Below are 72,089 nucleotides of genomic sequence, written 5' to 3'. Positions count from 1 at the left end.
TACCTCCTGGCAAGAGATGGGCCTCGCCTGGGGCTCTTCGAGCGAGCTGACTGGGCTCCAGACATGCGTTCAGAACATGCTAACCAAGAGGATCAAACTTGTCAACATGATCCAGGTTATGCTCATTCGCCGGATCCTTCCATGCCAACGTCGGACTTGCTTTTTGTGGGAGTTCAATCCAGCCAAGCATCAGACGCTACGAGAGCTCTTTAGCACAACGCATGAAGATATCTGGAAAGTGCTCTTCAAGGCCAGCGAGACACCACCGCCCACGATCGAAAATCGCGGGCTTAGCTTAAAGCGCCAGGCCAATTCGGTAAGTTCTTTCATGTATTCAAGGTATAGCCTTTACTGGCATATTTTGGGAAGGAGTCTAAGCCTTCCTATCAATTTTCAAGCCTGGATCGACATAGCGGAGCGGATTAATTGTCCCGCTCCACTGCCCGAAGATGAGGAAACCCCACTCCTAACGAAGATGCTATTCCCGGTGCCTTATGATGTGCCGGAGAAGAAGGCCAAGAAGACGGCCAAAGGGAGCAGGAGCGGCCTTCGCCGCAAGGGTGCTTCGGACATGTCGTCCGAAGACGAGACTGACTCTTCGGTTGCTGAAGACGATGGGAAGGAGGAAGAAGAAAGCGGCTTCCCCCGGAGGGGGGAAAGAAGAAAAGAGAGGCCTCCATGAATCTGGAGGCGAAAGCGCCCAAGAGGTGGAAGGGCTCCCTTGCGGATAACTCCGCATGGGATGCCGAAAGCAGTCCGGAGCGAATGCCCCGGACCAAGCCTCGGGCTGCCTCGTAAGTACCAAAACCCTATGCACCTCCCAATACCTGGCCTTTCCAGTTTATAATATTAATGTGTTTAAACTATTCCATTACAGTCCGGCCTATGACGGCTCCCCACGATCCTTGACATAGGATTCGCTAGACTCAAAGGAGATGGCTAGCATGTCTCTGCCACCCGCTCATTATGCCTCACCCAAGGGTGATGACGGGGTGGCATCCCAAAGGATATTTCCAGACCAGGGGGAGATTCCAGAAATCATTAAGGCGCCGCAGGATGACTCCTCGGCTGCTGGACACATGGGGAAAAAAGCCCCCATGGGGACTGGTAGTGGGGGCCAAGTTCCCTTCGGCCCTCAGCCGGATACCATTCCAGAGACCTATACATCTCCGGAGTCCAGTGAATGGCCTTCCCCGAAAGGAGGAGGCATGTCTGTTCCACCAATGACCTCTGTCCAACCAGAGGCATCGGACAATCTGCTGGAGGCGCTGCGAGGTGCCGCCATTGTGGATGAGCACTGTGTCCTTATGGGTATGGTGATCGAAAAGGTTCAGTCCGCCAAAAGCGGACAGACTGAGGCCTGCACTAGCCTTTTAACAAGCTCTGAGGTAACAATTATAGAAAAATATCATGATGTGGACAGTAGCCCCTGATGCTCCGTTCGGTGTCCGGAAAGGAAAAGCCGAACAGGGGATCAAAATAATTTTCATAGGAGTCTAACATAATATGTCTATGTGAATAAGCAGGCGTCGCTGCTGGCTGCTGCCGCTCACACTGCGGAGGTCTCCGGACTGAAGCATGACTTGGAGCGTACCGAGAAAGAGCTCAGCCTCGTGAAGAAGCAGCTGGAGGACAGCAAAGGTATGCAGTAACCTGCGTGTATGTTTAGGAAGGATGAATGGTTTGTGCTGACTCGGGTGCCATGAAATTTATTAGGGGCCACGACCGAGGTGGCGGCCCTCAAGAAGGCATTAAAGAAAGCCAAGGACAAAGCGGCCAAGGAACGCACCACGCGCGAGAATCACGAGGCCCGGGTTGGCGAGGTTCAGCAAGAGCTCCAGGACGCCGTCAAGAAGTGTGAGTCCTTGGAGCGTGATTCCAAGACGCAAGCGTCCGAACTTGCAAAGGCCCTCCAGAGCGCGCAGGAGGCTCGAGCCGAAGCCCAGAGCACCCTTCAGGAAATCCAGGCGGCCCAGAAGATCGCGGCGGGTAAGGCTTTTGTTATGCAAAGCAAGTCTGTTAAGGAAATGTTCCTATTACTTACCCGAATTTGGAGTTCTCCAGAGGCATTTACGGATTTGCCGCGTAGCATATCAGATGATGCCGTGTTCTATCGGGCCGAAGAAGGGAGTTCTACGGAGAAGCTATTCTGGTCTCAATATCTTGGACCAGAACATCTGTTGTCCATCAGCGACCAGCTGAAATAGCTGGTCGAGCTGCACAAGGCGGCCGAGCTGGCCATGAAGGAGCTTATAGTCCGACTGTGGCCTGCCGCGCCGATGCCCAGCAGCTACTTCGGACTTGTGAAGCGTCTTGTTGATGCCTGCCCATGTCTTGAGGTGATAAAGTGGTCGGACTGTATCGAAGGTGCATGGATGGCCTTTGCCCGCGTCAAGACGCATTGGGCAAAGATGGATGCCAAGAAGTTAATGACCGAGGGGCCACCTGAGGGCAAAGAGCACCACCGACCTGAGTTATAATTTGATGGTGTCCTGGAGGGATCCCGCATTGTTGCGGATCACTGTGCGAAAGACACTATCTTTGAATGAATGTATGCGAGTTCCCTCTGCCTTGTATGATAAAACAAAGTGTTTATGCAATATAATGCTTTGTTATGTTTTTAATTTTTTTACTTCCTGTGCGGCCGTGTTGTATGAAATCTGAGGGTCAACCAGTCATCGGCTTCTGCCCCCATGTAGGTACTACGGGGGTGTTCGGGATGGAATCTAAACAATCTTGATCCAATTAGATGGTCCTTGAAGGAGTTGTTTAGCGCAACGAACCAGACAACAAACCATGCGGCTGTAACGCCCTCACTTAGCCATAGGAGTGCGACAATAAAAACATGGGCGCAGCCCCTAGTATCTGAACTAGAGTGCTATAAGAGTTTGATCGGGAAGTACCAATCCTTCGCGTGATGCGGAAGAAATCTCCAATGATTTGCAACCTCCGAACAGCTGATCGGCTCTCGCCGCATCATCACAGTCAGTTTTTGGCTTTCTCTACTGAGGTGCTCCTTTGGATAAACCAAGGCACAAGCGCAGTAGTTCTCCCTTTACTACCCTTAGCCGATGTAGCAGAACGTAAGGTAGCAAGCACAGGAGCCGGGCAACCCAACTATTGACCAAAGACATGATTCAGAGCCAATGCATATAATGCTAAATTCAAGGTGCCGAACTATACTTATAAAAAGTGTTCAGACTTTTGCTGCCGTAATGTGGGGTGCTATGAAGCCCCTGGCAAGCATCGAGCGTACCAAAGTGTACGGGTGCTACCTGATAGGATTACCCACAGGGGAGCTGAAAAGAGAAAAAAAGAAAGAAAACATAAAAGGTACAAAAAAGTTGGAGTCCTACAGCTCTAGCCACAAACTGTTCTCATTGTAATTTAATTAGTACGTCAAGGTGCATTGACACATGTAGTGCGATAAGCAACAGGCTATTTGACATGCCGAAACCAAGGGAGAGCTGCATGTGGGTCCTGGAAAATAGGTAAAGTTATCATTAATGGAATCACCTAAAAAGTCCCCCATATGTCTGTTTTTCTCGCCGTCCTGGTGGGTTTATCTTTCAAGAGGACTGATGACTAGGCCATCTGATGGTGCCTGTGAGATTGAGACCTGAAAAGGAAACAAGTAAAAATGAAACTATATGTCTATTCGACGTCGGTTAAGCCATACTACGGACTACAAGCTAGCTATGCCTCCCTCAATGCCCATGGGATTTTGAGCGTGTAGTTATGTACGCGCGGCGCAAATGCCACCACTTGATCGAAACTGCGACGGAGGCCGAATTGCTAGTCGAGCTCCTGACGAGCCGAGCTCTCCTGCTGCAGAGTAGTTCAGACCCTCTTAACGGTGTCTGTGGGCTCGGCAGCCGAGTTAAGGTTCTGCTTGAGAAGGCCGCTCTGTACTTCTGCTGCTAAGGCAGCTGTGTGCTCTTCTGTACAGAGGGAGCATTCCGTATTTCCGTTGACTGTTATGGCGCCGCGTGGACCGGGCATCTTGAGCTTGAGATAAGCATAGTGTGGTACTGCGTTGAATCGAGTGAACGTAGTTCGTCCGAGCAGTGCGTGATAGCCGCTGCGAAATGGGATGATATCGAAGATTAACTCCTCGCTTCAGAAGTTGTCCGGAGATCCGAAGACAACCTCGAGTGTGATTGAGCCCGTATAGCGGGCCTCTATGCCTGGTATGACTCCTTTAAAGGTAGTCCGTGTAGGCTTGATCCTTGATGGGTTAGTGCCCATTTTTTGCGTTGTATCCTGATAGAGTAGATTAAGGCTGCTACCTCCGTCCATAAGGACGCGAGTCAGGTGGAACCCATCAATTATTGGGTCTAAGACTAGTGCGGCTGAGCCACCGTGCCGGATACTAGTCGGATGATCCCTGCGATCAAAAGTGATCGGGCATGAAGACCATGGATTAAATTTTGGGGCGACTAGCTCTATCGCGTAGATGTCCCTGAGTGTGCGCTTGCGCTCCCTCTTGGGGATGTGTGTAGCATATATCATGTTCACCGCTTTGACCTAAGGGGGAAACTTCTTCTGTCGCCCTATGTTCGGTTGCTGGGGCTCTTCGTCATCGTCCTCGCTTTGCGATCCCTTTTCCCTATTCTCGATATTTAATTTGCCAGCTGTTTAAAAACCCAGCAATCTCTATTTTTATGATTGGGTGGCTTGTCCGGGGTGCCATGAATCTGGCATAGGCGATCGAGTATGCGGTCTAAGCTGGATGGGCCTGAATTGTTCTTTTGGAACGACTTCTTCCACTGACCGGACTTAGGGCCCCCGAATCCGGCATTGACTGTCATGTCCTCGGTGTTATGACTGTTGTTTCGACACTTGTATCTGTTGCGTCGAGACTTGTCTTTGCTAGTTTTAGCTTCTTGGGTGCCGGCATCGCTTGCATTGTTTTTGCTACTGGCCAACCAACTGTCCTCGCCCGCACAAAAGCGGGTCATGAGTGCTGTGAGGGCTGCCATGGATTTTGGCTTTTCTTGGCCGAGGTGGCGAGCGAGCCATTCGTCGCGGATACTGTGTTTGAAGGCTGCTAGGGCTTCGGCATCTGGACAATCGACGATTTGGTTCTTTTTAGTTAAGAACCTAGTCCAGAATTTCCTGGCGGACTCTCCGGGCTGTTGAACTATATGCCTTAAGTCATCAGCGTCCGGAGGTCGAACGTATGTACCTTGGAAATTATCGAGGAAGGCCTCTTCCAAGTCCTCCCAACTGCCAATAGAATTTGCAGGCAGACTGTTGAGCCAGTGCAGAGCTGCCCTTTGTGTTTTAAAGGGAGGTATTTGATGGCGTGGAGGTCATCACCGTGGGCCATAGGAATGTGGAGAATGAAGTCTTCGATCCACACCGTAGGGTCCGTGGTTCCATCGTATGATTCTATATTCACAGGTTTGAACCCTTTTGGGAATTCATGATCCAGGACCTCATTAGTGAAGCAATGAGGATGTGCGGCGCCTCTATATCGGTCCGTATCGCGACGTGGCTCGGATGGAGTCTGTCTACGGTTTTCGGCCCACGCGTGACTAAGTTTGTCACATCCGAATAGGTGGCCGTCGTCGCGTGTCCAGGCACACCCTCTCGATCCGTAGATTGATCTAGTGTGTCCTGGTTTATTGTTCAAGGTTTGCCGGAGGTCATATGTATGTGCATGGGCTAATTTACCTCTGCCTGTGCGCTGAGGCGGGGCTGGCTGGTGTTCGGCGTGAGTTGCCGCATTGTACGATGGAGGTATGTAGTTCGGCGCCTCCTCATCAAACTGAGGTAGCAGTTGGCGCTTTGGGTAGCTTTTGGTTGGGCGCTTGAGGCCATACTCTTCGGCTGCTAGGACATCGGTCCATTTATCATTTAGCAGATCTTGGTCAGCTTGAAGCTGCTACTGCTTCTTTTTCACGCTCCGTGCAGTGGCAATGAGCTGGCGCTTAAAGCGCTCTTGCTCAAGAGGTTCCTCGGGCATGATGAAATCCTCAGTGCCGAGGCTCACCTCGTCCTCGAAGAGCGGAAGGTAATTATCGTTCTCCAAATCTTCGTGCGTGGCCTGTTTACCGGGGCTAACCTGCCCGCCTTCCTGTTCGTCTTGTTCATTAGCTGTATCGACGGGGTCTTCGTTGTCTTCGGCACCTTCTGGAGTGTTTTCTTCTCTTGTCCCCGTACTGCTGTCTTCGCTGCGGCATGACTTAGAGCGGCGCCGCTGACGCCGGCGCTTGGACTATATTTCAGAAGGTTTATCCTCAGCTGGATCTTCCTTGTCCTCGCCGTTGTTCTCCTTTGGTGCATCCACCATGTATACATCATACGAGGAAGTGGCCGTCCAGCGTCTGGTGAACGACGGGTTCTGGACCTCTTCTTCTCTGGCATCATCGTCCATACCGTTGATGTCCTCGAAGTCGTAGTCAAGTTCGTCTGTCAAATTCTCGACCGTGGCTATTGTTGAGGCATATATCTCTCGAGGTAGTTTTGGTGATTGATGACAACATGTTTGCGGACTAATCATGTGCTTTGAGTAGTTCACAGATTCATCCGTGGCACGAGATGTTTTCTTCCCTTTGGAGTGTCATTCAAGACAGTGTAGCTCTTTCGTTTCTCTTTTGGTGGACTAGTTGCATAGAGGCACCGTACTATCAAGAGGGGGTCTGCTGGGGTATTGCATGGGTGGAATCAACACGTACACGATAGCTTCTCACCCTCCAAGCTCTTCCACTTCTTTGGAGAGATCTTTTCTCTTTTCTATGTCCTGTCTGGGTTCCAGCGGTAGTACCGCACGACCCAGCGGTAGTACCATTGAGGAGTCACAAGCGGCAGTACCGCTCCAAAGCGGTAGCACCACGCGTGACTCCACAACAGTACTACCGCTGGCCTGCCTGGCACCACCGCCTCGTCCTCAGCCTCGATGGAGAGATCTTCTCTCTCTCTTCTGTGTCCCAGCGGTAGTACCGCACTACCAGCGGTAGTACCGCCGAAGGGTCACAAGCGGCAGTACCGCTCCGCAGCGGTAGTACCGCCCGTGACCCCGCTGCTGTAATACTGCTGGGCTGTCTGGCTCCTACCGCCTCGACTCGAGGGCTCTTTTTCTTGTGTCGGGTTTTGCGGCACTAGTTGCAGTAGTAGAGGCGGTAGTACCGTTTCATAGCGGTAGTACCGCCCTTACCACCGCGGTAGTACCGCGCTGGGTCCAGATCCCTGCTGCTCTTCTCTGCGCAGCAGTACCGCTCGCTGGAGCGGCAGTACCGCCGGCTCAGCGGTAGTACCGCCCCCTTTTGCGGTACTACCGCCCTGTGCGAGGCTGGTTGGTGGGGCAACGGTTGGATTGTTGCCCCCACTATAAAAGGGGGTCCCCATCTTCTCCTTTGACGTACCTCTTCCCCCTTAAGCTCCATTAAATGCTCCAAGCTACATTTTTGCCCGATCTATCTCTCTAGCCAATCAGACTTGTTGATTTGCTCGGGAGTGGTTGAGAAGGCCCCGATCTACACTTCCACCAAGGGATTTTCGATTCCCCCACTCATCCCTAGCGGATCTTGTTACTCTTGGGTGTTTGAGAACCCTAGACGGTTGAGGTCACCATAGAGCCATAGTCCATTGTGGTGAAGCTTCATGGTTTTGTTGGGAGCCTCCGATTAAGTTGTGGAGATTGCCCCAACCTTGTTTGTAAAGGTTCGGTTGCCGCCTTCAAGGGCACCAATAGTGGAATCACGGCATCTCGCATTGTGTGAGGGCGTGAGGAGAATACGGTGGCCCTAGTGGCTTCTTGGGGAGCATTGTGCCTCCACACCGCTCTAACAGTGACGTACTTCCCCTCAAAAGGAAAGAACTTTGGTAACACATCCTCGTCTTCACCGGATCCACTCTTGGTTATCTCTTACCTTTACTTGTGCAAGCTCTTTAGTGTTACTTCTCTTGCTTGCTTGTATGCTTGTTGTTATTGCATCATATAGGTTGCTCACCTAGTTGCACATCTAGAAAACCTACTTTGATGCAAAGTTTAATTTGGTAAAGAAAAGTTAAAAATTGGTAGTTGCCTATTCACCCCCCCCCCTCTAGTCAACCATATCGATCCTTTCAATTGGTATCTGAGCCTCGTCTCTTTATTAAGGACTTTACCGTCCAAAGAGTATGGTTGATACGGTAGGTGGTGTGGAGGAACACTCCAGTGTGAATCCGACCTCGTCTACGAGCGATGGGGGAACCTCGGTCTCTCGTGAGGAGTTCAATGTGGCCTTGGAGATATTGAAAACGTCCATGACGACCGAGGTTGAAAGCATGTTTACTAAATTTCTTGAGGGGCTTAAACTATCCACCGCACCGTTGAAAGTGGGTGACTCCACCGACAAGGTGACGGATGCTATCCCCGACAAGGGGGAAGCTAGTAGTGAAAAGGCTCCTTCTTCTAGTGGTAAAAATGGCACCGACATCTTTGCTCATGTGGAACCACCACTTGTTTATGGTGGACCGGTTCCTTCTACTCATTTGAATCATGCCGGTCCTCCCCCTAAGATTGTGAAAACTGAGGACTTTGATTCTTGGGTTTACCGCTTTAAACGTCATTTAAATCATGTGAACACTAACCTTTGGAGAATCATTGAAGAAGGTTTCTATCTGCATGATTCAAGCAACTTCACTCCTCGAGAAGCCGCGGATAATCAATTCAATGAGAATGCTCTCTTCATCATTCAAGATGCAATCCCACCCGAAGACCTGCCTCATCTTCGGCCCTTCGCTTTGGCCAAAGACGCATGGATTTGTGTTGTCTCCCTCTACCGGGGAAGCGCAAGAATTCAACGCTCCTATTATGATGTGGTGCAAGATGAGGCCGATGAGTTTGCAATGAAAGAAGATGAAGAACCTCGTGAGCTTTATCAGAGGGTAACTAAACTCGCGGTCTCACTCCGAGATCATGGGAGCAAGGACACGGATGACAATTTGGATCAAGCGCAAATTCCTCAAGGCAATGATGCCCTACCACGAGGCCATGTCCTCCGTCATTCGTCAAAGACCAGACTTCCACACTTTGACCTCAAGCGAAGTGTTGGATGAGTTTGTGGCCATGAACATTTTGGACAAGACCGCCGACAATGCGGTGCTTCATTCTCAAAGGGCAAAGAAGCCCAACCTTGCATTGAAGGCCAAGCTCTCCGTTGAAGAAGAAGAAGAGGAAGAAGAGGAGAGCAACCCCGAGGATACGTAGTATGCTTATCATGAACACATGGCACTCGCTTCAAGGCAATTTTGGAGCAAGAAAAACTCGAGGCCAAACTTTAACAAGAACAACTCAAGTGGCACGAAGAGCAAGCAACGTGTAAGGACTTGCTACAATTGTGCCAACGTGAGTCATTTTGTTGCGGAGTGCCTGTATGAGAAGAGGGAAGACAATGGTGGCAAGCTCATCCGAAAGGACAAGGCCAAGTCGTTCCCCAACAAGAGCAACTTCACCAAGAAGACTCCTCCCAAGGCATTGGTGGTACAAGAAGAGTACAATGAGGATGACGACGATGATGAAGGTGATGAGTCGGTGGCCATGGCCTCCATTGCCATTGCGACGACTCCACGGGTGTCCCTCTTTGACTCACCCAATGAGAGCATCACCGCCAAATGCCTCATGGCTAAAGCCACCAACAAGGTAACCCCCAACATCAAAACTACCATCATTAATCATCCTTCTCCGACAGATAGCATTAATGAACTTGAGGGAGCGAATGTGGAGACTAATGAGTTTGAGACCTTTATGGGCAAACTTAAGGGAAAATCCAAGAAGCACTTTGTTGCTCTCTTGGAACAAGTTGGTGAAGCCAATGACATGATCGATGATCACGAAGACACCATCACTAAGATGGAAGAGCATAGTCGTGACTATGCCGATGAGATTTTGGATCTTTCCAATGCTCTTGAGGAAGAGCGTGGTCTTCGTTTGGCTCTTGAGGAGTCACACAACGTTGATCATGCTAAGTTAAAGAAAGATTATGATCATGTCCTCATTGTTTCTCATGTGCTAAACTCCGAGAAGGCCAAACTTGAGGTTGATCTTGCTAGACTCAAAGAGGAGTTTGATCTACTTGACAAGGCTCACAAGGTCTTGAAGGGTGCTCATGCTAGCCTCAAAGAGTCTCATGATCAACTTCAAGTAAAGCTAACCAAGGAGAAAGCCACTTTTCCTCGTATGATGTTAATTGATAATGCAAATGCTACTAACCCGTGTTGTGAGCATGTGCATCTTGTTGAGGAGAACGCTAAACTAAAGGGGCAACTTGAGAGAGGTCTTGCGACTTGCATACAAGGCAAGAAGAACCTCAACGACCTCTTGATCAACCAAAAGGGAGTTGTGGCCAAGGAAGGGGTTGGGTACGTGCCCGACTCCAAGAACAAGAAGAAGAATGACAAGACTAAACGACCTCCTCCTCTCATGCAAACCTTTGTGAAGGAGGGAGAGAGTGCCTCCGAGGAGAATAAGAAGAACAATGAGAAGGGTGGCATTGTCAAAAAGGGCAATGCCACTCCTCGCATCAAAGCCGGCGACATTAATCCTTCATATGTGTTATGACGTGCTAGTGATGGGCATGTCTATGCCAAATTCATTGGCTCTCCTCATGAATACATTGAATGGTCTATTTGGGTTCCAAAGACCCTTGTTACTAACATCAAAGGACCCATTACAAAATGGGTACCTAAAACCAAGCATTAATCTCTTGTAGGTGTTTGCTTCCGGTGGGGTATCATGGTTGCTCGATAGCGGAGCTACAAATCATATGACCGGAAGCAAGGACTTGGTGGTGGATGTGCACAAGATTTCATCTATGCCCACCAATGTCGAGCGGGGTGACGCCTCATCCTCTAAGGTATTGGGACTTGGCAAGGTGGTCATCTCTCATGATCTCACGATCGAGAAGGTCATGCTTGTTGAGTCCCTTGCATACAATTTACTTTCCGTTCGTCAACTTGCTATCATGGGCTTTGCCACTTTCTTTGATGTCGATACCGTGGCCCTCTTGTGGATCAATACTCTTAAAGTAGCCTTTGTTGGGCATGTCGAAAACGGTCTATATGTGATTAACTTTTCGGAGCGACCCACTAAGACCGCGACATGCCTAATGGCTAAAGTTGATGTGGGATGGCTTTGGCATCGCCATCTAGGCCATGTCAATATGAGATCTTTGCAAAGTCTTCTCAAGGGGGACCATGTCCGTGGACTAACGAATGTTAGTTTTGCTAAAGATCATGCTTGCATCGAAGGAAAGCTACATGAGAAGGCTCACCCTCCCACGACTATCATTTATTCAAAGAGGCCTTTGGAGCTCCTTCACATGGATCTCTTTGGGCCTCCATCCTTTGATAGTCTTGGAGGTAGGAAGTATTGCTTGGTGATTGTGGATGACTACTCAAGATACACGTGGGTGTATTTCTTTGAGAGGAAGAGCGAGACCCAACAAACCGTCATTGACTTTGCAAATGAAGCACAACGTCAACACAATGCAAAGATATTGACAATAAGAAGTGACAACGGCACCGAGTTCAAGAACTACACCTTGGATGAGTTTCTTAGTGATGAGGGGATCAAGCATCAATATTCCGCACCTTACACCCCTTAACAAAACGGTGTTGTGGAGAGGAAGAACCGGACGTTGATGGATGCGGCAAGGACCATGATGGCGGAGTTCAAGTCTCCGTACAACTTTTGGGTCGAAGCCATCAACACCGCGTGTCATGCATCCAATCGGCTCTACCTCCGCAAGGGCTTGAACAAGACTCCATATGAGATACTCACCGGTAACAAGCCCAACCTCAAGTACTTCCGGGTATTCGGGTGTAAGTGTTTCATTCTCAAGAAAGGTGTTCGGTTGTCTAAATTTGAGGCTAGAGTTTATGAGGGCATATTTGTTGGTTATGCTACAAACTCTCATGCTTACCGTGTCCTCAATAAATCCACGGGACTTATTGAGGAGACGTGTAACGTGGAGTTTGATGAGAATAACGGCTCCCAAGTGGAGAAAAGTGGCACTTGTGATGTAGGTGATGAAATTACTCCCCAAGCCATAAGAAGAATGGGTGTTGGCTTTATCCTACCCATTGAGGAACCCCTTGTGTCCGAAGGAGAAGGACAAAGCTCCACTCAAGTGGAGCCATCACCAACCCAAGGCCCACACGCTTCCAAAGAACAACATGAAGGCCCTCATCCTCAAGAACATGACCAAGGGCAAGATCACGCTCAAGACGGTGTTGACACATCAAGTGATGCCCAAGGTCAAGTTCTCTCCTCCGAGCAAGTTCAAGAACAAGACAAAGCCCAAGACGACGCTCAAGATGATCAAGTGACCACTCCTCGTCTCACCCCCGAGGAGGAATTAGAGCGTCGTGCCACCAAGGTTGCTTCCAAGCTCTCCACCAAGGATCCTCTCATGATGAATGTGCTTGGAAGCTTAAGAAAGGGGGTAAGCACTTGTATACAATTATCAAATTATTGTGAACATCACGTGTTTGTCTTTTGTGTGGAACCCCACAAGGTCTATGGGGCGCTAGAAGATCCGGATTGGCTCAATGCCATGCATGAAGAACTCAACAAATTCGAGCGCAACAAAGTGTGGAGATTGGTGCCAAGACCAGCGGGGAATCACAATGTCATTGGAACCAAGTGGATATTTAAGAAGAAGCAAGATGCCCATGGGATTATCATTCGCAACAAGGCTCGTTTGGTATCACAAGGCTACTCCCAAGTCGAGGGTATCGACTACGGTGAAACCTTTGCTCCCGTTGCTCGTCTTGACTCTATTCGCATGTTGATTGCTTATGCTTCTCATCATAACTTTAAGTTACAACAAATGGATGTGAAGAGTGATTTTCTTAATGGTACAATTAATGAATTGGTTTATGTCAAGCAACCCCCCGGGTTCGAGGATCCCTACTTTCCCGATCATGTGTATCAACTCGATAAGGCACTCTATGGCCTTAAACAAGCCCCACGTGCATGGTATGACCACCTTACCGAGTTGTTACAAGACCGTGGTTTTGAAGTTGGGCTAATCGACCCCACTCTTTTTACTAAGAAGGTCAAAGGGGAGTTGTTTGTGTGCCAATTATATGTTGATGATATCATCTTTGGTTCCCCTAACAAAGCTTTCAATGAGGAATTTGCCACTCTCATGACCTCAAAGTTCGAGATGTCTTCCATGGGAGAGTTGAAGTTCTTTCTAGGGTTCAAAGTGAAGCAAAGAAGAGAAGGAACCTTCATCAATCAAGCCAAATACACTCAAGACATGCTCAAAAGATTCAAGCTAAGTGATGTCAAGTCGGCTTCCACTCCAATGCCCACCAAGTGCCAACTTGACATAGATCCCAATGGTAAAGCGGTGGATCAAAAGGTATATCGCTCCATGATTGGATCCTTGCTTTACCTTTGTGCATCTAGACCGGATATCATGTTGAGTGTGGGAATTTGTGCACGGTTTCAAGCCGCACCTAAGGAAAGTCACTATGTGGTGGTCAAACGAATCTTTCGATTTTTGGCTCATACCCAAAACTTTGGCTTATGGTACCCAAGAGGATCAAACTTCAAGCTTGTAGGGTACTCGGATTCCGATTGGGCGGGAGACAAAGTGGATAGGAAGTCCACTTCCGGAGGGTGCCAATTCCTTGGTTGCTCTTTGGTAAGTTGGTCTTCCAAAAAGAAAAGTTGTGTGTCTCTCTCATCCACCGAGGCGGAGTATGTAGCAGCCGGTAGTTTGTTGTGCACAACTCCTATGGATGAGGTAAACTTTAAAGGATTACGGTGTCACTTGTGACAAAGTGCCTCTTTGGTATGACAATGAAAGTGCCATCAAGATCTCTCTCAACCCGGTGCAACACTTCAAGACGAAGCATATTGAGATTCGGTATCACTTCATCCGGGATGACATTAGGCGAGGAGAGATCGAGCTCAACTATGTCAACACTCATGACAACCTTGCAGATATTTTCACGAAGCCCTTGGATGAAGCAAGATTTCGCGAGTTAAGGCATGAGCTAAATATCATTGATTCGAGCAATGTGGCTTGAACCCTTGCACACCCCACCACGCTCAATTTTTTGTCTAGTTTAGGTGTAGGTATGGACATAGGGGGAGTGTTGTTCTCTAAATGAACTTTTCCTCCGCCCATTATGCATAAATTGATCAAGTCTTTCACTTTAGCCATTGTTGATGGTACTTGTGTTTCAAAGACGAGTTTTGGTCATGGGCCCAAGGTTAAAATCTTCACGGCGTCATACCTCTTGACTCAAACATAGGTGGCCTCGGCCACCACCCTCTCTTGAAGAGGTGTGTCTTGGCCGTTTGCTGGTGTGCTCTCTCTCCTTGCCTTTTTGTTTTCTTTTTTTAGCTAGGCCTTGTTGTTTGGTTGCCGTGGTGTGCTGGGCGGTACTACCGCTGCTCGCACGTGGTACTACCGCTTATAAGCGGTACTACCGCCCCCCAGCGCGGTACTACCGCTGAGGGACGGGACCAGGGGGTTATATCGGGGCAGGGGGAGGTTTCTTCTCCCCCATACCAATTCACTTTGCCCCCTCGTTCCTCTTCAACTCTCTCCAGCCTCGCCACGCCGCAGGAGGGCTCCGGCGGATCTTTGTCTCCGGAGCATCCCTCTCTGCTTCCTTCGGTGGAGTCGATCCCCACCTCGTTCTCTTGCCATGGATGCCGGTATTGCCCCCGTTCCTTCTCTCCCTTTGTCTTGTTTTCAGATCTTGCTTCTTAGGGGGAATGGTGGTTGCATCTCTAGATTTTTGGTTAAATCTTGGCTTGAGTAGGTTGGGGAAGGCAACTAGACTTTCTGAATTAGAGTTTGGTAGGAATATTTTTGAATTTGGCAGGCCGGTAGTGCCAGATCTGACCACGGTAGTAGGAATCCGCTGTTTATCCACCTCGAGCAGTACAACAGATCTCGTTGGAGCGGTACTACCGCTTGACCTGGAGCGGTACTACCGCTTGGGCGGTACTACTGTGGGCATGTCACGGTACTACCGCTGCCTGCCAAATTCCATCATATTCCTGCCTTACCTTGATCCTTTTTGCTGTGTTTGTTGGCTTATGCTCGTTCTTTCTGGTTGTTTTGCGTGTTATTGTGTTTGCCTCCAGGTGATGAACATCATGAGCATCAAGCTCGCCGTATCAACCCCGGGCATGCAACATCAACATGCTGCCGCACCTCTAAGCCAGCCGGTGGTTCCTCCAGCACCCAACCGCCACCAGCAGGTGCATCCGCAAGTGTTCCTCCACCTCCTCAGCAGTCGAAGAGATCCGCCACCAAGCCAAAAGGGGAGACTGTGACTGAGATGACTGCCAAGGAGTTTTGGGAAAGGCGTCGCCGCAATCCCTATGAGGTGGACCAAGAACCCACCTTGGTCAACCGCCCATTCTGGAACCGATTTCAGTTTGCCATCTATTTTGATGTGATCAAGGCCAAGAAGAATCTCTTTGTTGATGTTCGCTCCATTGACACTGATGCTATGGAGAAGGACCCTGAGTACTTTGGCGAAGCCCTTAAGATGTGCATTTGGCTGAACATTCTCAGGATCATGCAGTTCAACAAGGATTTCGATGCAGATTTGGTGGCTCAATTCTTTGCTACCGTTCATCTTGGAACGGATGCCGACAGGACTCTGACTTGGATGACCAATGGTAAGTTGATTTCCGTCAAGTGGAAGGCCTTCATGGAGTTACTTGATGTGGAGGATCGTGGGCTTGAGACTTCAGTCGGTTTCCGCCCTCACCGCAATGCTACGTCTACTCACAAGAAAGCCCTTTGGCCCTACTACACTGTGTAAGTTCACCCAGTGACTAAGAAGAAAACCTATGAGCTGTCTCCGTATATGGACATTCTTCATCGTATCTTCCATGAGACTCTCTTCCCTTGCATCGGGAATCTGGATATGGTCCACTCTTATCTCGTGGACATGCTTCTTTTCTGGAGAGAGCCTGGATATTTCTCATGTCATGTGGTCTGAACTTCTCTCTGCCGTGTCTGAGCGCAAGTGCCCGATATATGGTCCATTCATCATGAGGCTCATTGAGAGGGCCTGGGCACAGATCTATCCCAGAGTGTTGCTGGAAACTAGAGACTTGGTTTCCCATGAGATCAAGCGTTTGAGGAAGATGGACAATTGGGTCACCCCAGTGCCTCAAACCGGGGGTTCGTCAGCTGCTGCTGCTGCCATGGAGACCGATGGTGGGGCTGCCACTGATGATCACGAGGAGGACTTTGGGCCCTCTAGTGCAGAACCTTCGTGGGCATAGAAGCTTAAACGCAAGATGAAGAAGCTTTTCTGCATGGAGTCTCATGGTCAGTACATGACTCATGTGGCGGAGAGGCATGCTAGGGTGCGCCACAAGGAGCTCATGCGTCAGTTGGGAGCGACAGTTGCCAGTGGTTCTAAGGGTCAGATCACTGAAGAGGAGGAATGGATTCATCAGCATTGCCCTTGGACCGACTCCGACGCCGAGAAGTTTTTGACCAACGACGAAGATGCAGACGATCACGCTGAGATGTGATGTTCGAGATCCTCAGCTTGCGATCACCTGGAGTCGTAACGTCACTCTTTGCCCTTTTTGGTGTCTCGCTGCCAAAGGGGGAGAGAGTGTAGGGATTTGTGTTGTTGTCGTGCTTTGAGTGTGTCGTCTTGTGTTTTCTTGTGTGTTCTCTCGGTGTCTTTGTTTGGTTTGGTTTGGTGCCTGTGAGACCTAAGTTCTAGACATATGGTGTGAGACATATGCTCCCTATCGCTACCTTATTACTTATGTCTTTTCAGAACTGTAGTATATTATGAGTTGCGTGCTTGTCCTGTTTTATACTCTTCTCTCATATATCTTGTGCTTAGAATTGTTGGACTATAAAATATAGGGGAGTGTTGATCTGAATGTGTGTGTCTTGCTTTCCTTTTTCTCCTCTAACAGGTGCACACATTCAGGGGGAGCCCATCTATATTTTTTAGTTCTTAGTTTTCCTACCGTTATATCTTTTCCTTGTGCAAATCCCTAGTTGTCATCAATCCACCAAAAAGGGGGAGATTGTTGAGGCATATCTCTCTCGAGGTAGTTTTGGTGATTGATGACAACATGTTTGCGGACTAATCATGTGCTTTGAGTAGTTCACAGATTCATCCTTGGCACGAGACGTTTTCCTCCCTTTGGAGTGTCATTCAAGATAGTGTAGCTATTTCGTTTCTCTTTTGGTGGACTAGTTGCGTAGATGGCACCGTACTATCAAGAGGGGGTCCGCTGGGGTATTGCATGGCTGGAATCAACACGTACACGACAACTTCTCACCCTCCGAGCTCTAACAGTTCTTTGGAGAGATCTCTTCTCTTTTCTGTGTCCTGTCTGGGTTCCAGCGGTAGTACCGCGCAACCCAGCGGAAGTACCATTGAGGAGTCACAAGCGGCAGTACCGCTCCAAAGCGGTAGTACCGCCCGTGACTCCACAGAAGTACTACCGCTGGCCTGCCTGGCACCACCGCCTCGTCCTCAGCCTCGATGGAGAGATCTTCTCTCTCTCTTCTGTGTCCCAGCGGTAGTACCGCACTACCAGCGGTAGTACCGCCGAAGGGTCACAAGCGGCAGTACCGCTCCGCAGCGGTAGTACTGCCCGTGACCCCGTTGATGTACTACCGCTGGGCTGTCTGGCTCCTACCGCCTTGACTCGAGGGCTCTTTTTCTCGTGTCGGGTTTTGCAGCACTAGTTGCGGTAGTAGAGGCGGTAGTACAATTTCGTAGCGGTAGTACCGCCCTTACCACCGTGGTAGTACCGCGCTGTGTCCAGATGCATGTTGCTCTTCTCTGCGTGGCAGTACCGCTCGCTAGAGCGGCCGTACCGCTGGCTCAGCAGTAGTACCGCCCCCTTTTGCGGAACTACCGCCCTCTGCGGGGCTGGTTGGTGGGGCAACGGTTGGATTGTTGCCCCCACTATAAAAGGGGGTCCCCTTCTTCTCCTTTGACCTACCTCTTCCCCCTCAAGCTCCATTAAATGCTCCAAGCTCCATTTTCGCCCGATCTATCTCTCTAGCCAATCAAACTTGTTGATTTGCTCGGGAGTGGGTGAGAAGGCCCCGATCTACACTTCCACCAAGGGATTTTCAATTCCCCCGCTCATCCCTAGCGGATCTTGTTACTCTTGGGTGTTTGAGCACCCTAGACGGTTGAGGTCACCATGGAGCCATAGTCCATTGTGGTGAAGCTTCGTGGTTTTGTTGGGAGCCTCCGATTAAGTTGTGGAGATTGCCCCAACCTTGTTTGTAAAGGTTCGGTTGCCGCCTTTAAGGGCACCAATAGTGGAATCACGACATCTCGCATTGTGTGAGGGCATGAGGATAATACGGTGGCCCTAGTGGCTTCTTGGGGAGCATTGTGCCTCCACACCGCTCTAACGGAGGCGTACTTCCCCTCAAGAGGAAGGAACTTCGGTAACACATCCTCGTCTTCACCGGATCCACTCTTGGTTATATCTTACCTTTACTTGTGCAAGCTCTTTAGTGTTACTTCTCTTGCTTGCTTGTATGCTTGTTGTTATTGCATCATATAGGTTGCTCACCTAGTTGCACATCTGGACAACCTACTTTCATGCAAGGTTTAATTTGGTAAAGAACAGTTAAAAATTGGTAGTTGCCAATTCACCCCCCCCTCTAGTCAACCATATCGATCCTTTTAGCTATGAAGTGGATGGCGGGTGGGAAACAAAATTCTCCACTGTCAGCCCCTAGTTCGAGACGGATATAGTTCGGATGTGAGTCCTCTGTCAGGGAGAGGTTTTTTAAAGAGTTTAGCACATCGCCCAAAGGCGAGCGCTGGAAGCTGTCTGTGGCGCTGAATTCAAAGATTGATAAATGATCAAGCTCGGCGTCTGCGGCCTCACGTGGTTCAGAACTTACGGCCGGAGACGAGTCTAGAGTTCCACTAACAGAGACGTCGTGAGAGGTTAAGTCTATATGCGGCTCCAACACCGTGGAATCTGTGGCCTCAGTGGTGGGGTTGATCTTCCCATCCTTGGGTGGCGCAGCTTGCTCCGGATCTAGGGCCAGAGCAGTTACGGGAGCAATCTCTGGATGCAGCCTGATGATAGATTGAGGTCATGATCATTGGGGTGACTGGGAGCGGCTACCGCGGTCTCGAATTCGGGGGAAAATCAAGTCACCACGGGTGTCCGCGACATAGTTCAAGCTCCCAAATCTGACCTGATGGCCAGGGGCATAGCTTTCTATCTGCTCCAGATGGCCAAGCGAATTGGCCCGCGGTGCAAAGCCGCCGAACACGAAGATCTGTCCGGGGAGGAAAGTTTCTCCTTGGACAGCATCATCATGGACGATTGAAGGGGCCATCAAACCTTTTAGCGACAACACAGTGGAACTCTCAATGAAAGCACCAATGTCGGTGTCAAAACCGGCGGATCTCGGGTAGGGGGTCCCGAACTGTGCGTGTAAGGTCGATGGTAACAGGAGACAAGAGGCACGATGTTTACCCAGGTTCGGGCCCTCTCTATGGAGGTAATACCCTACGTCCTGCTTGATTGATATTGATGAATATGAGTATTACAAGAGTTGATCTACCTCGAGATCATAATGGCTAAACCCTAGAGGTCCAGCTTGTATGGCTATGATAATGAGTCCCCTATCCGGACTAAGTCCTCCGGTTTATATAGACACCGGGAGGATCTAGGGTTACACAAGGTCGTTTATATAGACACCGGGAGGATCTAGGGTTACACAAGGTCGTTTATATAGACACCGGGAGGATCTAGGGTTACACATGCTTGTCTCCCATGCCAGGGAGAGTCCCATCCAGACACGGGTACAATATTCGGTCTTCGTATCTTCATAGCCCATTAGTCCGGCCCATGTCCAACAGGCCGGACACCCGAGGACCCCTTGGTCCAGGACTCCCTCAATAGCCAGACTATATGATTTTGTAGGGATAACTTTCTTTGGCCATGTTATTTTGAGAAGACATGATCGCTTAGTTAGTATGCTTGATGTATTATTATTTTTATGTCAGTATTAAACTTTTATCTTGAATATTTAAGATCTGAACATACATGCCACAATAAAGAAAATTACATTGCGAACTATGTTAGGAAGCATTCCACAGCAAAAATTCTGTTTTTGTCATTTACCTACTCGAGGACGAGCAGGAATTAAGCTTGGGGATGCTTGATACGTCTCCAAGGTATCTATAATTTTTGATTGTTCCATGCTATTATATATTCTGTTTTGGATGTTTAATGGCCTTATTTATACACTTTTATATTATTTTTGGGACTAACCTATTAACCGGAGGCCCAACCCAAATTGCTGTTTTTATTTGCCTATTTCAGTGATTCGCAGAAAAAGAATATCAAACAGAGTCCAAACGGAATGAAACCTTCGGGAGTGTGATTTTTTGGAACAAACGTGATCCAGAGGACTTGGAGTGGACTTCAAGCAATCGACGAGGAGGCCACGAGGCAGGGGGGCGCGCCTACCCCCTGGGCGCGCCCTCCACCCTCGTGGCTCCATCGACCTACTTCTTCCTCCTATATATACCTACGTACCCTGAAACCATCGGAGAGCACCAAGAAAACATAATTCCACCGCCGCAACCTTCTGTACCCGTGAGACCCCATCTTGGGGCCTTTTCCGGCGCTCCGCCAGAGGTGGCATTGATCACGGAGGGCATCTAAATCAACACCATGGCCTCTCCGATGATGTGTGAGTAATTTACCTCAGACCTTCTGGTCCATAGTTATTAGCTAGATGGCTTCTTCTCTCTCTTTGGATCTCAATACAAATTTCTCCTCGATCTTCTTGGAGATCTATTCGATGTAACTCTTTTTGCGGTGTGTTTGTCGAGATTCCATGAATTGTGGGTTTATGATCAAGATTATCTGTGAAGAATATTTGAATCTTCTCTGAATTCTTTTATGTATGATTGGTTATCTTTGCAAGTCACTTCGAATTATCAGTTTGGTTTCGCCCACTAGATTGATCTTTCTTGCAATGGGAGAAGTGCTTAGCTTTGGGTTCAATCTTGCGGTGCTCAATCCCAGCGATAGTAGGGGAAACGACACGTATTGTATTGTTGCCATCGAGGATATGGGGTTTATATCATATTGCATGAGTTTATCCCTCTATATCATGTCATCTTGCTTAAAGCGTTACTCCATTCTTATGAACTTAATACTCTAGATGCATGGTGGATAGCGGTCGATGTGTGGAGTAATAGTAGTAGATGCAGGCAGGAGTTGGTCTACTTGTCACGGACATGATGCCTATATACATGATCATACCTAGATATTCTCATAACTATGCTCAATTCTATCAATTGCTCGACAGTAATTTGTTCATCCACCGTAATACTTATGCTATCTTGAGAGAAGCCACTAGTAAAACCTATGGCCCCTGGGTCTATTTTCCATCCTACAAGTTTCCAATCTATTTTACTTTCCAATCTTTATTTTCAATTGATATCATAAAAATACCAAAAATATTTATCTTATTATTATCTCTATCAGATCTCACTTTTGCAAGTGGCCGTGAAGGGATTGACAACCCCTTTATCGCGTTGGTTGCGAGGTTCTTACTTGTTTGTGCAGGTATGAGGTGACTCGCGCGTGGTCTCCTACTGGATTGATACCTTTGTTCTCAAAAACTGAGGGAAATACTTACGCTGCTTTGCTGCATCACACTTTCCTCTTCAAGGGAAAACCAACGCATGCTCAAGAGGTAGCAGTATTGTTGATTACTCCTTGTAGTTGATGCTAGCTGGTTTATTTGGTGGAAGATTGTATGTTCAGAATCTTAATGATAATTAATACATGGGATAAGTCTTGTTATAAGTAATCATGTGAATTTGGTATTCGTTCGATATTTTGATGATATGTATGTTGTCTTTCCTCTAGTGGTGTTATGTGAACATCGACTACATGACACTTCAGCATGATTTGGGCCTAGGGGAAGGCATTGGGAAGTAATTAATAGATGATGGGTTGCTAGAGTGACAGAAGCTTAAACCCTAGTTTATGTGTTGCTTCGTAAGGGGCTGATTTGGATCCACATGTTTCATGCTATGGTTAGATTTATCTTAATTCTTCTTTCGTAGTTGCGGATTCTTGCGACACTAGTAGAAAAAACCCCATTCGTCCCAGTTGATAAGGGCCTTTTGTCCCGGTTTGTGAACCGGGACTAAAGTGTCGTTACTAATGCCCTAACCCTTTAGTCCCGGTTCTTACACGAACCGGGACAGATGGGCCTCCACGTGGCCGGTGTGCTGAGCCCAGGTAGGAGGGATTTGGTCCTGGTTGGTGGCACCAACCGGGACCAATAGGCATCCACGCGTCAGCATTTCAGGGGTTGGGGTTTTTTTTGAAAGGGGGGGGGGTTGGGGGTTTTGGGGGTTTAATTTAGGTGTTTCATATATTGTGTTAGCTAGCTAATTAATAGAGAGAAGTGTCCTCTCTTATGTCCGTGCTTGGACGACGCTATATATACGTGTATATAGAGAGGACTAAGCTAATAAAGGAAACATAAGATCGTCATGAACATATGCATACAGAGAGAAGTGATATCGACCACCTCTCCTTCTCCGAGAGATTGGTCGAACAACAAGTTCTCGTATATCTATCCGACACTACCGGCTACATATATACAATAATTATCTCTTACAATATAATCTCCTAATTATATATGAACACAGGGTCCACATAGTATTCTCTATCTTCAGCGACACGTGGTCAAGGAAGAATGCCGCCAATTCCTCTTGAATTTCTCGCATACGAACTGGTGCTAGTAGTTCATCCCGCATCCGAAACATCTAATTTGAACAAGGGGGTCAATACATATATATATATATGAATAAATGAAACTCAACACAAATGATGGTAATAAAATAAAATTGTGAATATTATTGCTTACGCACTTCATATTGTTCGTCAGAGTACCCTCGTTCACAGGTCGTGTGGCGGATGGACTCGCAAACATAGTATCCACAGTAATTATTCCCGGGTTCCTGCCACAACCACTTTACAAGAAATAGACGTCAGTCAAACTGATAAGCAAGAACGCTATAAATTGTATTGATGAAACTAGCGCTTGAGTCACAAGGAGATGTGTGGAACATGTTACTATATTACTTACTTTCGGGTGTCTAAATTGCTGCTTCTTCGGCAATCCCGGAGCTTTTTTGGTGAATTTTCTCCAAACCCTTCCAGACAAAGAAAACAATTACTTGATATATCAGGAAATGAACAAAGTTGCTGATATGGTGAATAATGATAGATTTAACTTACTTCTCGAGCATTTGAGGCATGTCCGCGTAGTCCTGGGGCTCTTTTCGTCTCGAGTCTAAGACGGTTACTGTCGTGGTTCTAAGTCTGACAGCAATGTAGGGGGATAAGTATGGAGAGGCAAGATCTTAGCTATGGAGAAGTTGTAAGCATGCGAGGTTTACGAGTTTAGGCCCTTCTCGGAGGAAGTAATAGCCCTACATCTTGGTGCCCGGAGGCGGTCGACTGGATTATGCGTGTATGAATTAGAGGGGGTGCAAACCCTTTACACTAAGGAGGGGGGTGGCTTATATAGAGTTCGTCGGACCCCTCCGGCCCTCAGTTATGCAGGGTCCTAAATACATTAAGGTCGGGCGTTACTGGTAACGCCCCTAATAAAGTGCTATGATGACCATAAAGGCTACTTAATAACTGACCGTTAGCATGCGAAGTGCCTTTAGGTCACCTGGCCGTCGAGTGGTTTGGTCTCGGTCGAGTGATTGCTTCTTGGTCGAGTGTCTTCAAGTCTGTCGAGTGGAACACCTCCAAGCCGATTGAAAGGTGATTTCTTCTAGAGATGTCCTTGGGTAGGGCAGTTGGAACAGGTCCATGACCCTACCCTAGGTACATGGCTTCATCATTAGCCCCTGAATGGATCGAGGTTTGAGTGGGGAAGGAGTTGAGAATTTCCCGGACTCATTTTTCATGCCATGAGCATATCTGGTTTCGGATCAATGAACCTGAGTAATGACAGCCACTTCCTTTTCGGTCGCCTTGATCCATTCTTAGCTTTTTGTCGAGTGAGTTTCTTTATTTGAAAGGCTCCGAGTGACGGTGCGGAGGAGATCTTCGGTCTGAGAAGTTGTTCTACTGCCCGCAGATTTCGCGAGATCCGAATTTTGGGAAGCGCGCGGGACGGGGGAGGCCGCAGTAATCGGATGGGATAGAGCGGAGCCGCCTCGATCCCCGCGCCACCTTTTTCTCCACGTATCGCGTGCACGATTGTTACGGGATTTGACAGGGCCGCTCGAGCCTACCAGTCAGCCACTCGGAAGCGGCCTCATATAAGGCGTCGGACCGGGGTCTCTCAAACAGTGCGTCCCCATTATCTCTTCTCCTCTTCACGCTCCCTCGCCTCGCTCGCCCTCGCCCCAGCGCCACCGCTCCGTACGCGCCTCGCCGGCGACGATGGGGAAGGAGAAGACGGCGGCTCTAGAGCGGGCAAAGAAGGCGACGGCAAGGTCGAAGGGGAAGGCGACCAGTCGGGGCGGGTCCTCCTCGCGAACCAGCCTGCCGAAGGGCTGGATCCAGGGCGACTGGATCCACTCAACGATCACCCAAGAAGACCTCGACGACCTAGCCGAAGGAGGGCTGATCCCCTATGAATCGGCGCGGCTTTTGGGGAAGGAATCCGAGACGCAACCTCGGGAGGGTGAGTGCGTTCTCCTTGCCACCCACGTCGACCGTGGATTTTCCTTGCCTCCTCACCCTTTCTTTCGGGGATTTCTGGACTTCTTTGGGGCACAACTCCACCACTTCACTCCCAACACAATCGTTTATCTCGCCGCTTTCGTTTCTTTGTGTGAGAATTTCCTGGGTTGTCGGCCTCACTGGGGCCTTTTCAAGCACATTTTCACATGTCGCTCCCAGACGGTGAAAAAGGCTAATCCGAGTGACGAGAGGACTCAAGTGATTCAGATGTGTGGGGGTCTTGGTGTTCAGAAGAGAGGGGAAAGTTCCTTTCTGGCCATGATTCTTCCCGACTCAGTTCACGGATGGCAGTCGACCTGGTTTTACTGTAAAGACCAGTCGACGCCAGGGCAGTCGACTGGCCTCCCTCCCTTTACCATGGACCGAGTGAGGAAACCTTCCCCTTTGAAGGTGGTCCCGGAGGAGAAGGCGCAGGTGAGGGTGCTGGTCGAGCGAGTGGTCCAGCTTATCCGTGACGGGGTCACCGGTATGGATCTCTTGGAGGTCATCCTTCAGCGGCGCATACAGCCTCTTCAAGCCCAAGACCATCCGATGTGGATGTATTCGGGTCTTGAAGACTCCACTCGGATTCACCCGGAGGAGGTCGATGACGACACACTGGAGAAGTGGTTGTCGGGCATGACCGGAAACAAGGACAACCCTAGGGGGCCAGGAGAGTTCCTCCATTCGACCAGTCCCATGTACCCACGAAGGTCCAATTCTGAGCTTTTGTTTGTAATCTGAATTCACTCGCGCAGCTGCTTATACTGCGTCGACTGAGTTTGTTCTCCCTGCTTTCTTTCAGGCCATTATTGAAATGTATTCAATGCCCAACGGAGAGCAAGAGCAGGACCCGGAAGGAGAGGCGAGCGGCGGCGACAGTGGCGAATGGGATTCTGATGGTGGAGAAGACGAAGAAAGCAACGACCCAAGTGACGAAGAAGAAGTCGAGTCGCCTCCTCGCAGGGCGAGGCGGTCCAAACTCGACCAAGAACGACCGAGCGCCCGTGAAAAGGCGATTGCTCAAGCTAGTCAGTCTTCAAAGCGTCCTCGGACCTCTTTGCCAACTCCAACTGAGAAAGCGTCAAAGCATCCCAAAGTCGCAGAGCCGAAGCTTCGGAAGGCGTTGCCGAAAATTAAGATTGATATCCCTATCGCTTCCGCGTGAGTGTCTCCCTTTATATTTACTCGACGCCCTGTGCTGTTTGTTTTTCTTGTTTTAACCGGACGATCTTTGGAACTGTCAGCGCTGCTACTTCCGGGACCTCAGCTTACAGGGACGATGATGAGGTGATGGAGGATGCGGTCACTTCTAATCTGGGTATGATTTCTGCCATACTGTCTTTATTTTGGTCGATTCAACTGCAATGTGTACCATTGGGTGATGTGATTTTGTCGATTGAACTTTGAACAACCCCTAACATTATTGACCTCCCTGATGATGATGATGAAGAGCCTGAGAGGCCTTTGACGAGGAAAGATAGGCAAGCTCCTGCAAGCGAGGTGCCACAATCGACGCCGAGGGCGGAGCCAGTCGTTCAGGACACTGGTGATGCCAATCGGGGTTCAGTTACCTTCGCCGAGCCATTGTCGAGTGCCTTGCCTTCTTTGTCGACTGCTCAGGCCCCTGTCGACCCGCCTTCAGTTTTTGTGACCCATCATGTCCCAGAGGATGAAGTGAATGCTGCCAAGGAAGCCATACGCCAGGCGGGCATTATGATGGAGAAGATGAAGACGGTGCGGGACGCCAGCCAGGACGCCTACGATGCCAGCTCAGCTCTCCAGAGCAATGTTCAGGTTAGTTGATCGCCGCTTGTTCTGTTAGGATATGCTATCTGAAGACTCTTTCCGAAAATCTTTGCATCTGTACACCCACTGGATGCGTCGATTGAATTTTTGAACTAGTGGGGGCACGCTGAGTGCATGCACTGGGTGTAGTCCCCGAGACTACGGTGGACTGTTGGCAGTCGACTGTAGTCTTTGTATTTTGTTGAGTGTAAACCAAACTGGTAGTTTGTCTCTTCCACTCGGTCTAGTCGAGTGGGATCAGAACCGGTGGAGGCACGCCAAGTGCACCCACTGGGTGTAGTCCCCGAGACCGCGGTCGGCTGCTGGCAGTCGACTGTGGTCTGAGTTCTACTTTCTCTCCCTTTTTTTTACTTCCTGCACTCGATTCCGGTGGGCCGGTCGAGTGGGATCAGAAACGGTTGGGGCACGCAAAGTGCACCCACTGGGTGTAGTCCCCAAGACTATGGTGGGCTGCGGGCAGTCGATTGTAGTCTTAGTACTTATTGTCTTTGTCATTTTTTGCTGTAAAATAACTTCTCTTCATTGATTTCAGAAATCTTGTGATCTTGGAGCTCGCTTAGCTGACTTGGAGAGACAACAGATCCAACTGAACCTTGACTTGGAGCTGGCCAAGACAGAGCTGCAAAAGGTCAGGGACGGCGCCACTGGTAAGACGAGTTTGTCGACTGGTCTGCCTTAGGCTTGAGTACCCTTCTGCTCTTTCTGAATCAAGCATTGTTTCTTTGCAGAAAAACTAAGAGAAGCTCTGGCGAAGAAGGATCAGGATTTGGCTGCTGCTCGAAAGGAAGCTGACGACAGAACTGCTCTGGCTGAACAGAAACTGGCTTCGGTCGGCCAATTGGAAGAAGAGAATACCAAGCTAAAATCTGCTCTGAACGAAGCCAACAAGGAGTGCTCGCGCTACAAGAAGGAGAACCTCAACTTGTGAAGATGGAAGGTATCGCTCGCAGGAGGGACAATCTGGAGAGCTATCTGAGGAGCCTTGCCAAGAAGTTGTTCATCAAGCTTGAAGGTGCACATTTTGTTCCGACTGATTTTTTCTTGTGTCGACTCAGCGTACGAAAATTGACTTATCCTTGGATCGTGAATGCAGAGTTTTGTCAAAACTTCGAGGAGGAGACTGGGCGGATCGAACCAAGTTTGGATCCAATCAATTCTCCCGTGAAAGATGAAACTGCCATGAATCTGCTCCGACTGGAATCCTGCATCGACGGTGTCGTGGACTACTTGGCTCGACTGAAGGTCGCCATGTCACGGATCGACCCGGCACTTTGGCTAGAGGCCACGCTCCAAAATGATCTTGAGTCCCTGATGACTCGACTTAACGAAATCCCTGACAGAGTGCAGGAGTGGAAGAAGTCTTCTGCCTGGTGTGGCGCTGATGTGGCTCTGTCTTTGGTTCGCGTCCATTGCAAGGAGGTGCGACAAGATAAGATGGCAGCAATCAAGGTCGCCAACACCCAGAAGCATGACTTCTGATCTTTTATGGAGACTTTCATCGCTGCAGCCACTCGGATCACCGACGGCGTCGACTTAGACGAGTTCGTCGAGCCTGCTAGTCCTCCTCCCGTGGAGTGAACAAAATTTTATGCCTCACCTTAAATTTGCCTCGGAATGCCGAGTGGTTTTTGTAACCGTTAAACTCTTTCGGGCTGAATTCCCGAGCACTTCGATCTGTGGTCCGAAACCTTTAGGATTTATCTGAACTTGGTTTATCATTGAATATCTTCATGGATCCCCTGCCGAGTGAACTCTTTCTTCATTCGAGACAACTTTTGTATTTGTAGCGCAGCTCCGAAGGAGGAGGAAGCAGTTGACCTGCGCCTCGTTGCCCTTGCGGGTCGGCGATGGAGTGCGCATTGTATTTATGGCGAAGCTCTCCAGGGGAAGGCTGCAGTCGACCTGCACCTTGTTACTACAGAGCGGGATGGAGCGCACATTGTATTTGTGGCGAAGCTCTCCAGGAGAAGGTGACAGTCGACCTGCACCTTGTCACTGCAGAGTGGGATGTGTCTTGTACTTAGGCGAGTACTTGGACTGCAGTTAAGCCCCCGAGTGGGAGGGTCATTCACCACTCGGTAGGATTTTCAGATACTTAGGCGAGTACTGGACTGCAGCTAAGCCTCTGAGTGGGAGGATTGCTCTCCACTTGGTAGGATTTTTTGAAACTTAGGCGAGTGCCGGACTGCAGCTAAGTCTCCGAGTGAGAAAACTTAGGCGAGTACTAGACTACAGCTAAGCCCGCGAGTGGGAGGATTGCTCTCCACTCGGTAGGATTTTTTTCAAACTTAGGCGAGTGCCGGACTGCAGCTAAGTCTCCGAGTGAGAAAACTTAGGCGAGTACTGGACTACGGCTAAGCCCCCGAGTGGGAGGATTGCTCTCCACTCGGTAGGATTTTTTTCAAACTTAGGCGAGTGCCGGACTGCACCTAAGTCTCCGACTGAGAGAACTTAGGCGAGTACTAGACTGCAGCTAAGCCCCCGAGTGGGAGGATTGTTCTCCACTCGGTAGGATTTTTTCAAACTTAGGCGAGTGCCAGACTACAGCTAAGTCTCCGAGTGAGAAAACTTAGGCGAATACTAGACTGCAGCTAAGCCCCCGAGTGGGAGGATTGCTCTCCACTCTGTAGGATTTTTTTCAAACTTAGGCGAGTGCCGGACTGCAGCTAAGTCTCCGAGTGAGAGAACTTAGGCGAGTACTGGACTGCAGCTAAGCCCCCGAGTGGGAGGATTGCTCTCCACTCGGTAGGATTTTTTTCAAACTTAAGCAAGTGCAGGACTGCAGCTAAATCTCCGAGTGAGAGAACTTAGGCGAGTACTGGACTACAGCTAAGCCCCCGAGTGGGAGGATTGCTCTCCACTCGGTAGGATTTTTTTCAAACTTAGGCGAGTGCCGTACTGCAGCTAAGTCTCCGAGTGGGAGAACTTAGGCGAGTACTGGACTGCAGCTAAGCCCCCGAGTGGGAGGATTGCTCTCCACTCGGTAGGATTTTTTCAAACTTAGGTGAGTGCTGGACTGCAGCTAAGTCCCCGAGTGAGAGAACTTAGTCGAGTACTGGACTGCTGGTAAGCCCCCGAGTGGGAGGATTGCTCTCCACTCGGTAGGATTTTTCAAACTTAGGCAAAGCGGATTCGCAACTAAGCCACCCACTGGGGGATTTCTTACGCAAACAAAAACAATAACAATCACTGGGAAAATTATAACGCTCTTGTCTTTGATAAATGAACTACAGGAGTTTTTTCTTATTACATCTCATTCGAGTGAGAATTCAGGTATAAAAGGGGCGGAGTAGCTCCGCATTCTAGGCTCATGGCTCATCAATCTGGTGATCGACATTGTAGAGGTGGTACGCTCCATTGTGGAGGACTCTGGTGACTATGAAGGGGCCTTCCCAAGTAGGAGGGAGTTTGTGTGGTTTTTGCTGCTCCACTCAGAGGACTAAGTCTCCTTCTTGGAAGGCTCGACTCTTCACATTTCTGGCATGAAATTGACGCAAGTCTTGCTGATAGATGGTCGATCGGACCATGGCCATTTCTCTTTCTTCTTCCAGGAGGTCGACTGCGTCCTGCCGGGCTTGTTCTACTTCATCTTCAGAGTAGAGCTCGACTCGGGGGGCGTTGTGAAGCAGGTCACTCGACAAGACTGCTTCAGCTCTGTAGACCAGAAAGAATGGGGTTCTTCCGGTCGATCGGTTCGGGGTCGTCCTCAATCCCCAAAGAACTGATGGAAGCTCGTCGACCCATGCACCTGCTGCATGCTTGAGGTCGCACATCAATCGAGGTTTCAGTCCTTTGAGAATTAGGCCGTTTGCTCTTTTCGCTTGTCCATTCGACTGAGGGTGAGCAACCGAATATAGTCAACTCGTGTGCCTTGAGAGGTGCAAAAGGCCCTGAATTTGTCGGAATCGAAGTTTGACCCATTGTCAGTGATGATGCTGTGCGGAACTCCATATCTGAATATCAACTCTCTAATGAAACTGATAGCAGTGCAAGCATCAAGATTCTTGATAGGCTTAGCTTCAATCCATTTGGTGAACTTGTCGACTGCTACTAGCACATGAGTGAAGCCGCTCCTGCCTGTTCTCAGTGGTCCAACCATGTCCAGTCCCCAAACAGCGCAGGGCCAGACGAGTGGAATGGTTTTCAGGGCTGACGCGGGCTTGTGCGACATATTGGAGTAATACTGACATCCTTCACATTTGTCGACCATCTCTTTTGCCATTTCATTGGCCCTTGGCCAGTAGAATCCCGCTCGGTATGCTTTAGCCACAATGGTCCGAGAGGACGCATGATGACCACAGGTCCCCGAGTGGATATCATCAAGTATCATCTGACCTTCTTCTGGTGTTATACACTTCTGACTGACTCCAGTCGCGCTTTCCCTATACAATTGTCCCTTTATGACTGTAAAGGCCTTGGATCGACGGACGATCTGTCGAGCCTCTTCTTCGTCCTCTGGGAGTTCTTTCCTTAGGATGTACGCGATGTATGGTACTGTCCAGTCGGGAGTGATGACCATGACTTCCATGATCAGGTCGACCACAGCTGGAACTTCAACTTCAGTCGGATCCGTGGCACTTTTTGGCTACGGGGCCTCTTCAGTGAAGGGATCCTCCTGAACTGATGGTGTGTGGATGTGTTCCAAAAACACATTGCTTGGAATGGCTTCTCTTTTGGAACCTATTTTTGCCAAATCATCAGCTGCTTGATTTTTCAGTCGGGGTATGTGATGAAGCTCTAACCCCTCGAACTTCATTTCCAGCTTTCTCACCGCATTGCAATAACCAGTCATGGCTGGACTTCTGACGTCCCATTCCTTCATCACCTGATTAACCACCAAATCTGAGTCGCCATAGACCATGAGGCGACGGACGCCGAGTGAAATGGCCATGTGCAACCCATATAAGAGTGCTTCATATTCCGCCTCGTTATTGGAGGAATCAAAGTGGATTTGAAGATATTATCTGAGCTTATCTCCTCGGGGGGAGACCAACACCACTCCGGCACCGGAACCATTCAACATTTTGGAACCGTTGAAGAACATGGTCCAATGCTCCGAGTGAACCTGAGTCGGCAGTTGCTATTCAATCCACTCGGCGACGAAACCTGAGTGAACCTGTGATTGCCTTCTTTGCCTCAAACATGATATCTAGAGGAAGGAGTTCGATCGCCCACTTTGCCACTCGACCAGTTGCATCTCTGTTATGCAGGATCTCTGATAATGGAGCGTCGCTGAGGACTGTAATGAAATGATCAGAGAAGTAGTGAGCAACTTTCTTTGTGGTCATATAAATCCCATATACAAGCTTCTAATAATGAGGATATATTTGCTTCGACGGGGTCAAAAATTCAGAAATATAATATACTGGGCGCTGAACTTTGTAGGTTTTTCCTTCTTCTTCCTGCTCGACCGTAAGTACCGTACTGACGACTTGTCTCGTGGCTGCAATGTAAAGCAGCAAAGGCTCCTTGCTGATTGGAGCAGCAAGCACCGGCTGGGTGGAGAGTAGAGCTTTGAGCTCTGTAAACGCTGCATCAGCTTTGGGAGTCCACTCGAACTTGTTGGACTTCTTCATCAATCGGTAAAGAGGCAATGCCTTTTCACCGAGACGAGATATGAATCGACTTAAAGCGGCCAAGCAACCAGTAAGCTTCTGGACGTCGTGCAGTCGCACAGGACTTTTCATTCGGAGTATAGTACCAACTTTTTCTGGATTGGCGTCGATTCCCCGTTCAGAAACGAGAAAACTGAGTAATTTTCCACCAGGAACTCCGAATGTGCACTTTGATGGATTAAGCTTGATATCATACCTCCTGAGGTTGGCAAAGGTTTCAGCAAGGTCAGTCAGTAGGTCGGAACCTTTCCATGACTTGACCACAATATCATCCATGTATGCTTCCACATTCCTACTGATTTGAGTGAGCAAACACTTCTGAATCAACCTCATGAATGTGGCTCCGGCATTCATGAGGCCGAACGGCATGGTAACATAACAGAAGCACCCGAATGGAGTGATGAAATCTGTTTTGATCTCGTCAGGTCCATACAGATGGATCTGATGGTACCCAGAATAGGCGTCTAAAAAAGACAGTCGCTCACATCCCGCAGTCGAGTCGACTATCTGATCGATGCGGGGGAGAGGAAAATGATCTTTCAGGCAGGCCCGATTGATATGTTTAAAGTCAATGCACATGCGAAGTGACTTGTCCTTCTTGGGGACCATGACAATGTTGGCGAGCCATTCGGAGTGGTAGATTTCTCGGATGAACTCCGGTGCTAAGAGCTGAGCCACCTCCTTGCCAATAGCCTTTCTCTTTTGGACGGCGGACCGTCGGAGATGTTCCTTGACAGGTTTTACTTTTGAGTCGACTCTTAGGCGGTGCTCAGCTAGCTCCCTGGGAACACCCGGCATGTCAGAAGGCTTCCATGCGAAAATGTCCCAGTTCTCACAGAGGAACTGGATGAGCGCTTCTTCCTATTTGGAGTCGAGTGTTGTTGAGATATGACTTGGAGCAGCGCTGGGATCGGTCGGGTGGATGTGAGCTGTCTTCGTTTCGCCAGACGACTGAAAAGCAGATTCTGTAGCGGGCTTCTTGGCTCGCAACAAATCACTTGGGTCTGCAGTCTTCTGGTATTCCTGCAGCTCCACCACTACCATCTGAGCATCAGCGATCTTTGAACCTTTCTGAAAACATTCTTCCGCTTTCTTTCGATTGCCCGTAATAGTGATCACACCTTTGGGCCAGGCATCTTCAATTTGAGATACACATAACATGGTCGGGCCATGAAGCGTGCATAAGCCGGCATGCCCAAAATAGCGTGATAGGCACTCTGGAAGTCTACAACTTCAAACGTCAACTTTTCTTTGCGGTAATTCTTGGAATCACCGAAAACCACATCAAGAGCAATCTGGCCGAGTGATTCAGCCTTCTTCCCAGGAATGACTCCATGGAAACTCATGTTGCTGGTACTGAGTCTGTACATCGGAATTCCCATCCCTTTCAACATCTCAGCATATAATATGTTCAAACCACTGCCACCATCCATCAAGACTTTGGTCATTCGAGTGCCTTCAACAACTGGGTCGACCACCAAAGCTTGCCTCCCAGGGGTGGCAATGTGCGTTGGGTGATCGGACCGGTCGAATGTGATGGCAGTCTGAGACCACTTCAGATAACTGGTTGTCGCCGGAGCAACCATATTCACCTCTCGGTTGATAACTTTCAGTCGACTTTTGCTTTCAACATCAGCAAAAATCATCAGGGTGGAATTGACCTGGGGGTATCCATCATCACTATCTTCCTTGTCCTCAACTTTGTCCGACTCCTTTTCCTTATCTTTGGGCTGCTTGCCCTGGAACAGCTGGATCAAGAGTCGACACTATCGAGTGCTATATTTCGGTTAAATGAAATTACCCTCTTAATCTTTCTTGGTGTGGATGTGACATGGCAAATCCAACACATCATTTCCGTCCTGGTCTTTTACCTTCTTGGGGTTCCAAGATCCTTTGGGTTTCCCCTTAGACTTCCCTTGGGTTATAGCCAGGGCTTCCCCTGAGCAACTGGCTCGGCTTTCCACTTCTGTTTCCGATTGGAATTTCCTCCGGTTTCTTAAGCGACTGACTTGAGCTTGCCGCTCCTGAGTCGATCCTCATCTTCACCATTAGCGTACTTGGTGGCAATCTCCATCATCCGATTCAGAGACATATCTCCGGTTCGACCGAATTTCAGATTCAGTTCTCTGTACTTGACACCTTCTTTGAAGGCACAGACTGCTTGGTGGTCAGGCACATTTTCTACCGTGTGATGTAACGTGATCCATCTCTGGATGTAATCCCTCAAGGTTTCATTCGGCTTCTGCACGCAAGACCGCAGTTCCGTCAGCCCTGCCGGTCGCTTGCATGTTCCTTCAAATGTGGTGAAAAACACTCGCGCGAGATCTTCCCAAGTGTAAATGCTGCTGGGTGCTAACTGGTTCAGCCACGCTCTGGCCGAGCCCTCCAACATGAGAGGCAGGTGCTTCATGGCCACTTCATCATTGCCGCTGCCAATCTGGACGGCCACTCGGTAGTCTTCAAGCCAAGTATCGGGCTTGGACTCACCAGTGAACTTACTGACTCCAGTCACCAACCTGAAGTTGGGAGGAATCACAGCGGCCCTGATGACTCTACTAAAGCACTCTGGCCCCGAAACATGTACTCTGCTGCTGGTAGGTACATCTCTGTCGTGACCTTCTCAGTGAGCTCTATTCCTGTCGACCAAACCTTGAACGAGAATGGATCTCGCATCAAAGCCTGGCTCCCTGGGGTCGACTGGAATCCTTCGCCAAACACTATGAGGGCGTCTGTCATCCTGTTGTCGAGGTGCATACGACCCGCTCCTCGGAGGAGGGGTGGGCACTCGACGTCGATTGTCACGATCGAATCGGTGATCATATTGTTCATGGTTCCCGTACTGATTACGCCGGTCCCCACGTCCTTCACGCCTCGGGGGCGATCTTGGGCTATGAGCCGACTGGATTGTGTCTGCAGCAACGGATCTGCTATGAATCCTGTTCCGTGACTGAGAAATAACGGAATTCTGGTCTCCTGCCACCCGTAGTAACGCTCTGATCTGCAGCAAGCCTCTGCCAGCCTCCGACTGGGAAGGCTGAATCGACTCCGCTATACGGGCTGCAGCTGCTAAATTCTGAATCGGTGTTCGATATACCTGCGGGGGCAAAAAGAGCTGACGTCGACTGGATTCTGGAACCCGTTGTCGCGCACGCTCGTCGAGTGCTTGCTGGAGGTTCTCTAGTCGAGTGTGCTCGGCCAAATTTGCTAGGCGCGCGTCCTCCAAGGCACGAGCCTCGGGGGTTTCTCCAACGATACGAGTGTGCAGTGCATCGATGTTCCGGCGAGGAAGTTCTTCTCTCTGCAGCGACGTGAGAGGCTCGGGAAGATATTCCTCATGGGGACGCGACGGGTCGCCTCCACCTGCGCCTCCGTCAGTGCGGGAAAAACTGGGAGGACTAGGCGGTCCATCGACCATCAGAACCTCCGCCGCCGGATCACTGCTGTCGCACTCGGATGCGGTCTCTGTGGAGCCAGTCGATAGATCGAACAGGCCGTAGACGGATTCGTCGAGCTCGATCGCCTTGACTTGAGGGGTGGCCGACTGGCGTGCCGCCACGTGTCTTACCCACCGCTGAAGTCTCAACCGACCAGAGCGCTTGCACCGGCGGGAAACAGGGAGGGAGGACAACACAGGAGCCGACCGGTAGGGGGTCGACGGTTGCCGCAAGAGAACGCCGCGGACGCACGCGCTAAAGTGTGTTGCCCCGCGGAAGGGGAGTGCGTCCACGTCGAGCGGAGCCTCCTGAAGCCAAGCGGAGTCGTCGGCGATGAACGTGAGCGTGCCGAGACGGATCTCGCGGCCCGCTACCAAAACTCCGCCAGAAACCATGATGATTTGGATCGGAAAAGATCGCAACTCCTACAACAAATCGCTAAAACACCTGCCCCAAGGTGGGCGCCAACTGTCGTGGTTCTAAGTCTGACAGTAATGTAGGGGGATAAGTATGGAGAGGCAAGATCTTAGCTATGGAGAAATTTTAAGCACGCGAGGTTTACGAGTTCAGGCCCTTCTCGGAGGAAGTAATAGCCCTACGTCTCGGAGCCCGGAGGTGGTCGACTGGATTATGCATGTATGAATTACAGGGGGTGCGAACCCTTTACACTGAGGAGGGGGGTGGCTTATATAGAGTTCGTCGGACCCCTCCGGCCCTCAGTTATGCAGGGTCCTAAATACCTTAAGGTCGGGCGTTACTGGTAACGCCCCTAATAAAGTGCTATGATGACCATAAAGGCTACTTAATAACCGACCGTTAGCATGTGGAGTGCCTTTAGGTCTCCTGGCCATCGAGTGGTTTGGTCTCGGTCGAGTGATTGCTTCTTGGTCGAGTGTCTTCGAGTCTGTCGAGTGGAACACCTCCAAGCCGATTGAAAGGTGATTTCTTCTAGAGATGTCCTTGGGTAGGGCAGTTGGGATAGGTCCATGACCCTACCCTAGGTACATGGCTTCATCAGTTACTATTCCCTGCTCAAGCTTAATCTCTAGGAGAATATAGTGGAAGCTGCGCACACATGCATAACTCATCAATTACATTACTATAACCTGGACTAATAAGGGAAACCGAATATGCACAAGATAGTAACACTCACTTGAAGTTATAAGGAAAGAGTATTATATCTTTGTTTTCATTTATTACCAACGATCGTAGCAAGTTGGCCTCGGTATCTTCGGCACGATATTTAACATCAGTTGTATCTATGAGATTTGTGTTAATGAACCCAATATCACCGATTTGTCTTTTCTTCAATTTGGCGATCTTCAATCTGCATAATATAGTGAGGATAATTATAAATACATGCAATGAAAGAGCTGACCTATATAGAGAGACTTAATGACAGAAGTAGTACTACTTACAGACAGTAGCAAGTGACCGTTTCTTTATCGAGGGCCTTTTGATTGAAAAACTGGAAGAACTCCTCAAATGGAACATTCAACAGTTCAATTCCAACGAGATCATGCTCCTCTCTAACTCTCAGCATCAAAGTATTCCTCCCCACAGACTCTCTGCAGGTTTTCATGTACCAATCATGGAATCTTCACATCATCGTTGTTAGAGATCTTTCATCTTTGACGAGAGGCTTCCCGTACTCGTATTTGTGTTCCTCCACATCCAAGAAATCATAATGTACATTGTCGGGCAGGTAATCTCATAGATTGCTATAAAGGGGCACCATCCTCGGATCATTAGTAGGCACCTTGAGTGGGGGGCACGATTGGTTTGCTTGTTCGCCGAGCTGGGGAATTTTTTTCCCAGCTCGTCGTTCTTTTATCCTTTGATCACTGACAGTACTTCCCGACCGCTCCGCTTCAACAAATGACTTTGCAATAATGCGGTCATAGTTGCCTTTCGGCGAGGACTTTGCTGGTTTTTTCAGGGCAGCCAAGTGCGCTTCGCTTTCACCGGATCTACCTTCTCCTCCGGAGGTGGATGTTTCTTTGCTTTCACCCCTTCAAAGAAGTTCCTCACTTCGGCTCGCGTGATCTTGGCGTTCTCCTCCGGGGTCCTCTCGTATGGTAACTTCTCTAGAGTCTTCAGAGAAGGACCGAATCTGTATTGCCTCCCGCCTCTAGTTGTACTGCTATACGTCGGTAGAGCAGATGGAGCGGCTGCGGCTGTCTTCTTTCCTTGCTTACGAGGCAGAGGAGAAGGACTACGACCTTGCTGACGAGGCGGAGAAGGAGGAGGCTGGCTGCTCGGGCGCGCCAGCGCAGGCGGAGAAGGAGGTGGAGTGCCGCCACGCGCCAGAGAAGGAGGCTGAGTGCCCTGATCACTCGCCGGAGGAGGAGGCGGAGGAGGTGGCAGAGTGCCCTGACTGGCCGGAGGAGGAGGAGGAGGCGGAGGCGTCCAGTTCAGAAGCTTGATGAGCTCCTTCCGCCATAGGCATGGAGTCAATAGACAAGAACCCAGCCGAGTCTCCCCTTCACCGGTAGGGTAGTCAAGCTGGAGGTCCTCAAATCCCTCCGTTATATCGTCCACCGTCACCCTAGCATATCCTTCTGGAATCGGACTACAATGAAAAGTTGCGCCGGGTTCAGTAGATCGAACAGAGCAGACAACCGCCTTGACTTTGAAGTTCTGCCATTGCGTCATAAGGTGGCAATATTGAGACTCCGCGATAGCATCCATGGGGTATCTAGCAGGAGCCGTCAAGACATGCTCCGGCTGAAGCAGCTCGGTGGAAGCCATGCTGCTTCTCCGCTGAGATGGCGGGGTAGCTTCGGGGGTAGTTTCAGCAGGTCGCTTGCTATGAGCTTCTTCTCGTTCCTCTAGCGCTAGAACCCTTTCGTGCAGCGTCTGAATTTGGGCATGCTCCACTTTTTTCCTCCTCTCCTGGCATTTGTAACCGCCTACATCCGGAAAACCAGCCTTCCACGGAATGGAGCCTGGCGTGCCTCGTGTCCATCCAGGGTGCTTAGGATTCCCGAGGGCTATTGTGACCTTGTTGTTCTCTCTGTCTGGAACGAACGTCCCTTGCTGTCTTGACTGGTATGTTCATTTGCTCGTCCGTCCAAACGCATTTCCTTGACACAGGGTCCAAGATTCCGCCAGCCCTGAAGAACCAAGTCCGACAATGGTCTGGCCATTTCATTGTCTCTGGTTCTATCCCTTTATCAAGCAGATCATTCTCAGCCTTGGCCCACTTAGGCCGGGCTTTGAGGTAGCCACCTGACCTCGTGCGATGGTGAAGCTTCTTCTTTGCAGCAATTTTCTTGTTTGTCGCCGACATCTTCTTACTCTTTTCCGATGTCTTGTAGGCCACAAATGCGGGCCAGTGATCTCTGATCTTCTCATATCTGCCGATGAATTCTGGTGTCTCTTCTTTGTCGACAAACGTTTTCAGCTCATTCTTCCACCTCCTGAATAGGTATGCCATCTTCTTAAGAGCATGAGACTTGATTAATTGCTCTTTAACTGGCTTCTCCGGATCCTCCTCTGGCGGTAGGGTGAAATTTGCCTTCAGCTTAGTCCAAAGATCATCTTTCTGCATATCATTGACATAAGACACCTCAGGGTCTTCGTTCTTAGGCTTACACCATTGCTAGATGCTGATCGGGATCTTGTCCCTAACAAGAACCCCGCACTGAGCAGCAAATGCTTCCTTTGTCCGGATGGGTTCAATCGGCATGCCATCGTGCGCGATTTCTGTGATCTCAAACCTTTCATCCGAGCGCAACTTTTTCTTCGGGCCTCATCTCTTTACCGAAGTTGTGCATACCAAAACAATGAATGCATCAATTAGCTAGTCATCACAGGCTTAACTAATATATTTACCTGGCCGGACTCTGTTCGGTCACCGGAGCCGTCACCACGGGCTTCGTCTTGCACCAGCATTGGGTCACCGGAGCCATCATAATCATGTCTTTCCTCCTCCACTCTTCGATCATCGTAGCCTGCTTCTTCTTCACCCTGTTATGCTTCCAGACCATCATTGTCGTTAAGATACGACATGACATCACCTCCGGCTAAGATTATGTCCCCCAACACCTCTTCTTGTTCCTCGTCTCATCCGAACTCCGTAGTTTCTGCAAAAATTACAACATGGCAATTATTACACAAACATGACAGCATGTGGATATATTAGTGGCAAACGTAGACCTAGCTTATTCCGGGTTTGGGGTGGCCTCGGCAACGCTTCAAGGGTAGGGGCGCGGCGGGAGGGGGTAGGAGACCGCCATCGTTTTATTCTAGGGTTTGGGTGTCCTCGAGAGTTTTGGTCGACCGAGAGGGCCGGGGGGTGCTCCCATGGTATAAGTTATCACGGTCGAAGTTATCTGGGAGGGAGTTAATTATATCGACAACGACGACATACATACATGGGAAAATAATGTTGTTAGGGAGGGGGTAGGTCGAACCCCCCTCGTGTAGAAGTTATCTGGACACGGGGTATATCGACAACGACATATCCGATAAAATAGAGGAGAAGATTGAGGAAAAAAAAGAAGAAAAAAAAGAGGAGAAGAAGAAAAAATAGAGGAGAAGAAGAGAAAATAGAATATTCTATTTTCTCTTCTTCTCCTCTATTCCTTTCTTATTCTCCTCTTATTTTTCTTCTTTTTTCTTCTTCTTATTTATTTCTCCTCTTCTTCCTCTCCTCCTCTTCTTCTCATTTCTTCCTCTTCTTATTTTCCTTTTCCCTCTCATTCTTTTTCTTCTTCTTCCTTTCCTAGCTAGATATATAAAAAATTTCTAAAAATTTAACTTTTGCATACATACATGGGAAAATAATATTATCGGGGAGGGGGTAGGTCGAACCCCCCCCCCCTCATGTTGAAGTTATCAGGAAACGGGGTATATCAACGACAACAGACCCGATAAAAAATAAGAAGACGAAGAAGAAATAAAAAGAGGAGAAGAAGAAAGGAATAGAGGAGAAGATCGAAGAAAAAAAGAAGAAAAAAAGAGGAGAAGAAGAAAGGAATAGAGGAGAAGATCGAAGAAAAAAAGAAGAAAAAAAGAGGAGAAGAAGAAAAAAAATAGAATATTCTATTTTTTCTTCTTCTCCTCTATTCCTTTCTTCTTCTCCTCTTTTTTTTTCTTCTTTTTACCTCTTCTTATTTATTTCTCCTCTTCTTCCTCTCCTCTTCTTCTCCTTTCTTCCTCTTCTTATTTCCTTTGTCCTATCATTCTGTTTCTTCTTCTTCCTTCTTAAAAATACATGAAGTAGTATTGCTTTCTTTTATTAATATAATGTTCAAAAATAAAAGTAGTATTGCTTCCTTTTTCCCCTCATTCTTTTAAAATAAGGTTTTGCCTAATTCATTGTTCATACAAATATACAAACATTTGCATATTTACAATATTTAATATCACCAAAAAATTCTATGAACAAAAAAATCCTAATTTTTCTAAAAATCTATCTTTTGCATATATACATGAACATATATATATAGAGAGAACATATATACATACATATATGCATTTTTATAAAAATGCAAAAAACAAAAAATATAAAAAAGGACATATAAACAGATATACACACATACCTATACTCATACATATACATATAATCAGGAAAACACATCTATATATGTGCAAAAAAACAGGGAGGAAGAGGGGGGCGGTGCCGGCTCTGACCAAAGGGATGAGAGGTGCGGCATGGTCGGGGTAGGGGCACGGCGCGCGTCGGGGTAGAGGCGACGGCGGCGTGGTCGGGGAAGGCAGATTCAACGGCGGCGTGGTCAGGGCAGGGCGAGGCAGAGTCGATGGCGGCGCGGGGCAGCTGGGGCGACAACGACGTGGTCGGGGCAGGGGCGCGCGATGTGGTCGGGGCGGGCCGCCGGCGGCGTGCTTGGGGCAGGGCGGCGACTGCGTCGACGAGGCAGCAGAGGGCGGCGACGGCGTCGATGGGGCGAGCTCGATCGGGCAGCCTGGCGGCGGCGGCGGGCGGGGAACTGATGCAGATGAATCTGAAAAACGCCAAGTGCTTTCTTATATACTGGGAGCATTGGTCCCGGTTCGTGGCACCAACTGGGACCAATGCCACCCTTTAGTCCCGGTTGGTGGCACCAACCAGGACGAAAGGCCTCTTTTCAGTAGCCCAAAGGGCGGGAAGCAGAGGCCTTTGGTCCCGGTTGGTGGCACCAACCGGGACTAAAGGGGGGTATTGGTCCCGGTTTGTGCCACCAACCGGGACTAAAGGCAGCCTTTCGTCCCGGTTCGAGCCACGAACTGGGACCAATGGCCTTGTGCTAGAACTAGCACGGTGCGGTGGGATGTTTAGTCCCACCTCGCTAGCCGAGAGGCTTTGACAGTGGTTTATAAGCGCTGCTGCGTTGACCACTTCGAGCTCCTCTCAAATGCAGGCTTACGGGCCTCAAGTCACTTTATCTGCATGTGGGCCTACTCGGCCTCCTGCGGGCCTGAATCCTGGCCCATGGTAGGGTTTCTAGTCGTATTCAGGCCATGGGGGCCCAGTAGGTGGCACTTTTTTTGTTGCTTTATTTATTTTATTTTGTTTCTACTTACAACAAAATACTCAATGTTGCTATTTTTATTTATTTTTCAGTTTTTTTGTTTTGTTTTTTGCATTATTTATTTTCTTTTGTTTCTTGCTTTATTTTTTAATTGTTTTTGCTTTTAGGTCAGAAAAATTCTAAACTTTCTCTTAGTGCCATTAGTTTTCAAATTTGAATAGTTAAATTTGAATTCTTTGAAATTTGTGTGAATCACAAGTTTGTGATTAACTTAACTATAAAAACAGTTTTTTCCATTTTTTGTTTTGTCTTTTGCATTATTTATTTTCTTTTGTTTTTTGCTTTTTTAAATTCTTTTTGCTTTTAGGTCAGCAAAATAATAAACTTTCTATTAGTGCCATTAGTTTTAGAAAAATTATAAACTTTCTGTTAGTGCCATTAGTTTTCAAATTTAAATTGTTTGAAATTTGTGTGAATCACAAGTTTGTCATTAACTTTACTATAAAAATAGTTCTTCCAGTTTTTTGTTTTGTTTTTTGCATTATTTATTTTCTTTTGTTTTTTGCTTTAATTTTTAATTCTTTTTGCTTTTTGGTTAGCAAAATTATAAACTTTCTGTTAGTGCCATTAGTTTTAGAAAAATTATGAACTTTCTGTTAGTGCCATTAGTTTTCAAATTTGAATAGTTAAAATTTGAATTCTTTAAAATTTGTGTGAATCACAAGTTTGTGATTAACTTACTAAAAAATGAGCATAGATGCGCTTATAGAGAAAATTCAACCTAAATTCATAGTAATTTGTATGAATTTCAGAGAAATTCACTCTGAATTTAGGTTAAACTTTTCTCTATAAGGGCATCTATTTTCACTTTGAGAGGAGCTCAACAAGGCAGAGAGGGAAGGGCTTATAAACCGGTGTGAGCCCCCTACGGTTGGCGAGGTGGGACTAAACTCTGCCTGCAATGGGGACCAACCCTTTAGTCCCGGTTTGTGGCACAAACAGAGACTAATGGTCATGGTCCAGGGGCGAGGAGCATTGGTACCGGTTGGTGCCACGAACCGGGACCAATGCCCCCTTTAGTCCCGGTTGGTGGTACCAACCAGGACCAAAGGCCTTGTGCTGCCCCGCGTCAAAAGTTTAGTACCACCTCGCTAGCCAAGAGAGCTCGAGAGTGGTTTATAAGCGCTGCTGCGCCCATCCTCTCGAGCTCCTCTCAATTGTAGGCTTTCGGGCCTAACCATACGCTGTGTGCCTGTGGGCCTACTAGGCCACATGCGGGCCTGAATCCTGGCCCATGGTAGGGTTTCTAGTCGTATTCAGGCCATGGGGGCCCAGTAGGTGGCACTTTTTTTGTTTTCTTTGTTGCTTTATTTATTTTATTTTGTTTCTACTTACAACAAAATACTTATTGTTTTTATTTTAATTTATTTTATTAAAGTTTATTTTTACTTATTTTTCTTTTAGGTCACAAAAATTATAAACTTTCTGTTAGTGCCTTTAGTTTTCAAATTTGAATAGTTAAAATTTGAATTCTTTGATATTTGTGTGAATCAGAAGTTTGTGATTAACTTTACTATAAAAATAGTTTTTTTCCAGTTTTTTTGTTTTGTTTTTGCATTATTTATTTTCTTTTATTTATTGCTTTATTTTTTAATACTTTTTGATTTTAGGTCAGATAAATTATAAACTTTCTGTTAGTGCCATTAGTTTTAGAAAAATTATGAACTTTCTATTAGTGCCATTAGTTATCAAATTTAACTAGTTAAAATTTGAATTCTTTGAAATTTGTGTGAATCACAAGTTTGTGATTAACTTTACTATAAAAATAGTTTTTTTTCCAGTTTTTTTGTTTTGTTTTTTGCATTATTTATTTTCTTTTGTTTTTTGCTTTATTTTTTAATTCTTTTTGCTTTTAGGTTAGAAAAATTATAAGCTTTCTGTTAGTGCCATTAGTTTTAGAAAAATTATAAACTTTCGGTTAGTGCCATTAGTTTTCAAATTTGAATAGTTAAAATTTGAATAATGGTATTACGAGGGCCGAACCATAAGACATTAAAGCATTTCAAATGAACTCTGAAAAAGTTGAAAGTTGGCATGGTATCATAATTTCACCCACATAGCATGTGCATGTACAAAACGGACAATGGTATCATAGTCGTCTGTTACAAAGTTGGCACGGTATCATCATAATAGTTGCGGGAGAAAGTCTTCACTTTTTCTTTTCTTATGTCATTTGCTTATTGCGTCGTAACCATGGATAATCTTCATCATTTATCAGGATGCTTGGGTCAGCCTTGACTTTGAAGGGAGGAATTTCATGAAACTATTCATAATCTTCAGACATGTATGTCTTGCCCTCCACTCCCACGATGTCCCTTTTTCCTGAAAGAACTATGTGGCGCTTTGGCTCATCGTATGATGTATTCGCTTCCTTATCTTTTCTTTTTCTCGGTTTGGTAGACATGTCCTTCACATAGATAACCTGTGCCACATCATTGGCTAGAACGAACGGTTCGTCAGTGTACCCAATATTTTTCAGATCCACTGTTATCATTCCGTACTATGGGCCTACCTGTACCCCGCCTCCTGTTAGATTGACCCATTTGCACTTAAACAAAGGGACCTTAAAATCATGTCTGTAGTCAAGTTCCCATATGTCCACTATGTAACCATAATATGTGTCCTTTCCCCTCTCGGTTGCTGCATCAAAGCGGACACCGCTGTTTTGGTTGGTGCTCTTTTGATATTGGGCGATCGTGTAAAATGTATTCCCATTTATCTCGTATCCTTTGTAAGTCAATACAGTCAAAGATGGTCCCCTGGACAACAAGTATAGCTCATCACAAACAGTGTTGTCACCTCTGAGATGTGTTTCCAACCAACTGCTGAAATTCCTGATGTGTTCACATGTAATCCACTCGTCGCACTGCTCCGGGTGTTTGGAGCGCAGACTATTCTTGTGTTCATCGACATACGGGGTCACCAAGGTAGAGTTCTGTAGGACTGTGTAGTGTGCTTGAGACCAAGAATATCCGTCCCTGCATATTATTGAGGCCCCTCCCAGCCTGCCTTTTCCAGTCAGTCTCCCCTCATGCCGCGATTTAGGGAGACCTATCTTCTTAAGGCCAGGAATGAAGTCAACACAAAACCCAATGGCATCCTCTGTTTGATGGCCCATGGAGATGCTTCCTTCTGGCCTAGCGCGGTTACGGACATATTTCTTTAGGACTCCCATCAACCTCTCAAAGGGGAACATATTGTGTAGAAATACGGGCCCCAGAATGACAATCTCGACGACTAGAGGAACTAGGAGGTGCGTCATTATATTGAAGAAGGATGGTGGGAACACCAACTCAAAACTGACAAGACATTGTGCCACATCACTCCTTAGCCTTGGTACAATTTCTGGATCGATCACCTTCTGAGAGATTGCATTGAGGAATGCACATAGCTTCACAATGGCTAATCGGATGTTTCCCGATAGAAGCCCCCTCAATGCAACCGAAAGCAATTGCGTCATAATCACGTGGCAGTCATGAGACTTTAGGTTCTGGAACTTTTTCTCTGGCATATTTATTATTCCCTTTATATTCGACGAGAAGCCAGTCATGACCTTCATACTGAGCAGGCATTCAAAGAAGATTTCTTTCTCTTCTTTCGTAAGAGCGTAGCTGGCGGGACCTTTATACTGCTTCGGAGGCATGCCATCTTTTTCGTGCAAACGTTGCAGGTCCTCCCGTGCCTCAGGTGTATCTTTTTTCTTCCCATACATGCCCAAGAAGCCTAGCAGGTTCACGCCAAGGTTCTTCGTCACGTGCATCATGTCGATTGAAGAGCAGACCTCTAGGTCTTTCCAGTAGGGTAGGTCCCAAAATATAGATTTCTTCTTCCACATGGGTGCGTGTCCCTTAGTGTCATGCGGAACAGCTAGTCCGCCGGGACCCTTTCCAAAGATTACGTGTAAATCATTGACCATAGCAAGTACGTGATCACCGGTACGCATGGCGGGCTTCTTCCAGTGATCTGCCTCGCCTTTGAAATGCTTGCCCTTCTTTCGACATTGATGGTTGGTCGGAACAAATCGACGATGGCCTAGGTACACATTCTTCCTGCATTTGTCCAGGTATATACTTTCAGTTTCTTCTAAATAGTGCATGCATGTGTGGTATCCCTTGTTTGTCTGTCCTGAAAGGTTACTGAGAGAGGGCCAATCGTTGATGGTTACAAACAGCAACGCGTGCAGGTTAAATTCCTCCTGTTTGTGCTCATCCCACGTACGTACACCATTTCCATTCCACAGCTATAAAAGTTCTTCAACTAATGGCCTTAGCAACACATCAATGTCGTTGCCGGGTTGGTTAGGGCTTTGGATGAGAATTGGCATCATAATGAACTTCCGCTTCATGCACATCCAAGGAGGAAGGTTATACATACATAGAGTCACGGGCCAGGTGCTGTGATTGCTGCTCTGCTCCCCGAAAGGATTAATGCCATCCGCGCTTAAACCAAACCATACGTTCCTTGGGTCACTTGCAAACTCAGGCCAGTACTTTCTCTCGATTTTTCTCCACTGTGACCCGTCGGCGGGTGCTCTCAACTTCCCGTCTTTCTTACGGTCCTCACTGTGCCATCGCATCAACTTGGCATGCTCTTCGTTTCTGAACAGATGTTTCAACTGTGGTATTATAGGAGCATACCACATCACCTTCGCAGGGACCCTCTTCCTGGGGGGCTCACCGTTAACATCACCAGGGTCATCTCGTCTGATCTTATACCACAATGCACCACATACCATGCATGCGTTCAGACCCTTGTACGCACCGCAGTAGAGGATGCAGTCATTAGGGCATGCATGTATCTTCTGCACCTCCAATCCTAGAGGGCATACGACCTTCTTTGTTGCGTATGTACTGTCGGGCAATTCGTTGTCCTTTGGAAGCTTCTTCTTCAATATTTTCAGTAGCTTCTCAAATCCTTTGTCAGGCACAACATTCTCTGCAGGCAATTCTAGTACGGTACCGAGCTTTGTGTTGCCATCTTCGCAATTGGAGTACAGCCCTTTTTTGTGATCCTCTAACATGCGATCGAACTTCAGCTTCTCCTTTTGACTTTCGCATTGCGTCCTTGCATCGACAATGACCCAGCGGAGATCCTCATCATCGGGCACATCGTTTGGTTCCTCATGATCTTCAGCAGCTTCCCCCGTTGCAGCATCATTGGGCACATCGTCTGGTTCCTCTTGATCTTCAGCAGCTTCCCCCGTTGCAGCATCACCGTATTTAGGGGGCACATAGTTGTCATCGTCCTCTTCTTCTTCACCGTCTTCCATCATAACCCCTATTTCTCCGTGCCTCGTCCAAACATTATAGTGTGGCATGAAACCATTGTAAAGAAGGTGGGTGTGAAGGATTTTCCAGTCAGAGTAAGACATCGTATTCCCACATTTAGGGCATGGACAACACATAAAACCATTCTGCTTGTTTGCCTCAGCCACTTCGAGAAAATCATGCACGCCCTTAATGTACTCAGAGGTGTGTCTTTCACCGTACATCCATTGCCGGTTCATCTGCGTGCATTATATATAATTAAGTGTGTCAAAAACCATTACAGAACATCATGAATAGATAATTAAGTGACCAAATTAATAGAAGTTCATCATCACATTAAAACCAAAGTACATACATAGTTCTCATCTAACAACATATAGCTCTCCAGAGCATCTAATTAATTAAACCATACATTGAAACTATGTAAAACATTTCAATGCGAAAACAAATGCAACCAAGGTAACAATTGATCCAATGCCATAATGATACCAAGCCTTGGTATGAATGGCATATTTTCTAATCTTTCTCATCTTCAACCGCATTGCATCCATCTTGATCTTGTGATCATCGATGACATCCGCAACATGCAACTCCAATATCATCTTCTCCTCCTCAATTTTTTTATTTTTTCTTCAAGTAATTGTTTTCTTCTTCAACTAAATTTAACCTCTCGACAACAGGGTTGGTTGGAATTTTCGGTTCAACTACCTCCTAGATAAATAAAATCTATGTCACGTTGGTCGGCATAATTCTCATAAACAATAAATGAACCAAATAGTTATAAAAAGATAATATATACCACATCCGAATCATAGCCAGGACGAGGGCCGACGGGGCCGGATACCAAAACCATGGCACTATATAATAACAAGCAATAATAAAAGTAAGAAAATTAGACAAGTATCTATCTAAAGTAAGAATTTTTTTCTTTCAGAAAGAAGATAAGAACAAGAGGCTCACCATGGTGGTGCCGGCAACGAGATCGGTGCGGGCGATCGACGGCGGTGAAGACGGGAATGGGACGTGACGGGTCGCTAAACCTAGACAAATCTCGAGGAAAATGGAGCTTTGAGGTCGAGCTTCGAGAGGAGAAAGCTTAACTAGTGTGGCTCGGGTATTTCATCGAACACCTCATGTGCATAGGAGGTGAGCTAGAGCACCACAAAGCCCTCCCCTTGCCGGCCAGAGAAAAACAGAGCACTGGGGTGCTCTGCTCGTGGGCGAGGGGTATATATAGGCACCTCATTGGTCCCGGTTCGTGGCATGAACCGGTACCAAAGGGAAGCCTGTGGTCCTGGTTCAAGCCACCAATCGGGACCAATGGTGGTGGGCCAGGAGCGAGGCCCAATGGTCCCGGTTCGTCCCACCAACCGGGACCAAAGGGGCCAGACGAACCGGGACCAATGCCCCCACGAGGCCCGCCAGGCCCCTAGCCTCACGAACCGGGACCAATGCCCCCATGGGTCCCGGTTCTGGACTGAACCGGGACTAATGGGCTGACCCGGCCTGAACCAAAGCCCTCTTTTCTACTAGTGCGAGAGGGGTGAATCATAAGTGGGAAGCTTGTCCAAGTAAGGACAACACCCAAGCACCGGTCCACGCACATATCAAATTATCAAGGTAATGAACGCGAATCATGTGAGCATGATGAAAACTGCTTGACAATAATTCCCATGTGTCCTCGGGAGCACTTTGCTCTATATAAGAATTTGTCCAGTCTTGTCCTTTGCTATAAAAAGGATTGGGCCACCTTTCTGCACCTTTGTTACACTTGTTACTTGTTACTCGTTACGAATTATCTTATCACACAACTATCTGTTACCGATAATTTCCGTGCTTGCAGATAATACCTTGCTGAAAACCGCTTCTCATTTCCTTCTGCTCCTCGTTGGGTTCGACACTCTTACTTATTGATAGGACTATGATAGATCCCCTATACTTGTCGGTCATTGATACGTCTCCAACGTATCAATAATTTTTGATTGTTCCATGCTATTATATTATCAATTTTGGATGTTTAATGGACTTTCATATGCTCTTTTATATTTTTTTGGACTAACCTATTAACCCGAGGCCCAATGCCAGTTTCTGTTTTTTTGCCTATTTTAGAGTTTCGCAGAAAAGGAATACCAAATAGAATCCAAACGGAATGAAACCTTCACGATGATCTTTCTTGGATCGAAAGCAATCCAGAAGACTTGGAGTTGAAGTCTGGAACTCCGTGAGGTGGCCACGAGGCAGGAGGGCGCGCCCAGGGGGTAGGCGTGCCCCCACCCTCGTGGGCCCCACATAGCTCCACCGATGTACTTCTTTCGCCTATATATACTGTTATACCCTATAAACATCAGGGGGAGCCACGAAACCACTTTTCCATCGCCGCAACCTTCTGTACCCGTGAGATCCCATATTGGGGCCTTTTCCGGTAATCTGCCGGAGAGGGAATCGATCATGGAGGGTGAGGGAGTCCTGGATTAGGGGGTGTCCGGATGGCCGGACTATACCTTCAGCCGGACTCCTAGACTATGAAGATACAAGATTGAAGACTTCGTCCCGTGTCCGGAAGGGACTTTCCTTGGCGTGGAAGGCAAGCTTGGCGATACGGATATGCAGATCTCCTACCATTGTAACCGACTTTTTGTAACCCTAACCCTCTCCGGTGTCTATATAAACTGGAGGGTTTTAGTCCGTAGGACAACATACACAACAACAATCATACCATAGGCTAGCTTCTAGGGTTTAGCCTCTCTGATCTCGTGGTAGATCTACTCTTGTACTACCCTTATCATCAATATTAATCAAGCAGGACGTAGGGTTTTACCTCCATCGAGAGGGCCCGAACCTGGGTAAAACTTCGTGTCCCTTGCCTCCTGTTACCATCCGGCCTAGACGCACAGTTCGGCACCCCCTACCCGAGATCCGCCGGTTTTGACACCGACATTGGTGCTTTCATTGAGAGTTCCTCTGTGTCGTCGCCTTCAGGCTCGATGGCTCCTATGATCATCAATAGTGATGTAGTCCAGGGTGAGACCTTCCTCCCCAGACAGATCTTCGTCTTCGGCGGCTTCGCACTGCGGGCCAATTCACTTGGCCATCTGGAGCAGATCGAAAGCTACGCCCCTGGCCGTCAGGTCAGATTTGGAAGTCTAAACTACACGGTTGACATCCGCGGGGACTTGATCTTCGACGGATTCGAGCCATTGCCGAGCGCGCCGCACTGTCATGACGAGCATGATATAGCTCTGCCGCCGAACAGTGCCCTGGAGGCCGCACCCGCATCGGCTTCGACCCTTAATTTGGAGCCAACTACGCGGATCGAGGATGGGTGGTTGGACGCCGCCTCGGGGGCTGTGATCCCAATGGTGATAGAGCCGAACACCAGCCCCGCACCCCACAAGACTCGTGACTCCAAGAAGCCGGATTCCTCTCCGGACTCCGAACCCTGCGCGCCACTGCTGATCGAATCCGATTGGGCGCCGATTATGGAGTTTACTGATGCGGACATCTTTCAGCACTCGCCTTTTGGCGATATTCTAAAGACACTGAAGTCTCTCTCTTTATTAGGAGAGCCCTGGCCAGACTACAGTCAGCAAGGTTGGGGTACGAATGATGAAGAAATTCAAAGCCCACCCACCACCCACTTTGTAGCCACTATCGATGATTTAACTGACATGCTCGACTTTGACTCCGAAGACATCGACGGTATGGACGCCGATGAAGGAGACGATGAAGAACCAGCGCCTATTAGGCCCTGGAAAACCACCTCTTCATATGACATATGCATGGTGGACACCCCAAAAGAAGGAGATGGTGATGGAACAGCGGAGGATGACCCCTCCAAGAAACAGCCTAAGCCCCGGCGTCAGCGGCGCCGATCAAAATCCCGCCAAAACAAATACGGTGATTCCGGCATTGGAGATAATAATACTCCGGAGAGTGCCGAAGAAAACCCCCTCCAGCAAGACTTAGCACAGGAGGGGAGAAACCAGCCCTCATGAGAGAGCGGCAGACAGAGAGGTCGAGGACGATAATTATATGCCTCCCTCCGAAGATGAGGCAAGCCTCGACGACGACGAATTTGTCGTGCCAGAGGATCCCGTCGAACAAGAGCGTTTTCAACGCAGGCTTATGGCCATGGCAAGAAGCCTCAAGAAAAAACAGCAACAACTTAGAGCTGATCAAGATTTTCTAGTCGACAGATGGACTGAAGTCCTTGCGGCCGAAGAGCATAAACTCGAACGCCCCTCCAAGAGCTATCCAAAGCGCAGGTTGCTACCCCGGCTAGAGGAGGAAGCACTTAAACCTGCATCACCTGCACTCGATACGGCCGATCGGCCACCTCGTGGCCGCGACAGAGAGGCCTCTCGGCCCTCCACTCAAGCCGCACCCCGTACCAAGCACGGGAAAATGTGCCGGACCTGCAAGATATGTTGGAGGACAAGGCAAGGCAAACAAGATCAATCTATGGATTGCAATGGTGCCCCACGGCTCGAGACGGTAACCGTCACGCCGGCCATATATTCGGCAGGGCCGAACACAGTAAACAATGCTCATTGGAGCTACGTCATGATATAGCCCAGTATAGAGGCGCCGCACACCCACTATGCTTCATAGACGAAATAATGGATCATCAAATCCCCGAGGGTTTCAAACCCATAAACATCGAATCATATGATGGCACAACAGATCCTGCGGTATGGATCGAGGATTATCTCCTTCATATCCACATGGCCTGCGGCGATGATTTCCACACCATCAAATACCTCCCACTCAAGCTTAAAGGACCAGCTCGGCATTGGCTAAACAGCTTACCAACAGGATCAATCAGTTGTTGGGAGGACCTGGAAGCCGCATTCCTTGACAATTTCCAGGGCACTTATGTGCGACCCCCAGACACCGATGACCTAAGTCACGTAATTCAGCAGCCAGAGGAATCGGCCAGGCCATTCTGGACACGGTTCCTAACAAAGAAAAATCAAATAGTCGACTGTTCGGACGCTGAGGCCCTAGAAGCCTTCAAGCACAATATCCGTGATGAGTGGCTTGCCCGGCACCTTGGAAAGGAAAAGCCGAAATCTATGGCAGCACTCACGACACTCATGACCCGCTTTTGCGCGGGAGAAGACAGCTGGCTCGCTCGTAGCAACAATATGACCAAGAACCCTGGTAATTCGGATACCAGGGACAGCAGTGGCAGGTCGCGTCACAACAAGCAGAAGTGCCGCATTAACGGCTACAATGCTGAGGATACAATAGTTAATGCTGGATTCAGAGGCTCTAAATCCGGTCAGCGGAAAAAGCCATTCAAAACAAATCCTAGGGGCCCGTCCAGTTTGGACCGAATACTCGACCGCTTGTGCCAGATACATGGCACCCCCGAAAAACCAGCCAATCACACCAACAGGGATTGTTGGGTGTTCAAGCAGGCAGGCAAGTTAAATGCCGAGAATACAGACAAGGGGCTGCATAGCGATGACAACGAAGAGCCCCGGCTGCCGAACAATAGTGGGCAGAAGGGTTTTCCCCCACAAGTGCGGACGGTGAATATGATATACGCAACCCACATCCCCAAGAGGGAGCGGAAGCGCGTGTTAAGGGACGTATACGCGATAGAGCCAGTCGCCCCAAAGTTCAACCCATGGTCCTCCTGCCCGATCACCTTTGATTGAAGGGACCATCCCACTAGCACCCGTCATGGCGGATTCGCCGCATTGGTTCTAGACCCAATTATTGACGGATTTCATCTCACTAGAGTCCTTATGGATGGCGGCAGTAGCCTGAACCTGCTTTACCAGGATACAGTGCGGAAAATGGGCATCGATCCCTCGAGGATTAAGCCCACCAAAACGACCTTTAAAGGCGTAATACCAGGTGTCGAGGCCAACTGTACAGGCTCAGTCACACTTGAAGTGGTCTTCGGATCTCCGGATAATTTTCGAGGCGAGGAGTTAATCTTCGACATAGTCCCATTCCGCAGTGGCTATCACGCACTGCTCGGGCGAACCGCATTCGCCAAGTTCAACGCGGTACCGCACTATGCATACCTTAAGCTCAAGATGCCAGGCCCTCGAGGAGTAATTACGGTCAATGGAAACACCGAGCGCTCCCTTTGAACGGAGGAGCACACGGCGGCCCTTGCAGCGGAAGTACAAAGCAGCCTTTCCATGCAGTTCTCCAGTCCGGCCATTAAACGTCCGGACACCGTCAAGCGCGCTCGGAGTAATGCACAACAAGACCGCCTGGCACGTTCTGAGCAGGCGTAGCTATGCGGCCCCAACCCCAGCCCTCGCAAAAAGGCGACGCCAGTGCTTCACGTACATAACTACGCTCTAGAAACACCATGGGTACAGGGGGAGGGGCGCCATCACGGCACGCCCGAAACACAGCTTAAACCGCACCAGGGGCTGTCGATTTTTTAATTTTCTCTTACTTTCAGGACTCTACTCTTCGGAAGGCCTGTTCGGCACTTCAATTGCCGCACAAACGATGCAAGAACCAGGGAAGCAGACGAGCCATGCCGCATTACCGAACTCCCAGGTGGTCTCTATCACGAGCAGTATACCTGTTTCGCATACCATTCCGCAGCCTCCCCCTGGAACGGACATGTTAAATAGTCCAACCTTTTCCTTATCGCATTATTTGTATCGTTCTACTTTGATCGCAGCCCTTTTTAATAAACAATGCATAGCTTTTGTCTATTTTTGCATTACTCTTTTTTAATATAAATATATGTTCCTTAATGACATGTTGCACCCGTACACTTTGGTACGGCCAAAATACGCCAGGGGATTTAGTACCCCTCAATATGGTGTGAGAAGTCCGAACACTTTCACAAGTGCGGCACCCCAAACTTATAGCATTATATGCATCGGCTCCGAATCATGTCTTGGGTCAATAGTTGGGTTTGCCCCGCTCCTATGTTTTGGTGCCTTACGTTCCGCTATATCGGCTAAGGTAGCACTAGGAGAACCACTGCGATTGTGCCCCAGTTGAGCTGGGTCGAGCACCTCAGTGGAGAAAGCTAAAACTGACTGTCACGATGAAGCAAGAGCTGGTCGCTGTTCGAGAGGTTTTTTCGAGTCCCTAAAGACTTATGCTGCTTAGGGCAAGGATTAGGCTCTGTCCGGCCAAGGCGTGGATAGCGCCCCGAATTCGGTCTTCCGAATACTAGGGGCTTCGCCGAAATTTAAAATTATAGAATTCTATGGCTAAGTGAGAGTGTTCATGCATTATAGTCTGATTGCCTTGTTCGTTGGGCTAAGCGCCTCCCTCGAAGGACCCAAACATGGGAAAAAGAGCGCCCAGGTTTATCCCCGAACACCCCAGCACTAGCGGCACGGGGGCAGAAGCCGACGACTCGCCATCTCTCAGTATTTATAAATAGCCGCACAGAAGGTAATATTTTAAATTCCAACAGCATTGCTTAGCGCATATGAACAAGTTTTCAGCGCACAGGACAAAACGAGCGAGTTTTACTCAAAAAATACATCCTTGGAACATTCATCCGCCATAAGGCGGGCACCCTTCAGAACATCCTTATAATAATTCTCGGGCTTCCGATGCTCCTTCCCCGGCGGTGGCCCATCCTTCACAAGCTTCTCAGCATCCAGCTTGCCCCAGTGCACCTTAGCACGGGCAAGGGCCCTACGGGCACCCTCAATGCAGATGGAGCGCTTGATGACTTCGAGCCTTGGACAGGCCTCCACCAGCCGCCGCACCAGCCCAAAATAGCTCCCAGGCAGAGCCTCTCCAGGCCACAGCCGAACTATGAGGCCCTTCAAGGCATGTTCGGCCGCCTTGTGGAGCTCGACCAGTTGCTTCAGCTGGTCGCTCAGGGCACGGGGTGTCCGGCCTCAGCATACTGAGACCAGAACACCTTCTCTATCGAGTTTCCCTCCTCGGCTCGATAGAATGCGGCGGCATCGGACACACTCCGGGGAAGATCTGCAAACGCTTGTGGAGAGCTCCGTATTCGGGTAAGTAACAAGTAACTCACGTTTATGTGTTTGCTTTGCATAAAGAATGCCTTACCCGCCACTATCTTCTTCACCTCATCCAACTCCTGGAGGGTCTTCTGGGATTCGGCCTTGGCAGACTTGGCATTTTCAATAGCCGCCGCGAGCTCGGACGCTTGTGTCTTTGAGTCAAGCTCCAAACTCTCATGTTTTTTCATCAGAACCTGGAGCTCTTGTTGTACCTTGCCAACCTGGGCCTCGTACTTCTCCCGCTCGGTGCGCTCCGTGGTCGCCCTCTTCTCGGCCTCGACCAGCGCTTGCTTAAGGGTCGCCACCTCAGACGTGGCCCCTACAATAGCCACGATAATCCTGTCATTTTTTGCAATTGCACCTTTTTATATATATTTAAACAAGGTATTTCTTACCTTCATTGTCCTCGAGCTGCTTCTTGGCACGCCCGAGCTCTTGCTCAGACTGCTTGAGGCTCTTCTTTAGCGTGTCCACTTTCGCAGTCAGTGCGGCGGATGCCAGCAGGGAAGCCTGCATACGCATATTGACTCCTTTTTGTTAGACTCCTGCGAATTTTATTTGATCCTCTATTCGGCTTTTCTCCCCGAACCCAAACAGAGCATCAGGGGCTACAGTCTATGCGGTAATATTATTTACACATTCTTTACTTACCTCAAAGCCTGTTAAAAGGCTAGTACAAGCTTCAGTCAGTCCGCTCTTGGCGGACTGAACCTTCTGGACCACCGCACTCATAATGGTGCGGTGCTCCTCGTCGATGGAGGCGCCTTGGAGCGCCTCCAACAGATCGTCCGGCGCCTCCGGTTGGACAGGGGTCACCGGCACAGTGGGCTTGCTCCTCTTGGAAGGAGGTCGCCCGCCGGACTCCGGAACCTTTGAAGGTTCCGGAGCAGTGTCCGGCCTTGAGCCGGACTTAGAGCCCTAGGGGGTTTCATCCCCTTTACTCCTGGAGTCCGGGAGGTCGCCTTCCGGCGCCTCCAGGACCACCTCCTCCCGGCTTGGAGCCTGTTGGGACAGCATTTCGGTGTCGTCCGTAGGGCGGGGGGAGGAAGCCGTCGGAAGCAAGTTCACATCCGACGAGTCCAGTGAGCCGCTCGACAACGCGTCGAGCCGGTCTTTGGGTGGGCTGCATAAACATATTCGACATAAGGGAAAGCAGTGCAATAAAAGAATACTATGAATTACTCTGGTATCCGGATACTTACGATTTCGCCAGGGGCTTGGCCCTGAGCGGCCACTCCTCTCCGCCGTTGTCGGCATCGGTGGAGTAGTCCGGAGGAAGGGCTTTCCCCTTCTTGGACCCTCCGGCCTCCCAGAGAGGGTGGCCTTCCTTTTCTTCTCTCCTCCCGCTGGAGGGGGAGAGGTCTCTTCTCCTTCCTCCTCGTCTTCATGGGAGGAATGCGCCTCGGAGTCGTCTGATGATGAATCCGACACCTCCTGGTGCCGGGCACTCTTTCGAGTCCCCGTGGCCTTCTTCGTGGCCTTCTTATCCGGCCCCACATAGGGTGCCGGAACCAGCAGCTTCGCCAAGCGAGCATCGGCTGGGTCTTTGGGCGAAGGAGCAGGACAGTTGATCTGTCCGGACTGCTCCTGCCAAGCCTGTAAAAGGTAAGGGAGTTTAGATCCCGCATAGAGTCAAACTATGAAAAATTAATACCCTGTAAGAGGAACAAACAACTTACCGCGCTAGCATGATGTTGCGCGCTGAATCCGCGATCCTCGGTAGCGGATGCGGGAGCCTCGGCGCCCTTGAAAAGCACCTTCCAGGCATCTTCGTACGTCGTGTCGAAGAGCTTGCTCAGAGTTCGGTGCTGCGCCGGATTGAACTCCCATAGATTGAAGGCTCGTTGTTGACACGGGAGGATCAGGCGGATGAGCATAACCTTGACTACATTGACAATCTTGAGCTGCTTGTCCACCAGGGATTGGAGGCATGTTTGCAGTCCAGTCACCTCTCCTTTTCTGCCCCACGACAGGCCCGTCTCTATCCAGGACGTGAGCTGCGTTGGGGGTCCGGACCCCAACTCGGGGGCTGCGACCCACTCAGGGTCGCGCGGCTCGGTGATGTAAAACCACCCCGATTGCCACCCCTTCAGGGTCTCCACGTAGGAGCCCTCGAGCCATAAGACGTTGGGCATCCTGCCCACTATGGTGCCTCCGCACTCTGCCTGGTTGCCGCGCACCACCTTCGGCCTGACGTTGAAATTCTTGAGCCATAGGCCAAAATGTGGGTGGATGCAGAGGAAAGCCTTGCACACGACGATAAACGCCGAGATGTTGAGGACAAAGTTCTGGGCCAGATCGTGGAAATCCAGTCCATAGTAGAACATGAGCCCCCAGACAAATGGGTGAAGAGGGAAGCCCAGTCCGCGGAGGAAATGGGGGAGGAACACCACCCTCTCATGGGGCCTAGGGGTGGGGATGAGCTGCCCCTTTTTGGGAAGCCGGTACGCGATGTCGTTAGAAAAGTATCCGGCCTTCCTCAGTTTTTTGATGTGTCCCTCCGTGACGGAGGAGACCATCCACTTGCCTCCCGCTCCGGACATGGATGGAGAAGGTTGAGGTGGGGAGTGCGGACTTGGGCGCTGGAGCTCGAGTGCGCGAGAATGGATAGGCAAAGGAGGAAGAAGGCGTAGGTGAAAAGGTGGATCCTTATCCCCTTATATGGGTGGACGCAACTACGTGTCCCCACCAGCCTGGTAAAACTCGCTTATCTCCAAGCGCCGTAATCAATGGCGCGGTTGGGTTACCCATGCCCGTATTGATGAGAATCCCAGAATAAGGGGACACGATCTCTGCTTTATCAAGACGTGCCAAGGAAACCGCCTCGCATGAGGCGCTGAGGTGGGATAATAAAATGACTTGGATAAAGGCTTGGTCGTGGTGCGTCACACTACGGAATACGTCAGCAGATTAGATTTGTGTAAATATTATTCTCTCTATGGCAATATGTGGAAACTTATTTTGCAGAGCCGGACACTATCTTTGTGTTCAAAATCTTCTATGAAGTACTTGGAGGAGGAACCCGCCTTGCAATGCCGAAGACAATCTGCGCGCCGGACTCGTCGTCCTTGAAGCCTGGTTCAGGGGCTACTGAGGGAGTCCTGGATTAGGGGGTGTCCGGATGGCCGGACTATACCTTCAGCCGGACTCCTGGACTATGAATATACAAGATTGAAGACTTCGTCCCGTGTCCGGAATGGACTTTCCTTGGCGTGGAAGGCAAGCTTGGTGATACGGATATGCAGATCTCCTACCATTGTAACCGACTTTGTGTAACCCTAACCCTCTCCGGTGTCTATATAAACCGGAGGGTTTTAGTCCGTAGGACAACATACAAAACAACAATCATACCATAGGCTAGCTTCTAGGGTTTAGCCTCTCTGATCTCGTGGTAGATCTACTCTTGTACTACCCATATCATCAATATTAATCAAGCAGGACGTAGGGTTTTACCTCCATCAAGAGGGCCCGAACCTGGGTAAAACTTCGTGTCCCTTCCCTCCTGTTACCATCCGGCCTAGACGCACAGTTCGGGACCCCCTAACCGAGATCCGCCGGTTTTGACACCGACAGAGGGCTTCTTCATCAACACGATAGCCTCTCTGATGAAGCGTGAGTTGTTTACCATAGACCTTCGGGTCCATAGTTATTAGCTAGATGGCTTCTTCTCTCTCTTTGATCATCAATACAAAGTTCACCTTGATGTTCTTGGAGATCTATTCGATGTAATACTCTTTTGTGATGTGTTTGCCGAGATCCGATGAATTGTGGATTAATGAACTTGATTATCTACAAATATTATTTGGTTATTCTCTGAATTATTATATGCATGATTTGATATCTTTGCAAGTCTCTTAAAATTATCGATTTAGTTTGTCCTACTAGATTGATCTTTCTTGAAATGGGAGAAGTTCTTAGCTTTGGGTTCAATCTTGTGGTATCCTTTCCCAGTGATAGTAGGGGCAGAAAGGCACGTATTGTCTTGTTGCCATCGAGGATAAAAAGATGGGGTTTATATCATATTGCTTGAGTTTATCCCTCTACATCATGTCATCTTGCTTAAAGCGTTACTCTGTTCTTATGAACTTAATACTCTAGATGCATGCTAGATAGCGGTCGATGTGTGGAGTAATATTAGTAGATGCAGAATCGTTTTGGTCTACTTGACATGAACGCGATGCCTATATTCATGATCATTGCCTTTGATATCTTCATAACTATGCTCTTTTCTATCAATTGCTCGGTAGTAATTTGTTCACCCACCATAATACATGCTATCTTGAGAGAAGCCACTAGTGAAACTTATGGCCCCTGGGTCTCTTTCTTATTATTTTGCATCTCTTTTATTTACATCACATCACTTTACTATATTGCAATCTTTACTTTCCAATCTATACAACAAAAATACCAAAAATATTTATCTTACTATCTTTATCATATATCACTTTTGTGAGTGATCGTGAAGGGATTGACAACCCCTTTATCGCGTTGGTTGCAAGGTTCTTGATTGTTTGTGCAGGTACTAGGTCACTTGTGTGTTGTCTCCTACTGGATTGATACCTTGGTTCTCATAAACGGAGGGAAATACTTACGCTACTTTGCTGCATCACCCTTTCCTCTTCAAGGGAAAACCAATGCTTGCTCAAGAGGTAGCAAGAAGGATTTCTGGCGCCATTGCCGGGGAAATCTACGCCAAGTCAAGACATACCAAGTACCCATCATAAAAACTCTTCTCCCTCGCATTACATTATTTGCCATTTGCCTCTCGTTTTCCTCTCCTCCACTTCTAAAACGATTTTCGAAAACCTTTGCCTTTTATTCGCCCCTTTTCCGTTCATCTCTTTTTGCTTGCTTCTTGTGTGCTTGTCTGTTGGATTGATTGTTTGTCATGATGGATCAAGATAATACTAAATTGTGTGACTTTTCCAAAACCAACAACAATGATTTTATTACCACTCTATTGCTCCTACTACCGATGTTGAATCTTGTGAAATTAATACCGCCTTGTTGAATCTTGTTATGAAAGATCAATTTTTTGGCCTTCTTAGTGAAGATGTCGTTACCCATCTAAACAACTTTGTTGATTTGTGTGATATGCAAAAGAAGATAGATGTGGATAATGATATTGTTAAGTTGAAGCTATTTTCGTTTTCGCTTAGAGATCGTGCTAAAACACGGTTCTCTTCTTTGCCTAAAAATAGTATTGATTCATGGAATAAGTGCAAAGATGCTTTTATCTCTAAGAATTTTCCTCCCGCCAAGATCATATCTCTTAGGAATGATATTATGAATTTTAAGCAACTTGATCATTAGCATGTTGCCCATGCTTGAGAGAGGATGAAATTAATGATATGTAATTGCCCTACACATGGTTTGAATTTGTGGATGATTATATGAAAATTTTATGCCGAATTGAATTTTGCTTCTAGAAATCTTTTAGATTCAGCTGCGGGAGGCACTTTTATGGAAATCACTTTAGGAGAAGCTACTGAACTCCAAGATAATATTATGGTTAATTATTCTCAATGGCACGCCGAAACATACACTAGTAGAAAAGTTCATGCGATTGAAGAGATTAATGTTTTGAGTGGAAAGATGGATGAACTTATGAAATTTTTTGCTAATAAAAGTGTTTATTTATATCCTAATGATATGCCTTTGTCCACTTTGATTGAGAATAATAATGAATCTATGGATGTGAATTTCATTGGTAGGAACAATTTTGGTAACAACGCGTATAGAGGGAATTTTAATTCTAGGCCGTTTCCTAGTAATTCCTCTAATAATTATGGTAATTGCTACAACAAATCTTATGGAAATTTTAATAAGATACCACCTGATTTTGAGACTAGTGTTAAAGAATTTATGAATTCGCAAAAGAATTTTAATGCTTTGGTTGAAGAAAAATTGCTTAAGATTGATGAATTGGCTAGGAACATGGATAGTATTTCTCTTGATGTTGATTCTTTGAAACTTAGATCTATTCCACCTAAGCATGACATCAATGAGTCTCTCAAAGCCATGAGAATTTCCATTGGTGAGTGCAAAGAAAGAACTGCTAGGATGCATGCTAAAAAAGATGCTTTGTGAAAGCGTGTTCTTCTAGTTTTCATGATAATAATGATGAAGATCTAAAAGTGCTCGATGTGACTCCTATTAAATCCTTGTTTTCCAATATGAATCTTGATAAAGATGGGACTGGAGATGAGTCAACTTTAGTTAAAAGGCGTCCCAATGATTCGGAGTTTTTAGATCTTGATGCAAAAATTAATAAAAGTGGGATTGAAGAGGTCAAAACTTTACACAGCAATGAACCCACTATTTTGGATTTCAAGGAATTTAATTATTACAGTTGCTCTTTGATAGATTGCATTTCCTTGTTGCAATCCGTATTAAATTCTCCTCATGCTTATAGTCAAAATAAAGCTTTTACTAAACATATCGTTGATGCTTTAAAGCATTCCCATGAAGAAAAGCTTGAACTTGAAGTTTCTGTCCCTAGAAAACTTTATGATGAGTGGGAACATACTATTAAAATTAAGATTAAAGATTATGAATGCTATGCGTTATGTGATTTGGGTGCTAGTGTTTCCCCGATTCCAAAAACTTTGTGTGACGTCCTAGGTTTCCGTGAATTTGATGATTGTTCTTTAAATTTGCATCTTGCGGATTCCACCCTTAAGAAACCTATGAGAAGGATTAATGATGTTCTTATTGTTGCAAATAGGAATTATGTGCCCGTAGATTTCATTGTTCTTGATATAGACTGCAATCCTACATGTCCTATTATTCTTGGTAGACCTTTCCTTAGAACGATTGGTGCAATTATTGACATGAAAGAAGGAAATATTAGATTCCAATTTACGTTAAGCAAAGGCATGGAACACTTTCCTAGGAAGAAAATTAAAGGGTCTGTCTAGGGCACATCTAGATGTTCTTTAAGTATTCCACATCTAAAAACTGATGTCATCATCCTGATATAGCGAGCGTACTCCTCCCCACGGTTGTCGTTGTTGTTTGTCGTTCTTTTGGGCTCGTTGCTTGTTTCGGGTTGACAACTGGGCTTCGTTTTCTGTTGTCCAAACAATTGGGCGGGCCCGGAAAACTTCATTGACTGCTCTTAAACTCTGCAGCCCAGCACGAAACAATCTGTAGCAGGCAAAATTAGAAAAAACAAGCGCCTCCACATCAACAGCTTGGATAAATCGAAACCTAATCTTATATTCCGGGATAAGATTAGGTTACTTCTATAGGTATTTCAAGCGCTACTAGTAGGCTTTATCCTAGTAGTGTTAGAGGCAAGACTAGCAACCTAATCTTACCATTTAACATTTGATAAGTGCATATGTGTTTTCCACCTAATCACATATTCCGGGATCATAGAAATTATAGCATATAATATAAACTCTTAATTATGAGATTAGAAATATAATAATGAAATAGTATTTCCTCCAGGGCATATTTCCTACAAACATATGGTAAAAATTATGTGGTTACTATCTGAGTATGTTAGAAATCCATATGAACATGTGCAAACAACTTCAATATGTAGAAATTAAATGTCTACATTATACACACCAATTTTGGTTGTTCATATCTTCTCTCAGAATGGCTTTCGTGCAGATAGAACCGCATGTCAATAGAATATGAGAATTGCAGCATGCGTGTAGAAGTTAAGTCTCTGCACTATTATACTCCATATATTTGGTGGTTCATATGTTCTTTTAGAACGGCTTTCATGCATATAGAGCCACATGTCGATAAAATATCAACATTGCAGCATGCATGTAGAAATTAAATGTCTACATTATTATACTCCAGAAATTTGGTGGTTTGTATGTTCTTTTAGAATGGCCTTCATGCATATAGGAGTTAAATGCCTACATTATTATACTCCACAAATTCGGTGGTTCGTATCTTCTTTCATAATGGCATCCATGCAGATACAGCCACATCTTCCAGGTAGAATATCAGAATTGCAACATGCATATCTTCTAGATAGGATCATACAATCATTTCTTTGACTTTTTAGGTCTAATCTTTCCAGGCTATAAGCTAGGGTGTAGCCTATTTTCATGTGCATCAATTTCATGCCCTCTTAGTTGCTTTTTGGATGTTCATTTGTGGAGACATGGGAGACGTCAAGCTGATAGGCTTGTTATGCCTGTTCCTGCTCATGCCAGTTTTAGTTGCTGGTAAGCATTGTCCGAAAATTTCATATGAATAACTAGGAACTTCCTCAAAGCTTTTTATACCTTTTTTAATCTTATGTGAAATTTGTACTCCATTCCACTACTTTTTATCTTGTTCCTTTGTGGAACATCATAGGATCTGAATTTCTTTTTGTACACAAAATTGTGTGGTTATTTTATAGGTTCGGAAGCAGAGATGATATGCGAGCGCTATAGTGTGACCTATTTTACTTTACTATGCACATATGATCGATGTGTTCATGCATGCCACAAGGAGCACAAGGAGAGCTTTCACAAAGCATTTTGTTTCAGATTCCCCAGAATTTGTATGTGCCGATGGAAGTGTTGAATAAGAAACATGTTGCAAGTATCATAGGGTGTGTGATGTAACAAGTAATAATGTTGTGTAGTGCGATGAATTAACAATGAGCACTGGAAGAAGTTGAGGATCTACCAAATATTCCTTAAACCATGGCTTACTTTTGTTCGACACGATAAGCCGATAAGAATGTATTGTCCGCGTTGATACTAAAATTCTTTCTGAAGTGATTCAAAAGAAAAATTTCTACGAAGTCGACCCAGTTAACCTAGCCCATTTAAGTAAGAGGAGGAGAAAATACTGTCTTTTGGTGTATGCACATGTTGTGGGGCCCAGTCAAGCCAGCCCAAGGCAGAAAATACAAAAAAAATTTGTTCCCATGAGGAATTAAACCGACTACCTCCTCATTAAGGTAAGTTTGTTACAGCCAATTGAGCTACCTCGATGTTTGTGTTTAGAAGTGAAGGTTGTATTACCTATTAAATAGTCTCACTTTGATTTGTTAGATGCAACCTCTCAGTTTATATACGTCTTTGAGTTCTCTACGAATCAACCATCAAACTTGGGAGTCAATAAGCCAAGGATAAGGGGCGATGTGATAAAAAAAAGAAAGGTCTGTCTAGGGCACATCTAGATGTGCTTTAAGTATTGCACATCTAAAAACTGACGTCATCATCCTGATATAGTGAGTGTACTCCTCCCCACGGTTGTCGTTGTCGTTTGTCCTTCTTTTGGGATCGTTGCTTGTTTCGGGTTGACAACTAGGCTTCGTTTTCTGCTGTCTAAACAATTGGGAGGGACCGGAAAACTTCACTGACTGCTCCTAAACTCTGCAGCCCAGCACAAAACAATCTGTAGCAGGAAAAATTAGGAAACACAAGCACCTCCACATCAACATCTTGGATAAATAGAACCGCGCATGGAAAATAGAAGCGCATCCAGCACCATCAGCTTACCCCCCCATTCCCTTTTGTTGCTCTGTACTAAAAATCGCTCCCCTCCACGTCTCTAAATAGAAGTAGGAATCCCAAATATCACATGTGTGTGTTCTAACTAGACCTTAGAATCCCAAATCTCCCCAAAACCTAATAAGAAAACGCTTGAGAAATTCGTCCCTGAAAACAACTTGAATGCGTTGTGGGGTAGGCGGGGCAGTGGGGGAGAAAATCAGTGAGAATCACTCACTGCAGGTGCTCCCATGGGTGAGGGATCCATCGGCTGGGCACCGTTGAGGGGGGGCTCGTCGCCGGTGACCTCCGACAAGCTCCCCCTTTGCTTTGAGGTGCGTGCTCCCGTGTTCCTCTCCCTCTTCTCTCTCTTCTCTGATTTCAAACAATGTCATTGTTGATTTTGGTTGGTGGGGGTCAAACCGACTAGAGAGAAATGAGTCGAGGGGCTAACTTGCAACTCGGACAACTATGAAAACCTACAAAAAAAATCCCAGTTGTGTGCCAATAGTTGACATGCAACTGGGTCGGGGTCCCCATCAGGGGTGCAACTACAAGGTCTATGGGAAACCAGACTTGTGAGTTAGAGGATTAACTTGCAATTAGGACAACTACAAAAAAGCACCCAAGGAAAAGCCCGGTTGCGGGTCAAGTGTTGACATGCAAACTCGACAACCCTACAGAAAACCTAGTTGAGGAAACACAGTTGCGAGTTAGAAGATTAACTAGCAACTAGGACGACTACAAAAACTGCCCAAGGAAAAGCCCAGTTGGGGGTTAAGTGTTGACATGCAACTAGAGCAAAACTACAAAAACAAATCCTGACGAGTCGAGGGGTTGACTTGCAACTCGGACAACTACGAAAACCTATAAAGAAAATCCAGTTGCGCATCGATAGTTGGCATGCAACTGGATCGGGGGCCCCCCGACGGGGGTCCAACTAAAAGGTCTATGGGAAACCAGGTCTGCGAGTGGAGGATTAAATTCCAACTAGGGCGACTACAGAAACCGCCTAAGGAAAAGCCTAGTTGCGGGTCAAGTGTTGACATGCAAACTCGAAAAGCCTACGGAAAACATAGTTGAGGAAACACAGTTGCGAGTTAGAGTATTAACTTGCATCTAGGACGACTACAAAAACCGCCTATGGAAAAGCCCAATTGCGGGTCAAGTGTTGACATGCAACTCGAGAAAAACAACGGAACAAAATCCTAATGAGTCGAGGGCCTGGCTTGCAACTCGGACAACTACGAAAACCTACAGAAAACATCCCAGTTGTGTGCCGGATATTTGACATGCGACTGGATCGGGGCCCCCATCGGAGGTGCAACTACAAGGTCTATGGGAAACCATAGTTGCATGCCGATAGTTGGCATGCAACTGGGTCGGGGCCCCCGTCTGGGGCGCAACTACAAGGTCTATGCGAAACCACGGTTGCGAGTAGAGGATTGACATGCAACTCGGGCGACTACAAAAATCACCTAAGAAAAAGCCAGTTTGCGGGTCAAGTGTTGACATCTAAACTTGAGCAAAACTACAAGGTCTATGTGAAACCATAGTTGTGTGCCGATAGTTGGGATGAAACTGGGTCGGGGCCCCCATCTGGGGAGCAACTACAAGGTTTATGGGAAACCACGGTTGCGAGTAGAGGATTGACTTGCAACTCGGGCGACTACAAAAACCGCCTAAGGAAAAGCCAGTTGCGTGTCAAGTGTTGACATGCAACTCGAGCAAAACTACAAAAAACAAAATCCTAACGAGTCGAGGGGCTAACTTGCAACTCGGACAACTACGAAAACCTACAAAAAATCCTAGTTGCGTGGTGATATTTGGCATGCAGCTGGGTCGGGCCCCCCGTCGGGGGTGCAACTAGAAGGTCTATGGGAAACCACAGTTGTGAGTTAGAGGATTAACTTGCAACTAGGAGGACTATAAAAAACTGCCCAAGGAAAAGCCCAGTTGCGGGTCAAGTGTTGGCATGCAACTCGACAAGCCTACGAAAAACCTAGTTGAGGAAACATGGTTGTGAGTTAGAGGATTAACTTGCAACTAGGACAACTAGTAAAAAACTGCCAAAGGAAAAGCCCGGTTGCGGGTCAAGTGTTGACATGCAAACTCGACAACCCTACGGAAAAGCTAGTTGAGGAAACACAGTTGAGTTAGAGGATTAACTTGCAACTAGGACGACTACAAAAAACTGCCCAAGGAAAAGCCCAGTTGTGGGTCAAGTGTTTACATGCAAACTCGACAAGCCTACGAAAAACCTAGTTGAGAAAACACAGTTGCGAGTTAGAGGATTAACTTGCAACTAGGACGACTACAAAAAACCGCCCAAGGAGAAGCCAGTTGCGGGTCAAGTGTTGACATGCAACTCGAGCAAAACTACAAAACAAAATCCCGATGAGTCGAGGGGCTAACTTGCAACTCGGACAACTACAAAAACCTACACACACAAAAAATCTTAGTTGCGTGCCGAAAGTTGACATGCAACTCGAGAAAAACTACAAAAACAAATACTGACGAGTTGAGGGGCTAACTTGCAACTCAGACAACTATGAAAACCAAATAAAAGAACAATTGCGTACCATCGTTAAATCCTCGCTGAACAAACTGGCCAAAATCTGCCACACATACTGATGGGGAAAACAGAAAGAAAAGGAGTCCTCATCCCCCCTCTACCAAAAAATACACAAACGCCCTAACAGTAGTAACATCAATCTACGCATTTAGGTGCGTGCATGCACTGAATCCATGGATAAACAAACAAAAAAGAACAAAGAACAAAAAATGGACTAGATTTCTCGTCGCCTGCAACAACGCTCTTTTTCTTGAAAATCCAATAGGGCCCTTCTTGAATAGGGAGCGAGTGGACCGACGAAAGGAACTCTCGAGACGAAATTATAAGGCGAGTAGATCGCCCCCTCTCCTTCCCATCGGAAAAAGAAACGGAGGCCCATAGAGTAGACCGCGACCCCAGACAACCACAAGAAAATCCCAAACGCGGGATGGCAGCCCACACTCGCAGGAAAAACTGGTTCGCGTGCGACGGAGCGGCCCGACCGAGCGAAAACACGAATCTTAGCGCGTTTACATCGTACAGTTATAGACTTAGATGTGCGATACCTAAAGCACATCTACAAGTGCTTTAGAAAATCTTAAAATTAAATTGCCTTATGAATTTATTATGAGAGCCACTTATGGATTTCATACCAAAGATGACAATACCTAGATCTATTCTTGCTTTTATGCCTAGCTAGGGGCGTTAAACGATAGCGCCTGTTGGGAGGCAACCCAACTTTATTTTTGTTCTCTACCTTTTGTTCCTGTTTAGTAATAAATAATTTATATAGCCTCTCGTATGATTGTGTTATGTTTTAATTAGTGTTTGTGCCAAGTAAAGCCTTTAGGATCTTCTCGGGTGATTATTGTTTGATCTTGCTGATAAAAACAGAAAGTATGTGCTCACGAAAATAATTTTCATTTTTCACCAGAGAGCGATAAAATACCAATTCCAACTGAAGTAGATCAATATACAAATTTTCCTAGTCGTCCTAATCTTTCAGAATTTTTGGAGTTACAAAAGTATTCGAAACTTCCAGATTCCTATAGATTGTTCTGTTTTGACAGATTATGTTTTTCGTGTGTTGTTTGCTTATTTTGATGAATCTATGGCTAGTATTAGGGGGTATGAACCATAGAGAAGTTGGAAAAATACCGTAGGATTAACACCAATATAAATAAAGAATGAGTTCATTACAGTACCTTAAAGTGGTGGTTTATTTTCTTATACTAACGAAGCTCACGAGATTTTGTGTTGAGTTTTATGTTGTGAAGTTTTCAAGTTTTTGGGTAAAGATTTTTTGGATTTTGGAATAAGGAGTGGAAAAATCCTAATATTGGGGATGCCCAAGGAACCCCAAGGTAAAATTCAAGGACAACCAAAAGCCTAAGCTTCGGGATTCCCTGGAAGGCATCCCCTCTTTCGTCTTCGTCTATCGGTAACTTCACTTGAGGCTATATTTTTATTCACCACATGATAGGTGTTTTGCTTGGAGCGTCTTGTATGATTTGAGTCTTTTCTTTTTAGTTTACCACAATCATCCTTGCTGTATACACCTTTTGGGAGTGACACGCATGAATCGGAATTTATTAGAATACTATATGTGCTTCACTTATATCTTTTTAGCTAGATAATTTTGCTCTAGTGCTTCCCTTATATCTTTTTAGAGCACGATGGTGGTTTTATTTATAGAAATTATTGATCTCTCATGCTTCACTTATATTTTTTTGGGAGTCTTTTAGAAAATCATGGTAATTTGCTTTGGCTATAAAACTAGTCCTAATATGATAGGCATCCAAGATGGGTATAATAAAAACTTTCATATAAAGTGCGTTGAATACTATGAGAAGTTTGATGCTTGATGATTGTTTTGAGACATGAGGATGGTGATATTAGAGTCATGCTTGTAAATTAATTGTGAATTTGAGAAATACTTGTGTTGAGGTTTGCAAGTCCCATATCATGCACGTATGGTAACAGTTGTGTAACAAATTTGAAGCATGAGTTTGATGGTCTACCTTATGGGTGGCAGTCGGGGATGAGCGATGGTCTTTTCCTACCAATCTATCCCGCTAGGAGCATATGCATAGTGCTTGGTTTTTGATGACCTGTAGATTTTTATAATAATCATGTGAGTTCTTCATGACTAATGTTGAGTCCATGGATTATACGCACTCTCACCCTTCCATTGTTGCTAGCCTCTCTAGTACCGCGCAGCTTTCGCTGGTACCATAAACCTACCATTTACCTTCCTCAAAATAGCCACCAAACCTACCTATTATGGCATTTCCATAGCCATTCCAAGATATATTGTCATGCAACCTTCCACCATTCCGTTTATTATGGCACGCTCCATCATTGTCATATTGCCTTGCATGTTCATGTAGTTGACATCGTATTTGTGGAAAAGCCACCATTCATAATATTTTCATACATGTCACTCTTGATTCATTGCACATCTCGGTACACCGCCGGAGGCACACATATAGAGTCATATTTTTGTTCTATGTATCTAGTTGTAATCTTTGAGTTGTAAATAAATAGAAGTGTGATGATCATCATTATTAGAGCATTGTCCCATGTGAGGAAACAAAAAACGGAGAAAAAGAGGCCAAAGAAGCCAAACAAAAAAAGGGAGAGAAAAAGAGAGAAGGGACAATGCTACTATCCTTTTTCCACACTTGTGCTTCAAAGTAGCACCATGATCTTCATGATAGAGAGTCTCTTATTTTGTCACTTTCATATACTAGTGGGAAAGTTTCATTATTGAACTTGGCTTGTATATTCCAGCGATGGGCTTCCTCAAATGCCCTAGGTCTTCGTGAGGCAGCAAGTTGGATGCACACCCACTTAGTTTCTTTTGTTGAGCTTTCATACATTTATAGCTCTAGTGCATCTGTTGCATGGCAATCCCTACTCACTCACATTGATATCTATTGATGGGTATCTCCATAGCCCATTGATACGCCTAGTTGATGTGAGACCATCTTCCCCCTTTTTGTCTTCTCCACAACAACCACTCTATTCCACCTATAATGCTATGTCCATGGCTCACGCTCATGTATTGCGTGAAAGTTCAAAAAGTTTGAGAATGCTCAAGTATGAAACAATTGCTTGGCTTGTCATAGGGGTTGTGCATGATTTCAATATTTTGTGTGACGAAGATGGAGCATAACCAAACTATATGATTTTGTAGGGATGAACTTTCTTTGGCCATGTTATTTTGAGAAGACATAATTACTTTGTTAGTATGCTTGAAGTATTATTATTTTATGTCGATATTAAACTTTTGTCTTGAATCTTTCGGGTATGAACATTCATGCCACAATAAAGAAACTTACATTGATAAATATGTGTAGCATTCCACATCAAATTTTTTGTTTTTATCATTTATCTACTCGAGGACGAGAAGGAATTAAGCTTGCGGATGCTCGATACGTCTCCAATGTATCTATAATTTTTGATTGTTCCATGCTATTATATTATCTATTTTGGATGTTTAATGAGCTTTAATATGCTCTTTTATATTATTTTGGGGACTAACCTATTTACCGGAGGCCCATTGCCAGTTTCTGTTTTTTGGCCTATTTTACAGTATCACCGAAAAGGAATACCAAATGGAATGAAACCTTCGCGATGATCTTTCCTGGACCGAAAGCAATCCAGAAGACTTGGAGTTGAAGTCTGGAATTCCGTGAGGCGGCCATGAGGTAGGAGGGCGCGCCTAGGGGGGTAGGCGCGCCCCCACACTCGTGGGACCCACGTAGCTCCACCGACGTACTTCTTTCACCTATATATACTCTTATACACTAGAAACATCAGGGGGAGCCACGAAACCACTTTTCCACCGCCGCAACCTTCTGTACCCGTGAGATCCCATCTTGGGGCCTTTTCCGGCGATCTATCGGAGGGTGAATCAATCACGGAGGGCTTCTACATCAACACCATAGCCTCTCCAATGAAGCGTGAGTAGTTTACCACATACCTTCAGGTCCATAGTTATTAGCTAGATGGCTTCTTCTCTCTCGTTGATCTTCAATACAAAGTTCTCCCCAATGTTCTTGGAGATCTATTCGATGTAATACACTTTTGCGGTGTGTTTGCCGAGATCCGATGAATTGTGGATTTATGAACTTAATTATCTATGAATATTATTTGCTTCTTATCTGAATTCTTATATGCATGATTTGATATCTTTGCAAGTCTCTTCGAATTATCGGTTTAGTTTGGCCTACTAGATTGATCTTTCTTGCAATGGGAGAAGTGCTTAGCTTTGGGTTCAATCTTGCGGTGTCCTTTCCTAGTGACAGTAGGGGTAGCAAGGCGCGTATTGTATTGTTGCCATCAAGGATAAAAATATGGGGTTTATATCATATTGCTTGAGTTTATCCCTCTACATCATGTCATCTTGCTTAAAGCGTTACTCTGTTCTTACGAACTTAATACTCTAGATGCATGGTGGATAGCGGTCGATGTGTGGGGTAATAGTAGTAGATGCAGAATCATTTCGGTCTACTTGATACGGACATGATGCCTATATTCACGTTCATTGCCTTAGATATCTTCATAACTATGCGCTTTTCTATCAATTGCTCGAGAGTAATTTGTTCACCCACCGTAATACATGCTATCTTGAGAGAAGCCACTAGTGAAACCTATGGCCCCTGGGTCTCTTCCTTATTATATTGCATCTCTTTTATTTAC

The 72,089-nt window shown here is 47.1% G+C and overlaps 1 long non-coding RNA gene and 1 pseudogene across 1 annotated transcript; one reads left to right on the top strand and one right to left on the bottom strand.

The window, feature by feature from the left end:
- Window positions 1–41,169: 41,169 nt before the first annotated feature.
- LOC147978957 (uncharacterized) lies at window positions 41,170–47,141 on the bottom strand (annotated as a pseudogene).
- A 16,244-nt stretch (window positions 47,142–63,385) lies between these two features.
- LOC147978956 (uncharacterized) lies at window positions 63,386–64,008 on the top strand. The gene is made up of 2 exons (XR_015599656.1): window positions 63,386–63,565; window positions 63,745–64,008. It is a non-coding gene; the product is annotated as an uncharacterized LOC147978956 (long non-coding RNA).
- The last annotated feature ends 8,081 nt before the right edge of the window (window positions 64,009–72,089 follow it).

The sequence above is a fragment of the Triticum urartu genome, chromosome 3A (genome assembly GCF_056163025.1).
Source record: "Triticum urartu cultivar PI428250 chromosome 3A, HENAU_Tu73, whole genome shotgun sequence".
In the NCBI taxonomy this organism is placed as follows: Eukaryota; Viridiplantae; Streptophyta; class Magnoliopsida; order Poales; family Poaceae; genus Triticum; species Triticum urartu.
The sequence above is the reverse complement of the archived record's forward strand: the minus strand, read 5'-3'. Positions and strand labels throughout refer to the sequence as shown.